The 72,089-nt window shown below is 37.2% G+C and overlaps 7 protein-coding genes across 9 annotated transcripts; 2 read left to right on the top strand and 5 right to left on the bottom strand.

The window, feature by feature from the left end:
* Positions 1–18,649: 18,649 nt before the first annotated feature.
* LOC131955805 (zinc finger protein 883) lies at positions 18,650–26,248 on the top strand. 3 transcript variants are annotated; one of them, XM_059320080.1, is made up of 2 exons: positions 18,650–18,764; positions 23,692–26,247. In XM_059320080.1, exon 2 carries the CDS (start codon positions 23,723–23,725, stop codon positions 25,589–25,591), a length of 1,869 nt encoding a protein of 622 aa, XP_059176063.1. In that variant the 5' UTR covers positions 18,650–18,764; positions 23,692–23,722; the 3' UTR covers positions 25,592–26,247. The 3 variants fall into 3 exon arrangements, with proteins under 3 accessions (XP_059176063.1, XP_059176064.1, XP_059176062.1); XM_059320081.1 differs by having other exon boundaries at positions 18,661–18,794; XM_059320079.1 differs by lacking the exon at positions 18,650–18,764 and adding an exon at positions 23,340–23,419 and having other exon boundaries at positions 23,692–26,248.
* Positions 26,249–33,173: 6,925 nt separating this feature from the next.
* LOC131955809 (uncharacterized) lies at positions 33,174–35,162 on the bottom strand. The gene is made up of 2 exons (XM_059320086.1): positions 35,111–35,162; positions 33,174–33,924 (listed from the first exon to the last, which is right to left on the bottom strand). The coding sequence occupies exons 1-2, from the start codon at positions 35,160–35,162 to the stop codon at positions 33,416–33,418; spliced, it is 561 nt and encodes a 186-aa protein (XP_059176069.1). The 3' UTR covers positions 33,174–33,415.
* A 5,145-nt stretch (positions 35,163–40,307) lies between these two features.
* Positions 40,308–43,313, bottom strand: LOC131955808 (uncharacterized). The gene is made up of 2 exons (XM_059320085.1): positions 43,251–43,313; positions 40,308–41,104 (listed from the first exon to the last, which is right to left on the bottom strand). Exons 1-2 carry the CDS (start codon positions 43,303–43,305, stop codon positions 40,596–40,598), a joined length of 564 nt encoding a protein of 187 aa, XP_059176068.1. The 5' UTR covers positions 43,306–43,313; the 3' UTR covers positions 40,308–40,595.
* Positions 43,314–45,719: 2,406 nt separating this feature from the next.
* On the bottom strand, positions 45,720–47,300 carry LOC131955807 (perlucin-like protein). The gene is made up of 2 exons (XM_059320084.1): positions 47,246–47,300; positions 45,720–46,329 (listed from the first exon to the last, which is right to left on the bottom strand). The coding sequence occupies exons 1-2, from the start codon at positions 47,298–47,300 to the stop codon at positions 45,809–45,811; spliced, it is 576 nt and encodes a 191-aa protein (XP_059176067.1). The 3' UTR covers positions 45,720–45,808.
* A 2,817-nt stretch (positions 47,301–50,117) lies between these two features.
* LOC131955801 (mannose-binding protein-like) lies at positions 50,118–52,433 on the bottom strand. Its single transcript, XM_059320076.1, has 2 exons — positions 52,349–52,433; positions 50,118–50,778 (listed from the first exon to the last, which is right to left on the bottom strand). The coding sequence occupies exons 1-2, from the start codon at positions 52,392–52,394 to the stop codon at positions 50,267–50,269; spliced, it is 558 nt and encodes a 185-aa protein (XP_059176059.1). The 5' UTR covers positions 52,395–52,433; the 3' UTR covers positions 50,118–50,266.
* A 2,998-nt stretch (positions 52,434–55,431) lies between these two features.
* Positions 55,432–58,338, bottom strand: LOC131955800 (C-type lectin domain family 17, member A-like). The gene is made up of 2 exons (XM_059320075.1): positions 58,268–58,338; positions 55,432–56,094 (listed from the first exon to the last, which is right to left on the bottom strand). The coding sequence occupies exons 1-2, from the start codon at positions 58,311–58,313 to the stop codon at positions 55,577–55,579; spliced, it is 564 nt and encodes a 187-aa protein (XP_059176058.1). The 5' UTR covers positions 58,314–58,338; the 3' UTR covers positions 55,432–55,576.
* Positions 58,339–63,194: 4,856 nt separating this feature from the next.
* On the top strand, positions 63,195–66,602 carry LOC131955806 (ribosome-binding protein 1-like). Its single transcript, XM_059320083.1, has 3 exons — positions 63,195–63,338; positions 64,087–66,492; positions 66,585–66,602. The coding sequence occupies exons 1-3, from the start codon at positions 63,195–63,197 to the stop codon at positions 66,600–66,602; spliced, it is 2,568 nt and encodes an 855-aa protein (XP_059176066.1).
* Positions 66,603–72,089: the final 5,487 nt, after the last annotated feature.

Raw genomic sequence — 72,089 nt, 5'->3', positions numbered from 1 at the left:
TCTCAAAAACGCATCTAAATTTATAAAGTACTAATAATATTGCGCACCATTATGAACATCTTTATTCGGCGTTCGCTTGGTGTGCAATACTTTTTTCTATGAGATTTTATTTTAAAAAGTTTAAGTATTTAAAATGGATTAAAAATCATAACTATATCCCGAGTTCCCATCCCCTGTTGTGTTATATAAGACAAGCGAACTAACTTCACATGCCCCATGGGTAGTTTAGTTTCGAAAGGGTACATTACTCTCACTCAAGGTACGCAACCACTCTACAACACTCTAAGGCAGTTGCATGAATCGAAACGTGATTAGAGTTTAATATTCAAACAACCACGTCGTTGCATATTTGGGTGGAGAGGCTGAGTAATGTAAGATACAACTTGTAAAGTTGCTTGTTCAATGTGGTTTTATATTATAACTACACATTTTGGTGATCTATTATTAATATCATTTCTAATTTTTTAGCGATATGTTCTTGAAATCTCTATTGCTTTTATTTATACGAGCCGACCCGCAGCGTTTCATACGCCGCTATTTAGTTGTTTTATTTTCTACTTTTCAGTAATTCATAATTTGTGAATTCGACAGTACCAATGCTGCCACTGAAAATATTTGCTTTAAAACACTACCCCCCCCCCTTTTCCCCTAACCCCCGACCCTACACCCCCCCCCCCCCCCCCGTGAATGCAGTCTTCTCTTAGTTATTTCTTAGTTACCTCCTGTAAGTTTAAAATCGAACTAAATTATCTGCCCCTAATAGAAACCCGGCTCTACGATTTGTAAACATTTAGCTTTGTAAACATTTAGTGTGACCACAGCTCACCAGACAATGTGGGGGTGGTAGTGATAGTGATAGAAAGAGAGGGGACTGCAAGGAGGCGCTTGCAGCTTGTTTTCTAACGGCTCCCAGAAGAGAATTATATATATAGAATATTCGAGAAAGTTTAGGGGAGATCACTCCCGGTTTATTTTTTCTTGTGTTAAATTTCTGTGTTATCCGGTTCTATGGTTTCAACCATCTTCCATCATAACAATTGACCCCCCCCCCCCAATCCCTTCCCGACAATATCTCGGCAGTCGTTGGCTCTATTTATATTGTGAACTTTATTGACCCCGCGAGTGGTCTGTTGTCTCCTGATCGGTGATGTCCGTAAAGAAAAAAATTGGAATGTGGACTAAATCATTAAAATTCTGGTCACGCATGGAAATTATCTTGATTATAATTAAACCTACATCTAGAACTAATATTTTTTCTTCAAGAAAATAAGCCTTAGGTTTAAATAAAAAAAGAATAGCCTGAACTATGCGAGCGTAGGTTTCTATTATTTTAAATTAAAATTTTCTCGGTGTGGGTAAAACACAAAAGGGCGAACGTAGCTGCGGAATTACGGGTAAATAGCGAGACATAATTTATCCAGTTATTGTGTTCTGTTGTTTTAGATGTGCGAGAAGACACGTTTTTACGAACCTAGATCAATCACGGTTCTTTGTGTAAATGACATAATCGTTAATCTCACGTGCGCTATGGACCAAATACACATTGGCTTATCAGATGGGTGAGGCTGTAGACAGAACTTTTTGATGTCATTCTTGACGTGGCTGTCTGGTTATTTATGACGATAGAGGTTGGGGTAAAATTCGCATTAATTACGTGACGTCATCAATGGGCTACCGCTAGGCTGTATAATTTAAAAAAAACTAAATCCTAACATTACCAGCTCATTAGATTGTCTTCTTAAAAAAAGGAAAGATTTTGCGCCGACGTAAATTTTTGTTTGTATTTATCAAAAGAAAAGAAAAATAATTTGAAGGACTTTGACTGAGCTGTTTTCACACAACTTTACGGACACTTTTTACCACCTCTCACTTCAAGGTCGCGCTGACCGTAAGACCTACGACACGAGACCACGAGCGAGCACAGTCGTGTCTCACGGTCAAGGCAGTTCTACAAATGCTGTTTATCTAATTTTAACTTGGTTATCTTTAATATTGGGCTTACTGCTAGATTTAAGCGAAAACAAAAACTAGATCTGCATCGTTTTAGGTCATTGAACCAAATATGTAGGTCTGCTATAATTTAGTTACACCATCTAGCAGGGTCTAGATCTAATAGCTTTTTACTGTGGTAAAAAGTCCTTGAAATGTTTAAGAAGCCTCGAATTACCGTGTTTGAGAAAATTGCCGCTGTCACTGCCCCCTCCCATCCGCTTGTAAAAAAAATCCGCTTTTCACTTTATCGGGCGGCTACATCTCTGACATGAGTATTACTAGCGGAGTTACTTGTGAAATTGGTTTAAAAAAAAACAACTTAATTCTGTTATTCCGCGATATGAACTAACTTAAAACTTCCACGATATTTCTTTACGTCATCATGTATATCAGAGGTCTCCAAACTTTTCAGCCCGAGGCATCTTATTGGGGTGTTATTGTTCCGCAGCCACCTGCAACAAAAAAATTTTCCGTGGACAAAAATATCTCCGAGGGACGGATGAGAAGACTTTGCGGGCCGCATGCGCCCCGCAGTTTGGAGACCCCTGATGTATATCATAGGTGGGGACATTGGGGTCGTCCATAAATGACGTCACACTCGTAGGGGAAGGGGGGATCCGTAATCGTGTGACGGTGTGTGATTAGGGGGGGGGGTCAGATGGTGTGACGTCACACTTTTGCGTTATTAAAAAGCAATGTTAGAAAACGAATTTTAGCATTTTAGAAAACTGTTTTAATAAATTGTAAAAGGAATTGATTAAAATACTCTATTTTGACAGAGTTCAGACAAGATTTTGGGAAAAAATAGTATTTTAAGAAAAATTCAACTGCAATTATGAGGGGGGGGGGGTATAGGCTGAGGTGTGACGTCATTTTAGAGGGCGGGGCCTGGCTTGTTGTGATGTGTGACGGAGGTGAGGGGGGGGGGGGGTAGAAATCTTTTAAAAAGCGTGAGGTCATTTATGACATTAAGCAGGATAATTTCTACAAGTATAGCTAGTTTTTTTTGCTTCTATATGTGTGCAGAGTCCTTTTCAAAGGACTATCAGACAGACGCAACAATGCTTCCTTTTATGTATAATAACCTGATTCTGATTAGCACTTGACATTGACAAGTCATTCAATTGAAGTTGGGTTTGTTGCTGACTCTCTAATAAAGTCTCTAAAAAAATAAAAAAAAGCAAGTGAGCTTCAAATTCTCAATTTCAAATCTGATTGTAAGACAACTTTGATAGGATTTTCATCACATTCTTTGTTGAAATCTCCATTACTTTAGTCATTAGTGAGAGACTTAGCCTAATGCAAATTTTAAAAAATAGAGCCAGTTCACAAAAAAAAATGAAGGGAATTCTTCACATCCTAGTCAACAAATGGAAACTGAAATCAGCTGAGTGCGACCAAGTTCTGTTGCAATTTTGAACATTCATAGATACATATACTCTAAATAGTTGTCTATCTAAATTTAATAGAGCACATGATAGGCTGGACAGTTTTTTTCATAGAACAGATTGGTAGCAAAATTTCTTATGTGAACATTTGGAAAATTGTTAGAGATCTATTGCTTCTGTCACATGGTCAAGCTAGTGTTGAAAGAGGTTTTTCTGAAAATAGAAGTTGGAGGAGTGTCATTTGACACCAAAGATACTGATTGCAAAAGGGATTATGCTGGACTCTCAGACAATCTCCTGACTTAGATAATTTTGTAATAACACCACATTTATTTTAAAAATTGTGTGCAAAAAACATACATCACCCTCATTGTAATGCCCATTAGTGGTAGTTTTTACCTTGAAATTCCCCCCAATATCACCTCGAAAACCTTGAAAAACCCTTGAATTTTCTGTTGGGATTTGGCTATGGACCCTGCGTTTTGAACGTGCGGGCTACAGCTATTGGAGTGGTAAATAGGTCACCAACCAGTTCTATGGCTCATGCAGGTTTTTGAGCCGTAAAACTGGTTGGTCACCTACTTACCAGCCCTATTGTAATGGAAGCACATTGTCGGAGAGGGGTGGGTAGGGAAAGTTTTCCACCGCGTCTTATAAACCGCTGTTCTCACTAAAATTGGACGCCAATGTTTTATCACCGACCGAAATGTTTTTTTTTCCCGCTGATCCAGTGGCGTAGCTACTGTAATGCTAGCGTAAGCAAGGCATTTAGGGCCCTTTTACATTGGACATTTATTATTTGTTTTATATTAATAATTTTAAAAAGAAAATGAAAATACAGTTTCTTTTCTATTGTAGAAATAATTTAAAGTTCCAAAAAGGCTATTTTACTTTACAATAAGTAGTGGGATTCAATGGGCGGGTTCGAATAGGGCCCATCCGTTACAATATTATTGCAGGCGTTGCCATTGAGAGAATTACTAAACAATAAAACATCCATGATCACAACTGAGCCATTTTAAAAAATAACCATGAACAGTGTTTTCACAACAAGCTGAATCCAACATTTGTCAATGGTTTTCTTTAACTTAAGGAAATTTCATTTGTTGATCTAATTAATCTTTAATCAATATGGCGCTATTAACACTATACGTTTTTGGTTTTCATCTAATCGCCAAGACAATTTGGGAAGTCGTAGAGAATATTCCAAAGGAAGAATTTATTTCCAGACATTTTTTTTCTGAAAAGGTGCCATAAAGAAACTCTGACTTTTTGGAAGGTCTCTTTATTTCTGAGGGCGGCGCTCCGGCAGTAAGTCGGCGCGGTTTGCCAGAGTTTTCCAGCTGCTATCTTTGCACCTGGGGTCCGTTGATTGGGTGTCTGGCGCAGCAAGTCAGCGTTACTACTTGATTCAGTGGTCAAATTGCACGGGTGCATCAGTTGGCACGCCGGCGGTCGTGTAACACGGTGCGCCCCGGGCTCCCCCATGAGCACTACAGCACTTACATCCGTTTTAATGAGCGCCATACCATACTAGGGATACGTCGGGATACTAAAATCGATTACTGAATCGAATACGGGGTGTCATCTAGCGCATCAGCAGTAGTTACGGTTGGTCGCCCCGAGTTACCCAGAGTGCACGAGATCCGTTGATTCGCGTCCTTCAGAGTCAAGGTTACTACTTGATTCAACGATCAAAATGCAAAAGGGGCGGCTTTCGACTACCTACGGTAGTGTAACCAGTCACTCCCGCGACACCCCTGACACCTAGGTGCTCGCTGAAAGGTATTCAACCTCACTATTAAGGAAGATGATTAACATACACTCAATGCTTTCATACAGCACAGCCAAGGGCGTCTAAGCGGTAGTGTGTACCAACCCTGGCCCCCGCAAAATAAAATATCCGAAAAAATAGCAGTAGCTTTGTTTACATTTTAACACGACCTAGATCTAGATTTATCTCAGTTTTAGAAAACAAGGTCGCTAAAAATACACAATTGGTAGCGCGTTTATGAAACCCTTTCAAATTGTTTCGTTACCCCGGTATGTGGGAATAGATCGCATCAATGTGGACGTATACGCTAGTTAGTATAACGTTCTTTAACTTTCCACGATTTTGATGCCTATGATGGAATTTGTAAATTTTTATTATTTGCTCATTATTTTGATGTTATTTGTTATGAAACACATTGTAGATATACCAATTGATTAAGTAGCTTGGCCATCCTAAGAATCGAACATATAGAAGGAGCGAAAGTAGATCTCAATGAACTTATTAATCATTTTACAAAATTAAAAGCAGAAGAAAAAAACAGATCTCAATAATTCATGAGCAATTTAAAAAAAAATTGGTTTGGTTAGTGGCGTCACAATGTTGGGTTTTACCCTACGTGTTTACTAAAGATGTCACCCCATCATCCCCAACAATTTAGCATTTTTTGTGGGGTATCAACCCGTCTCACCAATTTTTTTATTATTTTAGCTGGATACAACTTCGTTTTGACAGTACATTTTACAATGTTTTGTTATGGTGTCAAACCTAATTGTTGTCATCAAATGCGCACCGCACCTCTATCCCGCTTTATGACGATACTGTGTTTACTTAAAAAAACTGTAAGCCTGTAACTGTAACATTTTTTAAAAACTACATTTATATATATAAAGCAAAGTAGTCAGGTGCCCGATAGGGCAATTCCCGGCGCCGCAGGCGCGTCAAATTTGGCACGATGATGCCTTGGGGCGATAGAACACGAGGGCCGGTGACGGTTGGCCGAAAAGTCCATGGGGAGGGGGTCAAAACTGAGCTCGACTGACCGGCGACTTATATGGGCTACATTACGAAAAAAACTTTTGCCGAACCCCCCCCCCCTCCCCCTTAATATTTTGTGGGGTGGTAGGAGATCACCTAGGGGTGTCAGAAAAAACTCGGCATATCCGGGAAAAAAATCTATAAATGGGTCAAAACTGACCAGTCGATTTTCCCTATATAATCTTTGTATTTTATGGGAAAAATAGGGTAATTTCAACGCTGATTTTAGGGTACTTAAACTCGGTATATCTGGCTAAATTTTTGCATGCTCCAAGGTAAATGGTTTGGCCTTTTGGGAAAACTGTCGGTTTGACTCAAAACCCTCGACGAGGGCTAAAAGATGACCGGTAGCGAAAATCTCCTTATTTGAGCTATATAATGAAAACATTTGTTGCCGAACGACCCCCCCCCCCCCCCCCCCCACCCCTTGATATTTTCTGAGGTGGTAGGAGAACACCTAGAGGTGTCAGAAAAAACTCGCCCTATCCGGGAAAAATCTGCAAATGGGTCAAAACTGACCAATCGTATTTCCCGATATGATCTTTGTATTTTATGGAAAAAAAACAGGGTAATTTCAGCACGCATTTTAGGGCACTTACCCTCTGTTTATCTGGCTTTTTTTTGCATGCTCCTATGTAAATGGCTTGGCCTTTTAGAAAACTGTCGGTTTAACTCAGAGCCCTCGACGAGAGCTAAACGATGACCGCGAGTGAAAATCTCCTTATTTGAGGGTCGCCCGACAATGCAGCAATGCAAATAGTGTTATTGATACCGATGGGCCTTGTACAACCCCCCCCCTCCCCAGTAAGAAAGGTTTGGGGGCCTTTTTTTTTTGCTTTTTAAATTACTCCTACAGCAGAAAAGAAACTGGATTTCCGTTTTCTTTTTAAAATTATTTTAATAATACAAATATTAAAATTCCCATGTAAAAGTTTTTTAAAAATTTGAAGAGGGAAAAGGGCCCCTATTTGCCTTGGGCCCCTACGCCTTGCTTACTCTAGCTTTAAGGTAGCTACGCCACTGGATTTGTAAAAATCTCGATTTTTTTTTCATGATTACAAGACTTTCTCTATACTTCGTATATACGAGAAAGTAAAAATAAAATAAACTGGCTGAGTAAAAAAAAAAAACATTCCCAATTCCTAGGTAAACGGTATGATAGAGACAGCCCACTACAATGCAACATATATGAGTGTTTTTGACTTATTGGAAACATGTCAGTTAAGAGTTAATCTTTGGGTGTCGTTAGATAACTGAACATAGCTGGCACGAAACAAACAGCATCGTTATCAAGAATCGAGCATTTCACACAGCTACGTAGACAGACGCTAGACACGAGGGTTTCTGTACGACTTTTGCCTCCAGTTTTAACCCTTTCCCCGGCGACTGGGTGTAATCGACCCGAAGTCGCTATATTTTTGCTCATATCTCGAGTCTCGTTTTATAAAATTTTCTGCGCCTCATTCCCATCTATAAGGTGGTTGGGTTGAACACATTGGAGGTTGTAAATTTAAAAAATATGCGTAAAAAAATTTTTTATGAGGGTTTGAAATTTTTGTATACGGTCCCTGGCAACTGGGTGCTACACACCCATACACAATTTTGAATGGAAAAAATATTTATAACTTATAAACTGGCTTCTAACAATTTGTTTTTACTCATTGTGGGTTAAGTCATTGTGTTATATTTTCAAAGTTTAACTATAAATTAACAATCTGAAGGTATTTGAGTAACAAAAATATCAAACCGATTGAAGTAATCAACTTTAGTAACAAAATAATAGAACATTAAGTTCACGTTTTAAAAATTTGCACCTCAGAGAGCACAGTTGTTAGTTAAAATTAAAATAACTGGACATTTCCTTTTGCTGGCAGGGAACTTTAGTTTTTTTTTTAAATAAAATATGGGCACCCATTTAGTGGTGTTACATAAGTCACAGGTTCAAAATAGTTTAATTCCATACTTATCGGAATTGCTTGGTATGTATTAGATAAATCTACTCCCACTTCTAAAATCAACCACTTGCTAATTAGTAATGATCTCTCCAGAAACATAACACCTTTCTAAATTTAAATTGAATATCTACCATAATGGAAGCAAATATACCATGAGCCTGATGGATTGTTAGTGTTATTGTTGTGAAAGTGAATATGACCCAGAAGGTTGCTGAATTTCTGCCTTCAAAAACTTGCATAAGCAGAACTGAATTGACATACAACTAAATTGTTATTCTGCAGAGTGCCAGTGTCTCCTCTTGCTTTCTCTCCATCCCTGCTAATGCAGTCAAATATTGGTTGTATTATTTTTTGTATTCATGCACAGAAGAAATATTTAGGGTCTGGCTGTTTATCAATTTCCTAGTATTAGCACTTCAGGCAGTGGTCTAGTGTACTGTTACTTTGTCTTTCCTGAAAATATTTCTTTTTCTTCACTTTGCACCAGCCGTTTCATTTCATTATGAGTGCCAACTGTTGACACATTATTGATAGTTGAAATGCAGTATATTGGGTGGACCTCGTCATCAGAGCTGCTTGAAACTGATGGCTGCCATTCTTCATCTTCTACCTATGATACTGATGGCTGCCATTCTTCATCTTCTACCTCTGATACTGATGGCTGCCATTCTTCATCTTCTACCTCTGATACTGATAGTTCAGACTCAAAACTTGTTGGTCATTTTCACCTGCTATACTAAAACTGGCAAATATATTCCTTTATCATTAGCACTTGAGTTTAGACAAAAGCGTTCAAGACTTTTTTCTGTTGTGTTCTCAATAACCTTTGTGACTATTTATAAACCTTACTCTCAGGGTCACAACCTGTAGAACACCCACACCACTTCCAGTTTGATCAATTAATTGCCCAGTATTAACTTTCAACCAGCATTACAAAGTTGTTTTGCCTGTTTGTCCTCAATCGTACTCCTAATGAGGTTAATGTCAAGTTACTCTAAAAAGCTCGAATGTCTCTATCTACATTTCAGAGCTCCCTAAAAGAGTACAAATCACTATATATGTCCTCCCACAGGCAATCTTACCCCTGCATTTCATTAACCTATTGTAACTCTAAACTAGAGTTCTGTCTGTAACTGCAAGTCAGAGCTCCAGCAAAGAGTATAAATCACTACATGTGTCCACCCACAGGTTAGCTCTTGCTTGAGAATCCCACCAACCACTAGTATCTTATTACAGCTCTCCCATTGACAACAACATGTCTTGTGTTCCGCATGACCTCTGTGCCCTGAATACCTCAACTGTGTCAGTATTGTTACCCACCCCACAATGAACAAAGAAGAGAATTTACTATAAGAAAGTCTTTGGGTGTGATCCACCCAGTTGCCGGGGACAGGGTACCAAATATGTTGCCGGGGAAAGGGTTAAATACGACATTTTGCCACATGGTGTTGAACGTGAGGGATAGTTTGGTCGTGGGATGACCTACGGTCACCAGGCCAGGTACCGAACTATTAGTTTAGTTAGCGGGCGTACTACATACTAGACCACACTGTCCAGTTGTGACAAACTCTTGGGGATACGGGGTCTGGAAAAACGTCTGGCAACAACGAGGATAAGCTATGGGTGAGAGGGGGGGGGGGGAATGTGTGTAAAAAAGAGTGACTTTATTTGTGGACGATGAAGGGCAGATTCAATTCCATACCACGTTTAGAAAAGAAAGAGGTACCTCAGGACTACATAGCTAACTTATCAACTATACTTTACATACTTTCAACTTCATTTTTACTTTCTCGTACATACGAAGTATAGAGAAAGTATTGTAATCGTGCAAAATAAACGGGGAGTGATCTCCCCTAAACTTTCTCGAATATTCTAATATAAAATTACGAGGGATGGCAACTCAGGACATAAACAATATTCGTTATCCATTTTTAATTACTTTTTATAATAGAATAGAATCTCGTAAAAAAAGAATTGCACACCAAGTGAAAAGTTTCCCTTTCAAACCTGACGGTCTATGGGGTAAGTGAAGTAGAGTTCACTTGTTTCTGTGACCTAGGCATATGAAGAGATAGTGTGGTCAGCACTATGCCCAGCCGCCTTTACTTTCACTAACAGGAGTTAGGTACCCATCAAGGTTGGGTGGACTCAGGGAAGGTCTACTGACTTGAATTCGGATTCGAACTCGAGACTAACGGGTTAGCAGTCCAGCTCTCTACCGCTAGACCACTCCGTCTCTCACCAAGTGAACGCCTAATAAAATGTGTATAAAAGTGCTGTATATTATTAGTCCTTTATAAATTTACATGCGTTTTTTTTGAGAAATCGGAAATAGCGTAAATTACTACTTCCGGTCAACGGAAACTACTCAACATTAAATAGAAGGTCGAGAATTAGATCTTTTACTTACGTGTGAAATTTCATGCATCTATCTAAAATAGTACGCAACTTATAGGCTTTTGAAAAATTCAAAGTAGAAAAAGTACCACTTCCGGTTATCGGAAATCGCTCAAAATTTGATCAGGATCTACGATTTTGATAAAATACTTATATATGAAATTTCATCAATCTAGCTGTAACGGTACTCAAGTTATCGTGTTTACACACAGACAGACATACGGACAGAATTGCAAAGTCCAGTTTTTACGACTCGATAACGCATAAAACGCCAAAACGTTTATATATTTGTATTTATAATTTTTTACCTGATTAAAATAAGTCCTCTATACCAGAGGCGTAGCGACCCTTCCCGGTGTCCGGGGACAAACTTTTCGATTTGCACCCCCCCTTCTCGAGATTTCGATTTGCACCCCCCTCGAGATTTCGATTTCCACCCCCCCCTCAAACTTTCGATTTGCACACCCCCCTCGAGATTTTGATTTACACCCCCCCTCAAGCTTTCGATTTGCACCCCCTCAACCTTTCAATTTATTTTTCCAACCCATTTTGGCGCCCCCTAAGCTCGGCGCCCGGGGACATATGTCCCCCCCCCCCCTCGCTACGCTACTGCTCTATACTCCGGATGTGATGGAGGACTGAGGAGTAAAACGGTGAAAACTGTCAAAATTTCATGTTATTTTTATGCACGATTACAATACTTTCTCTATACTTCGTATATACGAGAAAGTAAAAATGACATCAACTTTTGAGTTTTCTTCCGCTAATTATATTTAATTAGACGTTATACCGGCCACTAGTAATATGAAAACCGGCTTTTCGGACATATATGCCTAATGTTGAAGCCGGTTTACCGGCCTAGCGGGCTCAAAGGGTTAATGTACACTCAACGCTTTCATACAGCACGCTCAAGGGCGTCTAAGCGGTAGTGTGAACAAACCCGCGTCCTGCAACAAGGGGAGGGGAAGGGCGGTTAAAATGGTGCGACGTCACACTTTTGCATTATAAAAAAACAATGTTAGAAAACGAATTTTAGAAGTTATTTCGCGTTTTTGAAAACTGTTTTTTTTTGTTATAAATTGTAATAGGAATTGATTAAAATACTATATTTTGACAGAGTTCAGACAAGATTTTGAAAAAATATCAATGTTTAAAAAAATTCAACTGCAATTTTGAGGGGGGTTGTAGGCTGAGGTGTGACGTCATTTTAAGGGGGGGGGGGGTGGCTTTTTGGGACGATGTGTGACGGAGGGGAGGGGGGAGGTAAAAATCGTCAAAAATAGCGTGAAGTTATTTATGGATGAACCCATATGCCCATTGTGTCAGTAGCTTGGCCATCTTACGTATCGAACTTACAGAAGAAGCTAAAATAGATCTGCAAAACAAAAAAAAAGAGAGAGAGAGAGAGAGAGAGAGAGAGAGAGAGAGAGAGACAAGATCTAAATAAATGATGATCAATTAAAAAAAATTGTTTGGTTAGTGGCGTCACAAGGTCGGATGTTCCCCTGTGCGTTTACTCAAGGTGTCACCACCCCATAGTTCTCAAAATAAAATTTGCATTTTCGGTTGGGTGTCAGCTCTCTCACACTAATCTTTTATTATTTTAGCTGGATACAACATTTTTCGACAGTGAATTCATCAATGTTTTGTCAAGGTGTCAGACATAATTGTTGTCATCAGATTCGTACAGCACTCCTGCCCTCGCCTTGTGACGCTACTGTGTTTTTGTTACTTACAAAAACAAAATATAATATTAACTATAAGCCTGTAAAATTTTACACAACAACTGGGTAGTAGCAGTTGTAGGCCTACATAATAATATAGTATACATACATAATCAGGACGTATAGAATACAAAATGTACAGAATACAAAATGTACAGAATATTTAATATTTATACTATTTAAAACTATCTAAGTAGGTAAGTAAGTAGCTGTTGATCTCTTCGTTTCACTCCGTTGTAGCCTAAGGGGTCATCCATAAATGACGTCACACTTTTTTTGGACGATTTTTACCTCCCCCCTCCCCTCCGTCACACGTCGTCACAAAAAGTCAGACCCCCCCCCTAAAATGACGTCACACATCAGCCTACAACCCCCCCCCCCCTCAAAATTGCAGTTGATTTTTTTTTAAAAACATCGATATTTTTCCAAAATCTTGTCTGAAATATGCCAAAATATAGTATTTTAATCAATTCCTATTATAATTTATTAAAACTGTTTTCTAAAAAGCTAAATAATGTCTAAAATTCGTTTTCTAACATTTCTTATCTATAAAGCAAAAGTGTGACGTCGCACCATCTGAAACCCCCCCCCCCCCCCCCCCCACCCCCCTCATCACACATCGTCACAAAATTACCGACCCCCCTCCCCCGTACGATTGTGACGTCATTTATGGACGACCCCTAATGGCTGACAAAGGGGCCCACTGATAATTTTTGCATAGGGGCCCCAAAAATCCGGGTGAACAGAAAAAAGTCACAGGAAAAAAAAAACACGGAAAAAAGCCAGTTTTTGCTAGGAAAAACAGTCACAGAAAAAAAGTCACAAACATATTCTAAGAAATATTTTGATTTAATTGTTGATAATTATAAAATGTTGGGTGTTCATTCGTTTGCTTGTTAATTTTTTTCAGTGGCATTTTTGTAAACTTTAAAAGCTTTATGGTTTATAACAATAATAAGTTGAAATACTGTAAGATAATGTACATTGCAACGTCAACCTATGTTAACAATAGTTAAAAAGTTAAATACACGGTGGAAAACTATTGTAAAATAAATTTAGACAATTGTGTTTGCATATGTTTTTGCCGTAGGCTTTATCTTGACCGGCTTCGTTTCAGCCGGCTTTGTCCGTCTATATTGTGATTTGCTTACGTTTTAGGTCAATGACAGCCTTTATACATGTAATAGATTGAAATAATTGTGAGGTCAAGGGAACTCACTCTTCTGTATTAGTTATATTTATAATATTGTTATCTTGAGTGATGTCCCTTGTGTACTTCCTTCGGCCCCCTCTGTGTGTTACGATCGTGGTAGTTAGACCCAATTAAACGTGTTATATACAACCACAGGCTTCTGTCGTCAATCTATTATAACTGGCGACGAAGGATAAACATCTACTAGAAAGAGCATCTACTTACGCAAAAAAGAGGTTTGCTAGAGCTTATTAGCTAATTATTTCTAGAATTATGGCGCTGTATGGCCAAATAAAAGAATTTGATGCGAATGATGAAATCATTCAAGATTACCTATAGAGGTTAAGCTTTTACCTAGAAGCAAACAACGTGACGATAGAAGCCAAAAAGAGAGCTGTTTTGTTAACAGTCATAGGGCCTCAACAATTTAGGCTACTAAAAGACTTATGCGCACCAGCCAGTCTAACTACCAAGAGCTTTAACGAGCTGAGCAAATTGCTAACAGACCACCATGCGCCTGTACCATCAAAGTTTCTATGTCGAGCTAGATTTGACAGTAGGACTCGTCAACCAAACGAGTCGATATCAGAATATGTTGCTGCTTTACGTCATTTAAGTAGATTCTGTGAATTTGGAGAAACGCTGTCTGACAGACTATGTGAAAAGTTTGTGACAGGTGTAAACAGCCCTGATATTCAAAGAAAGTTGCTGCTCGAGTCAGATCTAAAATTAGAAAAAGCAATACAACTCGCAACTTCAATCCAGCAGTCATCAGATGCGGCGAGATCTTTAGCACCTTCAGAGATCCATGCAGTAAACAGCAGGTTAGTCAATAAACACCAACCCCATCAGAGCATTTCAACTTATGCTAAACAGCCTGCACGTTTAAAGCCTAGATCTAAATCTAGTAATAATTATCAAAAATGTCATCGATGCAAAGGTCCCCATGCATCTCATCGGTGCAAGTTCAAGTCTGCAACTTGTTATAAGTGCAGTAAGCAAGGTCACATTGCCAAGGCCTGCTTTGCAAAGTCTTCGTCTGTTGCTAAATCTAGCCAGTCAAGACAGTACCGCAACCAAAAGCAGCACTATGTTAACTCTCACCAAGACTACCTAACCCAACCAATGAACCACTCTACCTGTGAAAATGCTCAAACTGATTTGCAGCCGGATTTCAACCTGTTCTCTGTGAAATCAATAAGTCATGCTCCCATCAATGTACAAGTTAATATCAACGGTAAGAGCATCAGCTTCCAACTTGACACTGGAGCATCTCTAACAGTCATAACAAAGAAAGATTTTGACGCTGTCAAAGGAGAATCAGTGCCTCTACAGCCATGTCACAAGTGTCTAACAACATACACTGGTGACAATGTTCCGGTAATAGGAGAGTGTATGGTTCATGTAAGTTATAATGGTCAAAGTGTTAAACTTCCTCTTCTTGTGGTTGAAGGAAATGGACCGCCATTACTAGGTAGGAACTGGTTAAGTGATCTTAAGTTAAATTGGGAGAGTATTTGTTCATTGAAGAATGTAAAAGAATCTAGTCTTACTTCACTAGATAAAGTTATATCTGAAAATAAATGTGTTTTTGGTAATTCAGGTTTACTAAATGATAGAACAGTGAAGTTAAGCATTAAAGATACAAATCCAAGATACTGCAAAGCTAGAGTTCCACCTTATGCAATGAGGAATAAAATTGAAAATGAGCTAAGTAGATTGGAATCTAATGGCATTATAAAGAAGGTAGACTATTCCGATTGGGCAACGCCCATTGTGCCAGTGTTAAAGAAGGATGGTTCTATAAGAATTTGTGGAGATTATAAAACTACACTGAATAAGCAAATAGAGCTAAATAGGTACCCTATACCTAACATTGAGGAAATTTCTTTGAATTTGGCAGGAGGAGACAAATTCACTGAATTAGACTTTAGTCATGCTTACACTCAACTAGAACTGCATCCAGATTCAAAAGTCTATACGACAATAAACACACATAAAGGACTCTACCAATATGAAAGACTATGTTTTGGCATATCATCCAGCCCTGGAATTTTCCAAGCTGTCATGGACAGTATTTTTAAGGATATTCCAAATGTTTGTGTGTACTTTGACAATGTGTACATAACGGGTAAGAATGACACTGAACATCTTAAAACACTTGATAAAGTATTGAAAATTGTTGGCGAAAAAGGTTTAAAGATAAACAAAGATAAATGTCAATTCATGTTGACAGAAATTAGTTTTCTTGGTTATATATTGAGCAAACAAGGCATCAGACCTCAACCTGAGAAAACAAAAGCCATTAAAGAAGCACCCAAACCTGAAAATACCCAACAACTAAGAGCTTTTTTGGGCTTGATAAATTACTATGCAAAGTTCATAGGAAATCTGTCTGGTAAACTATCACCACTGTACAAGCTGCTACAGAAAAATGCAACTTGGCACTGGGGTAAACAACAAGATACTGCTTTTAATACAGCAAAAGAGGCTTTGTCTGCTGACACCTTACTAACTCACTATGACCCAGGGAAAAGACTTATATTGACATGTGATGCTTCACCAGATGGTGTAGGAGCAGTCTTGTCCCACATGGATGAGAAGGGTGACAGACCCATTGCTTTTGCCAGTAGATCTTTGAACCAGGCTGAGAAAAATTATTCTCAGTTAGATAGGGAAGGCTTAGGCATCATTTTTGGTGTTAAGAAATTTCATAAGTTTCTGTTTGGTAGGAAGTTCACCATCTTTACAGATCATAAACCATTGCTAGGTTTATTTGGAGAAAACAAAACCCTACCTGAGCATGCCTCACCAAGAATTCAAAGATGGGCTATCACACTAACTGCATACAATTATGAATTGAAATACAAACCTGGATCTGAGAATAGTGCAGATAGCCTTAGTAGATTACCTTTAAAAAACCAAAGCCTGAGCTATGTACCAGAAGATGTATTTGTTCTCTTCACTATCATGGATAACTCCAATATAAATGTGAATGATATTAAAAGAGAAACACAAAAAGATGAGTGCTTAATAAAAGTATATGAGTACTGTATGAATGGTTGGCCTGAAGAGTCTGTGAATGATGACTTAAGGCCATATAAAATAAGAAATTAAAACCCTTTGTGAAGATAATATAAAAGATGGAGAAGATGCAGTCCATTATCAGTCAGAGTTGCCTAAACAAAGTATTTGTAACTTAATAAATGATTATGGTGATATGGCAATTTCAAATGTTTTAAAGAAAATACATTAGTAAGAAGGAATGTGATCATCAAACAACTTTGCTAACATCATTAGCACTTACAGAAACTAAAAGGGTAACATCAAAAGAAAAGAAAAAGATTTTTGCCATTTAATACACCCACTTCAAATACTGGATCACAGTTGCAAAGTGATATTGTCCAGGATATTACTTTAAACAGTATTTTTGGTTACCAGGAAAGCACTATCAGATTACCTGAGAAAATTGATCAATCAAAGAAATCTATGTCAGTCAAGGATCTGAATAACAGCATAATACTTTCAGATGCCAATTCAAAAATAGTTCCATTAAATCATGACAACACATGCATTGAAAGAGAATTTGGTGTTAATGAGAATGTGTATCTAAGAAATTATGGGAAAAAGGAAAAATGGATACCAGGTCAAATTGTTCAATGTACAGGACCTGTGCCTGATAAAGTTAAAAATAACTTGTGCAGATAATAAGTGTGAATCTGCCAATCCCACCAAATCTGAACAGTTCACACCAACTCAGTTTGTTCCACAACCAAGTTCTGTTGATATGAGTGAACCAAGTTGTCTGGAGTCAGAAAATGTAAATTCTGGAGTTAATGATTTAAATCCTAGACCTCCTGAGATAGAGAATCCAGATGGTCAGAATCTTGAGTCACCAAATCAGAAGCCACTGAGAAGGTCAAGCAGGACAATCAAAGTCCCAAATAAGTTAGACCTATGATTTTAAAGGTCAAAAGGACTTTGACATCATTGTTTTGTATCTTGATTATGTTGTGGCATATTGTGCATTGTTTGTAAGGATGTAATCTACCATAGTGTTCATGTTACAATATAATTGGTGATGTTAGGATACTATCAATTGTTCTATTGAGAGATGTGTTATTGTGTTCTAAGGGTAAAGGGATGTAATAGATTGAAATAATTGTGAGGTCAAGGGAACTCACTCTTCTGTATTAGTTATATTTATAATATTGTTATCTTGAGTGATGTCCCTTGTGTACTTCCTTCGGCCCCCTCTGTGTGTTACGATCGTGGTAGTTAGACCCAATTAAACGTGTTATATACAACCACAGGCTTCTGTCGTCAATCTATTATAATACAGTGTCGGTTTTCTCTTTTGATCCTGGGCTTTGTTATGTAAAGAGCGTGATAAATGAAGTTGAACTATTGTTGTGATTAGTTGAAGACAGCAAGTCACACTAACTTTGTCTTTATGCTATTTCACGCTAAGTTAAAGTTAATATTTAAAAAACACGATTGAAACCAAGATGGTTCGAAAATCATATTAAATTCTATTAAATATTATATGTAAAAAAGAATTACAATTAAAACCTACAAACTTTATACAAAAATCTTGTATGTGTTATAAATATTACTATATGGATACAAACCACGCATATATAGCCTATCTAAAATGATTAACAAATTCCATGTAAATATACATTTGTGACTTTTTTTTCCTGTGACTTTTTTCTGTTTTTTTTCCTGTGTTTTTTTCCCCCTGTGACTTTTTTTTTCCTACAATCAAAATCCTAGCTACGCCACTGATATTGTGATATATTTTTGTCAAATATTATAGATAACTGAATAATAAAATAATAAGCCAAAACCAATGGCTAAAGATTTGCTATGTACTATCCTATACTATATGTATATATCAGAGGTCTCCAAACTTTTCAGTCCGAGGGCCGCATTGACTATCAAATTTCAGTTCGGGGACCAGTTTCTTCCAGGAATGTCTTTAATTTTTCTGGGTAAAGTTCCTCAGCCATCACCGAGAAACGTTTTTTCCGTGGACAAAAAGATCTCCGCGGGCCGGATGAGAGGACTCCGCGGGCCGTAGTTTGGAGACCCCTGCTATTTATAAACAGCAGCCATTTGTAAAATAGAGTAGCTTCCCCTGCTCCCGCTAAAAGTTTACAAAAAAAACAAACAAAACAAACAACTGAAACATGATGGCTGCTCAGTGCTCAAGTAAATGTCTAAATGAGCATGGTTGCATCTGATGAAAACATCGCCAGTCTTCATGTATTATTGAAAAGTTTTAATTCAATTGTTTAAAAACAGGTAGATTCTACATTTTACATACATTTACAGGTAATCCCTTAGTTTAGCGTCGGAAATTATCGGGTAATGTTTGTTGAGTCTCGGTAACTAGAGTTACGGTAAACCATGGTTTATTTGACCATTGAAATATAAATAAATCGAAAGTCGATTGTAGTAAATTGATGTTTTAATTTTTTAAGTTTAATCGACAAAAGGAAACAAGAATAAATATAATAGTAGATTTAGGTAAAACCTTAGTTTAGCGTCGGTTATTATTCCGGAATCGTATAGCAGTAAAAAACAGTAAAACAACGTTAAAGTCTGTCACACACTTCCGGAATTCACCGGAAGTACTGTCATGCCTAAAAAGAGGAACATACGCGCTACTTTACTAAGTCAAAAATAAATGATCGATACTAGGCATGACTGTTCCTACTTTTAGCTGACATGGGTAGGCATGTCTGCTTATATTGTTGTTGACAGTTTCGTAGATGATATAAATATGAGGCCGAAAATTCAAAATAAAAATACTGCTTGTAATACTGTTTGCCTTTAGAGTTTAAGTAAACAAATGTAATAAAATGCAGTAATATATTATAGGTTATCTAGATCTGGTTAGTGTAGATTCTAGATTCTCTAGTTAAGTACAAGATTTAGTAGCAATACGTGAAACCACTTAACTCCTACATAACCCACACTAAAACGGCTAATATACTTCATGGGTAATAACCACTGCTGTTCTTAGATCTCAGCCAATCTGGGTGGCATGTTATATAATTTAAGACCCTCATAATGCAGGGAAGTGAACAGACGATTGTAGGAAAAAAGTCAGAGGAAAAAAAAACAGAAAAAAAGTCACAGGAAAAAAAGAAGTCACAAATATATATTTGCATGGAATTTGTTAATACTTTTATGAATTATATATTCAGAGAGTGCAAATTAACTTAGGATTAATTAAATGTAATGTAATGTGTGTAGGTTGTATACACATGGTAATTTTAAAATTCATCTAAAAATATTTAGTATGAAGTATGTAGATTGTAATTATGTTAAACATAATATTAAAAACATTTAATAGAATGTTCCAATGTTCACATTTTTCATTAAATACTAACATTATATTACTGTGAAAAGTAAGTTTTTCTGACTTGCTGCCCTCAACTCATTGCAACAACAGTTATGATTAGTTAAACCACCTTTACTGTCCACATTTATCATGCTCATTACATAACAAAGCATAGGATCAAAACAAAAAGCCGACACGGTTCAAAGGCTGTCATTGACATAAAACGTCAATAACACAATATGTTCGGACAAGACCGACTGAGGAGAGGCCGATCAGAGAATAGCCTACGGCAAAACATATGAAAAACACAATGATGTGCCCAAATTTCACAATGATGTGCCTAAATTTCTTTTATAATTTTTTTTCTATAGTGTATTTAACTAAATACGTAACAAAAGTTGAGATTATTTTGTAAATTATCTTTAAGTATTTTTACTCACAATTGTTATAAGCCATAATGCTTATAAATAATATATGCTATAAAAAATACAACCCTCAACAATAAACACAAAATTTTATTATTTACAACAAATAAATCACAATTTTTCTGAAAAGATTACCATTGTGACTTTTTTCTGTGACTTTTTTCCTAGCAAAAACTGACTTTTTTTTCTGTGTTTTTTTTCCTGTGACTTTTTTCCGTTCACTGATCAGACACATTAATACTGATGTTCCACCCTCAAAATAAGAATTCTTAACCTCCATGATGGCCAGCCCCCACCTCGTTCTAGCTCACCATAAAACTTAATCTCTTTGTAGGTAACATGAATTACTGTTCTTAGAACCTAGCCCAGCAGAGATACTATGCTATGTAATTTATGACCATCATGGTTCAGCAGGGTTGAGACCAAAGAGGAGTCAGTACCACTGCCCTCCCCTGAAAATTTCTCACCTCCATGATACCCAGCCCCCCACAGGGATTACTGTCCTTAGATCTCAGCCCACCAGAGATAGCATCTCTTATATAATTTATGACCCTCTGGGCCCAGCAGGAAGAACAAAGGGGAAATCAGTCCCACTGCTCTCCCCTCAACATTTGTCATTTATAGCACACATGGCTTAACAGGGGAAAGCACTAATCCAAGTTATTATTCTAAAACATCTCACTTATAATGTTCCTAGCTTGATTTGTTTCTTTTGAAACAGTGGATTAAAAAAAAAATTAGCCTAATGATTAACCTAATAATAATAATGTGGTTATTTGTTGTTTTGGCTATGATCTAGATTCTACTTCTAGGCTACATAAACTTAATAGTTAATAATAGTAGACTAATTACTAGATATGCATCTGAATTTGAACTCAGTCCAGTATCAGATACATATTACTGTAAAAAGACACACAGTAGGTAGGCCTTAGTAATTTTTAAAGCCTTCTACTACAATAATATCAGGCATTACTGTTCTTAGATCTCAGCACACCAGAGATAGCATCTCTTATATAATTTATGACCCTCATGGCCCAGCAGGAAGAACAAAGGGGAAATCAGTCCCACTGCTCTCCCCTCAAATTTCTCACATCCATGTCATGTTATGTCATTTATAGCACACATGGCTTAACAGGGAAAAGCACTAATCCAAGTTATTATTCTAAAACATCTCACTTATAATGTTCCTAGCTTGATTTGTTTCTTTTGAAACAGTGGATTAAAAAAAAAAAGTAGCCTAATGAATCTAATAATAATAATGTGGTTATTTGTTGTTTTAGCTGTGATCTAGATTCTACTACCAGGCTACATAAACTTAATAGTTAATAATATTATATATGCATCTGAATTTAATTAAACTCAGTCCAGTATCAGATACATATTACTGTAAAAAGACACAAAGTAGGTAGGCCGTAGTAATTTATTAAAGCCTTCTACTACAATAATATCAACTAAATGCTTGTATAAACTTTTTAAAATTTAATTTAAGTAGCAGATTCTATATCTAAGTCTAGTCATACAATCTATTTCAATTTCTAACTAATTTCGTTTGCTAAATAAACGATTAGATTATAGAGCAAGATTTTAGATCTTAGAGACAGTTAAATGCTTTATTATTTTATTATGACTACTTTTGATTTATTATGGGTGCATTTTGAATCCAATATAGATCTAAATTTTATAATTAAATTTAATTAAATAAGTAGATTCTAGATTCTATGTCTACCCAGTGGAGCCAGTCACCCTAAATCTAGATCTGTGGTTTGAATTTTGTTTAGGCCATGTTTAGAGTTAGAGCTTGATTCTAGATCTAAATATTAAATCACTGTTATTACAATTAAATCTTATTCTTCTTATTATTACTTTTGACTTTATCTTTTACTATTAGTATTTGTGAAGGCCGAGCATATTTGTTTTAGTAACGGTTATCTTTTATAATTAAAATGAAGTTTATTATTTTACTGTCCTTACCTGAAACAAAGTGTCGAGAACAGATTCGCATGTTATTTGCCGCTCCTTCACTCACATCGCTGCGATAATTATTGGCTAAAATGTTCTGTTAAATGTCGATCTCTGACACCTTGGTGTAATATAGCCCTTAATAGTCATAATAAAGGAACCCCTTTAGGTCTGCCACTTTGAGTATCACAACCTTTTATCACCATTTTGAATGTAAACCTGTTCACTGCGTGATGTGATGTCATATGCAAGGACTCTCTTAGGCCTATGGTTAAAAATTAAAAATTATGGTCAGGACATTGCCTGGGAGAATGTTTACATCGGTGTCCGATAATGGAATCTTCTTTAAAAAAGGGGTGTTAGGTTACTGATAGTTAACTAAATGCACACATGGCTGGCTAATGTCAATGCTAACCCTGTCCCTAACCCCTACCCTGGTCCTACCATACGCCTAACCCTAATTTCTAACCATAAAATTAGTCGAGATTACAATACTACTAACAACCCAACACCCCCTTTTTAAAGAATATTCCATTATCAGACACCGGTATCTATAATCATCCCATTGGCTTATGAAGTTATGGGACTATGACAGGGTGGTAGGCTAGGGTTTCTGTCACATTTCACATTACTGGCTTTGACTTTGGCCAATTTAAAAATAATTTTATGTATGTAAAACTCTAAAACTAAAATGGATAGTTACTATTTCATACCTTACTTTAAATATGTAGATGTATGTTTTTATGTAGGTAATAGAAATGAGTAGGCCTAATAGATCTACAATGTTTTATAAATAAGATCCGAAAATATTCAAATATACATATATTAGCCTAATAATAGTAATATTATTGATTACTAATTAATATTAATGCTTATTTAGTGACTCATAGCCCTTCTGGAAAATCTCATCAAGGACTATTAATTTAAAATTTAAAAAATGATAAAATAATAGGCCTATTAATAATTAATATTAGATTAATTTGCATTAATAATTTTGCAGGCTTGTTTTAGTTTGATGGTATGCTTTTTTTTAAAACAGTAGATTTTTACTCTTACTAATTATATAGAGAAAAACAATATGGTTTATAAAAAAAAAGTAGTCGCCCTTTCAATAATAAAGGCAAAAGACAAAGAAAACATGAATATATGATTCCCTACTGAGATTCAAACTCTGGGGATATTCGTTAACAGATGTGCACTGTGCCACCCAACCATGGTGTGCTAAGGTGTGAACACTGTTTTTAACTATTAATCTATCTATTCATAAACTTCTGATTGATAAAAGACACTTCAGATATTAAAACAAATGTTACCATAGCTCAATAAGGCCTGTTTGATCTTTTTTATGACTTAAAAAATTCTATGGTGTTATTGTTATATAATATAGTAAAGCTAAGACATAAATATTTATACATTTTTTTAAATGCAATCAATATATTTTCAAAAAGAGATTTTAATTTTGTTTTCTAATTCTAATGAAGATAAATTTTTTTTTCAGTTTTGGTGCAATAATTCATCAATCTAAAGCTATGCAAAACACAAAAGACACTAATGGTGTAGCTTGGGAGAGTTCATTTATGGTCAAACAGGAGTTTAGTGATGAAATCATTACATTTATGGACATTAAATCAGATGAAACATCAGCTATTTCAAGTTCAGAAGGAGTACAAACAAATATATCAACACTCTTTTCAAATTCTGAAGATATAAAGCAAAATGTATCAACACAATTTTCAACTGTTAAAGACAAATACTTGGAGGAAACAATGCCATTTTTAGCTTTAGAAGATAAAAATCTTGATAAAACAAAGCCTTTGTTTAATTTAGAAGAGATGAAACAAGATAACCCAACATCATTTTCATCTTCTGAAGACATGAAACCAAATATATCAACAGCATTTTCAATTTTTGAAGATATAAAACCTGAGATATTAACAATTTCATCTTTGGAGAGTGAACAACAAAATGGTTTCAAAGCGCAGCAACAACTTTTTCCCCCATTGGATTCAACTGATTTTAAAGAAAATTTAGCAGTTTTAAAATCAGATCTTCAAAATGAATTAAAAGAACTTAAGTTATTGCATTCAAAATTGAATGATAATCTCCCAACAGAATATCAGATCATTGATAAGGGACTGAAGACATACAAGTGTGATATGTGTTGTCAAAGATTTTTCCATTTTGATCATGTTAAACAACACATAAACTTTCACACAAGGGTGAATCCATATGGTCATGATTTTCATCAGCAAGAAGTTGTTATGATCAGTCAGGGTGAACAGATTAACAAAATAAACCTAGAACAGGTATACAATAAGTCTAGTTTGTCTAAAAAGTTCACTTCAGAGTCTAGTTTATCCACACACACAAATATTCATTCCGGAATTAAGCCATATGAATGCTATGTTTGTCATAAAAAGTTTGCTAAGAAGAGTAATTTATCTAGACATAAAATAACTATTCATTCTAGTCACAAGCCACATGAATATGATAAAAATATTCATTTACCAGAGAGACCATATGAATGTGATGTGTGTCATAAAAAATTTAGTCAGAAAGATAATTTATCTACACATAAAAATATTCATTTACCAGAGAGACCATATGAATGTGATGTGTGTCACAAAAAATTTAATCATAAAAGTAATTTATCTACACATAAAAATATTCATTTACCAGAGAGACCATATGAATGTGATGTGTGTCATAAAAAATTTAGTGATAAACGTTATTTATCAGAACATAAAAATATTCATTTACCAGAGAGACCATATGAATGTGATGTGTGTCAGAAAAAATTTAATTGTAAACGTCATTTATCTACACATTACAAGATTCATTCAGGAGATAGACCTTATGAATGTGATGTGTGTCATAAAAAATTTAATCATAAAGCTCATTTATCTAGACATAAAAATATTCATTTACCAGAGAGACCATATGAATGTGATGTGTGTCAGAAAAAATTTAATTGTAAAAGTAATTTATCTGCACATAAAAATATTCATTTACCAGAGAGACCATATGAATGTGATGTGTGTCATAAAAAATTTAGTGATAAACGTTATTTATCACAACATAAAAATATTCATTTACCAGAGAGACCATATGAATGTGATGTGTGTCAGAAATTTTTTTATTGTAAACGTCATTTATCTACACATAAAAAGGTTCATTCAGGAGATAGACCTTATGAATGTGATGTGTGTCATAAAAAATATATTCATAAAGTTCATTTATCTAGACATAAAAATATTCATTTACCAGAGAGACCATATGAATGTGATGTGTGTCAGAAAAAATTTAATTGTAAACGTCATTTATCTGCACATAAAAATATTCATTTACCAGAGAGACCATATGAATGTGATGTGTGTCACAAAAAATTTAACCATTAATTTCATTTATCTAGACATAAAAATATTCATTTACCAGAGAACATATGAATGTGACATTTGTCATAAAAAGTTTGCTCATAAGTTTAATTTATCCACACACACAAAATTTCGCTTAATCCACCTGAATGTGTTGTTGGTCATTAAATTCTTTTTCACAAGGATCTTTAATTATCTATATATAAAATTATTGCTTTTGTACTAATACAACATTGTGGAAGCTGAAAACACACCATTAATGTTTATCATACATGCAATAATACTCTTCATATAGTATTATTTGTCATACAAAGTATTACTAATGATTGATATGTTATCTTGACATTTCATTTTGAAGATAAGTTAAATGAATGTATTATTTGTAACTTATGTTTTTAAAATGTGTGCATATATGTTGTAAACTTGAAATTCAAAATAAAAAGAGTTAATTAAAAATTATTTAATGTGATAATTTTTAAATATTCACACAAAGGAAGAAACACTTCATGGAAAGAATGGATGTCATGAGTCTCCATAGCACATTTATTATCTTGTACTAGTTGTTATTGCTAGCTTTTTTCAGGATTTTTGGAAAAAATTATGCCTAAATCAAAATCCTTACCCTTTACATTACCCATACATTAATACTAACCACTAATAAACACCATTTTAAATGTACAATTATAATTTGACTCATTGAAGTAATATTTACTCCAAATTTTTCTATATTGAATATTGCATTTTATGTAATTCTAAATTTAGTATAAATAATTATATAACCCATTAAGTTAATCATAATTATGATAATTGAATCGAGCAAGTTTTAATTAATGTAGCTGAAAATGATTACATTTTTAAGACAGAAGGTACAATTTATTATTATGATTATTATTATTATTATTGACTTTTAATTATCTTTTTTTTTTTAAAGACATGACATAATAAATATTTTCAACTATTAATTAATCAGAAAGCGTTTATTCCGTTTTAATAGGCCTACACTACTATTTTATTAGATTCTCAACAACAAGCAGGCAGTGTTTCTTCCAGACTTTTTTCTCCGGGGGGGGGGGGCACTTGAAATTTTCGGGGGCGGTAGACTATTAAAAGTATATATAAATTATGTAAATTTCATTTCGTTCGGGGGGGGGGGCTTTCCCCCCACCCTCCCCCGAAGAGATGCCTGGAAGAAACTCTGCAAGCAGGGTTCGTACGCAGTCTGGAATTTAGAAAACTGAATTTCAGACTTTAAAAAGTCTGGAACGTCGCTATCTTTTTGGCTGGATAAAAAAATGTCTGGGAATAGTCTTTAATTTCGTTTTGGAAGTAAAAAGTATTTTCCGACTTACAAAAAGTTTAGTTCAGTGGTTTTTACTTCACAATTTTTTTCCCGAGCAAAATTGCGCGGATAGAGAGTCTAGGCTTATCTAGATCTATCATTTAGGTCAATTTTCTTTTTGCGCCGTCCGTACCTAGTTGTGATGACGTCAGACGCTAATCGTTTTGAACGTGCGGGCTACAGCTATTGTAATGGTAGCACATTGTTGTAGAGGGGTGGGTAGGGAAAGTTTTCCACCGCGTTTTATAGACCGCTGTTCCCACTAAAATTGTACGCCAATGTTTTCCTTCCGCCGATGATCGATCCATTCTCTATAATGTCAAAAATAAGAGGGAAAAGCAAATTTATTTCAAAGATTATTTGTACATGATACCGACAAGTACATTTTTCATATTTTATTCATTCTTGCTTATTTTTTATACACGCGTCTTCATAATAAACCAAACCATCCCACCACGCTTCTCTTGGTCGGTTTGACAATGAGGCCTATGATGTGTTAACGACACGTGACCACGCGAGCACAGTTGTGTTGAGCCTGTTTATGCTAATGCTACGGCACCAGTGGCGTGCAGACCTATGTAGCTGCACGGGGCAAATTCAAGGGGAAGATGCCCCCATAAATACTATATATATATATATATATATATATATATATATATATATATATATATATAGCTTAGTTACAAAAAAAACATACTTTGTGTTGAACGTTAGTATATATAGAAAAGCTTTTTTTTTTTAAAAAAAATTGTACTTATCTTAATTAAGATAAAAACGTTGACTACAGCCAGCTATATCCCAAAGAATGAATGGGTGGAGCTTCGGGGCGGGGAGACTATTGCGGGACGTGTCGTGGTGTGAGGGGGAGGGGAGGCTATAATATACTACAAAAAAGTCTCATCCGGTTTTGCATTACCGCCCGGGACCGCGGTGACAAAAACGTCCGTGTCTACAATTAGGGCGTCATATACGCCTTTATTTATGGGTTGCTCCTCTCTTGGCATGTTTAGGAATTCTTATAGTCTCACTAATACAGGTGAGAGTGTGCATTGAACTAGAGATGCTTCAGATTTTTTCGCTAAACCACTTGGTCAAAACGTCAACTTTTTAAACTATCTGAACCTTGAATATTACATAAGTGTACCTTGGTTGGTTAAAGCTGCCAGCCCTACCACACCTTAATACTTAAAAAAAAAACACTTCTACATCGGACTGTGTTAAAAAAATCCACTATGCTATGTCAGACCCTCCCTACAACTTGGACGTGTTTTCCCAAATTATACACCCAGGTTACGCCTGTCTAGTTCAGGTGAGGGATAATCCACTAACAGCTTTCATGGCCTAAAAACACACACCGCATCCCCACATTTCATTACATCAAAATGGGCTCAATAACTCTATAGATAGCTCTACTATAAACTGAAATAAAACTGGCTCATTGTGTGCCCCAATTACTTTAAAGAAAGCTCTACTCAGAATTAAAATTACTTTAACTTTAACACTACTTAAAGCATGCTCCTCCTATTTATAAAAATCAATATGGGCGCAATTATTCTGAAGGATATCATTACAATGTATCGAAAGCAATATGTTAATGCTTATTCTTGAGATTTTCGTTACAGTTACAGTGTATCAAAAACAATATGGGCATTCTTATTCTTAAGTATGCTTATATAATGCATGAAAATAAATATATACTAAAAGCTGGCGGGCCTAAATAAATTGTATATGTTAACTGACTTAAAAAAACAACTTTACAAATATATATATATATATATATATATATATATATATATATATATATATATATATATATATATATATATATATATATATATATATATATATAGCCTATGCGCGTGTGTTTATATTTATACATATACATGTTTAGAATCAGGCTGCTTCAAATCCAGATTTTTAAATTGTTCACAAGGCTTTAAAGATTTGTTTAAACTGTGTATAATTTACTATAATGGTAACAGATTTTTTCCTCTAATCCCAGGAGTTAAATTATACAACAAACTTAATGATGTAGGCTACAGATCTTGGGAAAAATAGAAAATGGTGTTAAAGCAGGAGGCCTATATATGTATATATATATATATAGGCCAGGGGCGTAGCGTGGGGGGGGGGGGGGGCGGGGGGGGTGCGGACCGCACCGGGTGACACCATTTAGGGGGGTGACACCAAGGCAAAAAATAGCAAAATATATAGAGAAAAACTCGAGGGGGGGGGGGGTGCAAATCGAAAGTTTGAGGGGAGGGGTGCAAATCGAAAACTTGAGGGGGGGGGGTGCAAATCGAAAGTTTGAGGGGGGGGGGGGGGGTGCAAATCGAAAATTTGAAAGTTTGTCCCTGGGAAGGGTCTCTATGCCTCTGGGGGGGTGACACCATTAAGTGCCGCACCGGGTGACACCCGACCTCGCTACGCCACTGATATAGGCCTATATATATATATATATATATATATATATATATATATATATATATATATATATATATAAGCTAGTTGCACACAATTTTTAAAATAATTAAAATGAAAAAAAAAATAACGAGGGGTCGTATTAAGGTATAAATGTTGAAAAATGATACCAAATTTATGTTTATAGGATAAACGGTTCAGTAGATATGACGGTTTTAGTGTAAAAATTGAGGGTACAACTAAGCCTATGGAAAATGAAAGCAAAAATCGGTCACGTCGAGAGTAGAGAAAAAGGCGAAAGGGAAATAACTCTGCGTAGGCACACAATTATAAAATTTTTAAATAAGTATTTTTAATGCATTTACAACTGCATATAGTATCTCTACTAAGATTATAATAAATATTTTAATTTAAAAGTGGTCTATTTAGAATTTTTAAAATAAAAATATACCACTGGATAGATACAATCATTTAACTGAAACGTCACAGTAATAGTAATAAACCGGGAGTGATCTCCCCTAAACTTTCTGGAATATTCTTATATAACTCTACGTGGGATGGCAACTCGGGATATAGACATGATTTTTAATTACTTAAACTTTTAAAAAAAAATCACAAAAAACGTTTTAATAACAAGCTTTTATTTAATAATGCACTAAAAAGTAGAAAAAAAATTATAGACTACTATTTAAATAACTATAAAGAAAAGCGTGGGTCACTTTAGTATCTATTGGATACCTTTACTAATGTTAAGGAAGACACCCACGCTTTTCTTTATAGATATTTAAATAGTAGTCTTTAATTTATTTTCTACTTTTTAGTGCATTATTACATAAAAGCTTGTCATTAAAACGTTTTTTATGAATTTTTTTTTCAGTACTTTACATGTTTTATTTACAATAGAGTTACATGACTTAAAGCCATTGCGCGCCTACTGAACGTGATGGCACAGCTATTGAACGTAATGACGCGTGTGGTGTGGTTGGATAGACATGCCTACTAATTCGGTCCAAATTTTAATTAATTCATAAAAAATTAATTAGGCATCCAATTAGGTCAAATTTAATTTCAGATTGCATTGTCTTCATGTCTTGACCCACGTGCCAAATGTGAATCGTATCTGTCAAGTAGAAGTGTCCGAATTTTCACTCCGGCGTTTCGATCTAGACTAACGACAGAGGAAGTGAGTTAAAGAAATCGGTACGTGCGTTATCTTTACCAGTGGTAGAGTAGCGCCGTAATACCCCCAACTCAAAGAAATGTCGTCATCCATACCCTGTAATAAAATTACCGCCTAATTAATGTGTCTAATCTTTCACGCGAAGCCCATTTACCCCTCCCCCTTAGAACGTCATATATAATAAATAAAATTTATATAGGAAATATATTATACTTTTTCCAGTGTCGGGCTCCCCCGCCCAGGATAATTTTATCCGCCTCTGCAAAAATTCAAGTGCCCTACCCCCAGAAAAATATCTAAAAATCACTGTCTGCGAGAGTGAGGTTTATCGGCTAAAAGTTGGAAACGAGGTCTAAATTATAGAAGTAGGCTCTGCCTTTAGTCTGTATGGTCAACAAATACGATCAGTGTTTCTTTCAGACTTTTCCCTCCCCTGAGTGGGGGGGGGGGGTACTTGAAATTTTCGGAGTGCGTGTGGAATAAATTTTCTAACCCCCCCCCCCCCCCCCCCCCTCCTTTCCCTGCAGACTTCATGTATGATGTGACAGTATTAAATTAATGCTATCAAGCTAAAGCCTTGACCTGAGGCACCCCCCCTCCCATGTATGATGTGACAGTATTAATGCTAACAACAAGCTGACACCGTGTCGTACACTAAAACAAGCTGACACCGTGTCGTACACTAAAACAAGCTGACACCGTGTCGTACACTAAACTATTGTTTTTTAAAAAAAAACTCTACATGGAAATAGTTTCTCCTACTCTTTTCCATTGCACTGACCGACGCCTCCATTTCTTTCTAATCCACACTGATAAGCATAGTCCAATCCAGAGTTTCTTCCAGACATCTCATCAAGGTGGGGGGGGGGGGGGGGGGGGCGCTTAAAACGTTTACGAGGTTAGGTGAGGACTGACACTGAACATTATTTTCTATATAAATGGAATAGTTTTTCTATTTTTTTCCCGTGAGGGAGGTGCGGTGGACATGTTCTGCCCCCCCCCCCCCCCACCTGTTCAAAAAGATGTCTAAAAGAAACACTGTCAATATATAATGTAATAAAGCGATTTGGAGGTGGGGTGGGATGGACGAAGAATTAGGAAGGTTGTGTAATTCAGAAAGTATAATGCCACACTTCAAAGAAAAAGTTATTTTAGTTATCATATTTCAAGGGATAATTTTTAAATTGGAACTGTAACTTGAACAATTGTAGTTGGCATTGTTCCAGTTTAACTCATACTTTAGGAACAAAAATTTTCGTTTCACGCAACAAAAACTGTAGATTGTATCCTGATGTGTGGCGTAATTTCGTGTGGAATGGTCAGACCTTGTGTGACTATAATTAACGTTAGCATATTTACAAGTTTTTTTTTGTCTGTCGTGCTTTTGTCTGTCGTCAAAGATCGAAACGGTCGAGCGAAATGTCGAGCACTTCTAACTGACAGATTCGTTTCAATGTCGGCGTGGATCAAGACTTGAAGACAATGCTATCTGACATCAAATTCGACTTAATTGGATGACTAATTAATTTTGGATGAATTAATTAAAATAAAATAAAAATAGTATAGATTGATTGGGTATCAGACTTGCAAATCGGATCAAGACTAAACTGTTACAGGAATAAAATAACAGAAAAGCTCCATGTAAACCAGAATATTTATTTTTAACTTTGAATAGAATGTCATATCAGGCCTAAATAAATTGTATATGTTAGCTGACTTTTAAATAATACTAGACTACCCGTTATCTAGTTAGATAGATAACTGTGGGTTTCGGGGGGGGGGGTCATCCATAAATGACATCACGTCTGCCAGCACTTATCATCCCAAAATAACCAGACCCCACATTCAAAAAGACGTTTTTTATATTTCGAAAACTCTACTAAACTCTACTTCACCTGCCCAGTGTCCCGCCAAGTCTCAGACATGTTTGAATTTAAAAAAAACAACGATTCCGGCCGAGTATGGCTCTGACCACACTATTCCTTCATATGCTGAAAACATAGAAACAGGCGAACTCTACTTCACCTGTCCTGTGCCCCGCGAGGTCCTGATAGTCAACCTTATCATTCACATGTAGTCCTTAAGAAAAGAAAAATTGAAAACATTGTTGTAAAAAGAAAATAAATCTTTTTACTATTACTAAATTCATTGTTCTAAACTTTTATAATTAATGTGGTTAATCTACCTATGAATATATTAATAAATTAATTAACGGCTTTAAATTAGTTTGTAATTAACAGTGTGTTTAAGAAAGAACAATATTTACCACCCAAAATCTTATTTTACAGCTCTACACATAATGCAGATTCTCCCCAATAACAAATCAGAAAAACAAACAAACAAAAAAATGAGTTGTCAAACGTCACTATTCAGACAAAGTTAAGCCATTATTCAAAAACTTTAAAATTAATGTGGTTAATCTACTTATGAATAAACCAATAAATTAATTAACGCCTTTAAATAAATGTGTGATTAACAGTCTCTCTGCAATCTAAAATTGTTCTCTACCTACATACTATTTTACAGCCCCCAATATTGAGCAGTTTCTTTACAGTACCAAAGCAGACAAACAAACAAATAAATATTCAAACATGTAAACAAACTTGAGTTTTAGTAGTATATATATATATATATATATATATATATATATATATATATATATATATATATATATATATATATATATATATCCTATGTGAGTGTATTTATAGGTGTAGGCCCTACATGTTTAGAATCAGACTGCTTTATCTCCAGGTTTTAAAATTGTTTACGACAAGGGTTTAACGGTTTGTTTTTCTGAACATTTCTATGCATACTTAATAATATTAAACTGTTGTGTACAATGGTAACAGATTTATTTTCTCTAATGCTCCAGAGTTAAATTGTACAACAAACATAATGGTGTAGACTACAGATCTGAGAAATCCGCATCACTGGCTAGAAGTGCTATGTTTAACTCGCACAAAAACCTCGGATCACCTCCCTTAAGGGTACACGAGTAATCCTCCATTTTCCATCCCGTCGCTTTGGTCAAAACGATGCAGTTCTCTTGCTTAGGGCTCCCCTTTGCCCAATCAAAAAACTGAACCTCCTCGCCCGTTCCGTAAGCCCATTTCTTATTGGTTCTTTTCCCGCCAATGTACACCTTCGTGACATCCGGAAACGTGTCGAGAAATGACGCAATGAACTTCAAACTCTCGGCGTGTCGGATCTCAGCTAGGTATGTAATTAAGAGGTCGCAAACCGCAACGGAAATGTTGTAATCAGCGTTGAAGACGGATGGCTTGGAGAGTAAATACACAGCATTTTTACTCATGGCAGAGAAATCGAATACGATATTAGCCGAGGTGGGTATTTTATAGGGGTCCTCATGGTCATCCTTGCCTGCTTCAACAGTTTCTAGAGCATTCTGTGCATCTGATTAGAAGATAAATTAACCAATAATGTCAATTTAAATACACTATTTTAAAAGAAACAAAGTTCCATGCATCAACAATATTAGATGTTAAAAATATTTACAGAAAGGCGTCAAAGTTTTGTTATCTTTAACGTTTCTATATGATGTGCTTGGTGAAATGGAAATATTGTGTAATAATAGTGAGGGATAGGGCGTCGATTGCTTTTTACCACGAAGCCTTGGTGGATTTTTAACAAAACGTTGTATAAATCAGTATAAAAACGAAAGGTGGAGTTAAAACAGTATATTTCCGGTGAAGTAATATTATACATACAAATATCTATCTATATATATACATAATTATCTTCTGGGAGACGCTAAAAAACAAGCTGTAAGCGCGCTCCCTACCACCCAATCTCTACATGGTCTGGTGAGCTGTGGTTCACGCTAAATGTTTACAGTCGTAGAGCCGGGTTTAGTGACGGTTACTAGGGGCAGATAATTTAGTTTGAAACGATTTTAAACTTAGGGGAAGTAACTAAGAGGAGGCAGTTTTCACGGGTGTGGGGTAGGGGTTGGGGAAAGGAGGGGGTATCGCCCTTAACGAGCTACTGATTGTGTTTTAAAGCAAATGTATTAAGTATTATAAAATATATATATTACTATTAATGGTACTGTCGAATTCACAAATTATGAATTACTGAAAAGTAGAAAATAAAACAACTAAATAGCGGTATATGATACGCCGCGGGTCGGCTCGTAAATATAAATACATAAGCGGCGAGATAGTTAGTCAGCCCGTCATCGCTATAGATTTGGGAACTAGTGTTTCTTCCAGGGGGGGGGGCGGACTGTTTACTAATTTTATATATATATATATATATATATATATATATATATATATATATATATATATATATATATATATATATGTTTACTAATTATATATATATATATATATATATATATATATATATATATATATATATATATATATATATATATATATATATATATGGCTCCGGAGTCTAATAGACCATTGGATGATTGCGCATTGGAAATCTAAGCACAAAGCCTGGGCCCTAAGTTGATAAGAGACAGATGTTGCACGTGTATCAAGCCACCTCTCTCCACACTGCTGAAGGACCCAAGTGACTAGTGACCGGACACATCATAGCTGTGGATCAATTATAAAACTTTCCTTACCCAGCACTGTGCAGCAGAAGACGAGAAGAAACGAGGCGGTGACTGCGAGCATCTTGACGTTTCTAACACACAAGGTCTCCTAGGCGGGTCCTCTTATAGACAGACACACACGACACGTGACCCGACATTTACGAAGGCGTGTCCTGAAACAACGGACACCCCCCGCCCATTCCCCACTCCCACCCTGACTCCATGCAGTGATAGTATTAAATTAATGATATTGAGATAAAGCCGTGACCGTGACTTGTTACTCTGACCAGTGGCGTAGCGAGGTCGGGTGTCACCCGGTGCGGCACTAGATGGTGTCACCCCCCCCCCCCACCCAGAGGCATAGCGACCCTTCTCGGGGACAAACTTTCAAATTTTCGATTTGCACCCCCCCCCCTCAAGTTTTTCTCTATATATTTTGCTATTTTTTGCCTTGGTGTCACATCCCTAAATGGTGTCACCCGGTGCAGTCCGCACCCCCCCCCCCCCCTTTGCTAAGACTCTGACTCTGACCCCTCCCCTATCTGCAGACTCCATGTATGATGTGTCAGTATTAAATTAATGCTATCAAGCTAAAGCCGTGACCTAAAACTCCCCCCACCCCTCCCATGTATGATGTGACAGTATTAATGCTAACAAGCTGACACCGTGTCGTACACTAAACTATTGTTTTTTTTTAAAAAAAAACTCTACATGGAAATAGTTTCTCCTATTCTTTTCCATTGCACTGACCGACGCCTCCATTTCTTTCTAATCCACACTGATAAGCATAGTCCAATCCAGAGTTTCTTCCAGACATCTTTTCGAGGGGGGGGGAGGGTATGGGGCTCATCCCCCCTCCAAAGAAAGTCTACTGCCACCCCCACCCCACCCGAATGAAATGGATTTTATATAGAAAACATATTTTTATCAGTGTCTGCCCCCTTCCCCGAAAAATGTTGACCCCCCCCCCGAAAATATCTAGCCCCCCCCCCCCCCCGAGAAAAAAGGCTGAAAGAAACACTGGTCCAAACTCAAATGGATAATTTTCATTTTATTTTAACCTCTCTGGTCGACCGTAGATGACGTCACATACGTCTGCACTATTAACTACCAACCCGTAAGTCTCGAGTTCGAATCCGGGCTTCCGTTTGCAGAACGCCCCTGAATCCACCCAACTTTAGCGGGTACTTAACGCACGGTAGGGAAAGTAAGGCGGCTGGGCATAGTGCTGACCACACTATTCCTTCTTATGCCGAGGTTACAGAAACAGGTGAACTCTACTTTATTCACCCTCCATGGGCTGTCAAGCTCGATAAGGGAACTTACCTAAAGTAAACCCCCTTTTAAAAGTAACATTTAACATTCTAAAATTATAAATTAATGCTACGACACACAATTCCACCCTCCCCTCCCACACACACACTTTTTTCACATATCGTCACCAAAACCTTTCAAACCCTATCCCAATAATAATGTGCCGTCATTGAAGGGTATCCCCTAATACAAATGTTGCGGGATTTTTCCGCCTATGCGAACCTAAAACAGATAGTCCCACATCGAACTCTTGTCTATGGAGAAAAGAAAATCTCGAAGATTTAAACGAATAAATAATTGCACGTCTTCTTTATTCATAATCGCCGTTTAAATATGTTGTCTTTGTCTGCATCCAGCTTAGATAGTTAGTTGGGCATACATTATGTGACGTCAAAGTAAGTAAAATACACAAAAAATGATGTTTACAGTAGACTCACGTGATTACGTAATTAATGGAATCTCGCAGAGTGTTTTGTTATCCTTTATATGTAATTGTTTACTTGGTAAAAGAACTCATTCTACTTTTGGTTTTTCAATAGCCTATTACTTAAATACTGTTACTGATAGATGAAATTCATATATAACTAAATCATCTAATTCTCTGTTTTCTATCAAATTTTGTAGAAATTTCCGGTGATCGGAAGTAGTACTTTACGCTATTTCCGATTTCTAATTAAAAAAAAACCCATATGAATTTATAATGTACTAATGTTCCGCACCATTATACACGCATTTTTGCTGTAATTTGGTGCACAATTCTTTTGTCTACAAGATTCTATTCTATTTTAAAAAGTTAAAGTACATAAAAAATCATTAAATATAGTCTATCCCGAGTTGCAATCACATGTAGTGTTATCTAATATATAAAGTTAAAACGGACTCTGTTTCTCTGTATGTATGTATATATGTATATGTCGGACAGCGGATTACAAAATAAAAATTGAGGGAAAAATAGACTTCATCGCCATAATTTGAAAAGTGCTCATCGTCTAAATCCATGATTTAAAAAATTAATATTGAAAGTGTTTTAAAACAATTTTCAATTTCCAAACTTAAAGAAAATGTATCACCCTTCGCGAAAATTCTAATTGTGTCTGAAAATTATTTACATTTAGTCCTTTATCACTTTTTACGTCCCTTAATAAATTAGGAAAACATAATTACTTCCCATTAAAAACCATTACATCTTGGGACAAAAATTTACTTTTTATTACTTTGTTTTGGTGTTGGGAAAAAATTAATGACATAATTACTGTGGATTGATCAAGTGCAATGTGGTAGGTATTTTAAATACGGCCTTTTATTTATTTTAAACACTGAACGTACTGTTTTCTAAATATTATTTATAAACAATTACAGTTTACAAGTCGCACCTAAATGTCCTCTATGTTTACTTCTATCTCTCTGTCTTCGGATAAGCTTAGGTTATTATAGTAGTTCACTAAATTGAACCAGGCGTGTCCGCCGGCGCCCCAGCAGGGTCTGATTGGACTCCCTGGGCTATCCTGTGAGCGCTATGATGGATAATTTCGTTTTAAACAGTGCGATAGACTATGGATAAGAAAGGTTACTACAGTCCATCACTAAAACGAATCAAGGGCGTCCTCTGGCGCTCCAACAGAGTGCAATTTGGCGCCCTGGGCCTTCCCGTGTTCGCTATGGCGCCTACGTTCGTTTAAGTGAGTGCAAAAGACTATGAATAAGCTGGGGTAATATAGTCGAGCACTTTGCGTTCATGTTTGCATTTAAGTTTGTGTTTATGTTTTGCAATTTACTTTTGCATTATTTTGAGTTGTTGTTTACATTTTGGTTTACGTTTGTGTTTGCTTTTTGTTTGCGTATGTTTGTGTTTTTTTGTATTTGTATTTGCGATTGTGGTTGCATTTGTGTTTGCGTTTGTATTTGTGTTTTCATTTGCTTTTTTGTTTGCGTTTGTGATTGAGTTTTTGTTTGCGTTTGTGTTTGAGTTTGGATTTGCGTTTGTGTTTGTGTTTTCGATTGTGTTTGTATTTCTGTTTGCGTTTGTTTTATGTTACCGTTTTTTTGTGTTTTGGTTTTGGTTGGTTGTGGTTAGGGTTAATTAGAAAAGTAATACATTTCCTAAACCCGGGCAAAGCAGGGTATATGCTGCTTTATAAACACACAAGTAATGGTCCTTTGAAAATAAGTTTTTTCACAAAGGCCAGTGCAGGGCCTGGCCGGGACGGCTAGTATAAGAATATTCGAGAAAGTTTAGGGCAGATCACTCCTGCTTTATTTAAAAATAAAAATTGACCAATGTAGGCCTACTTAATCATGAACTTGCTATTGAAAAAATCAAAACACGATAGGTAAACTGTTAAATAAAAATTTGTGGTTTTTGAAATAAAAGCTGTTTGCAACCTCTTTAGGCGAGAGAAATGCTCTATGCTAGTGGAAATACTTAGCTCATCGCATTGACAGCAGAGTTTCTTCCAGACATCTCACAAGGTTGGGCGAGGACGGGCAATGATTATTATTTTCTATATAAATTAAATAGTTTTTGTTCTATTTTTTCTGTGGGGGGAGGGGGGGGGGGTGTCAGTGGACGTGCTCTACCCCCTCCCCCTACTCCCTCTTTAAAAAAGATGGCTGAAAGAAACACTGTTAAAATATTAAGTAATAAAGCTATTTAAAGGTAGGAGGGATTAGGGATGTTGTGTCATTCAGAAAGTGTGATGCCACACTTTTGAAATTTAAAGAAAAAGTCATTTCAGTTATCAGATTTCAAGGGATTATTTTTAAATTGAAAATGTAACTTGATAAATGTAGTTGGTATAGTTCCCTGACGTTAGGAAAAGATAAATGTTCTCGTTCTAGTTTTGTACCCTGAAGCAGTAGCGCAGAGGCGTAGCGACCCTTCCCGGCGCCCAGGGACATACTTTCAATTTGGCGCCCCCTCGGGAGCAAATTTTCGATTTGCACCCCCCCCCTCGAACTTTTCATTTGCACCCCCCCTCAAACTTTCGATTTGCACCCCCCCTCGAACTTTTCATTTGCACCCCCCCCCCCTGAAACTTTCAATTTGGCGCCCCCCCTAAGGTCGGCGCCCGGGGACATATGCCCCCCCCGCCCCCCCTCGCTACGCTACTGCAGTAGCGTCGCTAGGTCGGGTGTCACCCGGTGAGGCACTTCATGGTGTCACCCCCCCCCCCCTTTTTTTTTTTCTCTGTAAATTTTGCATATGGTGTCGACCCCCCCCCTCCCTTTCCACGATAAAAGCTTTCAGGTATTCACATTTAATACTAATGATGTTTATCGATAGTCGTTTGTTGATACAGCTGGGTGTAGCATTGTTTTCTCTATAGTTTGCATGGTTGCGTCATCGTGCCTCCGCCCCCTCTCTTGTCGGGATCGTCATTATGTACTTAAAATACTTTTTTAACTCTAACTCTAATACACTGAACTGTCAAAAACATTTTTATTATTTTTGCCTTGTGATTTTTTTTTCTTGGTGTCACCCCCCTAAATGGTGTCACCCGGTGCGATCCGCCCCCCCCCCCCCGACCCCACCTTGCGACGCCTCTGCCCTGAAGTGTGACGTTATTTCGTGTAGAATGGTCGGACCTTGGTGAGACAATAATTAACGTTATCGTTTTTTTTTAAAAATAGTTTAGATTGAAAATGTATCAAACTTGTAGAACAGATCAAGACTAAACTGATATAGGGATAAAATAACAGAAAAGTTCCATGAAAACCAGAACATTTATTTTTTTAACACAACGTCCATATCAAGCGTACATGAATTGTTTGTTCACTGACTTTTTAAAGATTTTACATACACATACATAGCCTATGGATATAGCGTGTTTATATATATATATATATATATATATATATATATATATATATATATATATATATATTTATATATATATATTTATATATATCGCCTCCATAGAATCAGACTGCTTAAACTCCAGTTTTTAAAAATGTTCACAACAAGGCGCTTTAAAGTTTTGCTTTCCTTAACATTCCTATACTTGGTAGGCTTACTTAATGACATTAAATTGTTTTGTAATAATGGTGACAGAATTATTTTTTTTTGTGTGCTATGATCCTTCAGTAGACTTAAATTATAAAACATAACTGTGTACAGATGCAGTAATTTTGTTCGAAAAATGGAGTTACAGCAATATGTCCTATATGTATGTATATAAATATATTTTTTTTACTCTATTGCTCAATCAGACACGTTCGAATCCGCATCACTGGTCCCATTTGTACCTGTATAATACTCGCACAAAAACCTTGGATCGCCTCCCTTATAAGTACACGAGTAATCCTCCATTTTCCACCCGGTCGCTTTGGTCAAAACGATGCAGTTCTCTTGCTTGGGGCTCCCTTTTGCCCAATCAAAAAACAGAACCTCCTCGCCCGTTCCGTCAACCCACTTCTTATTGGTTCTCTCCGCGTCAATGTATACCTTCGTGACATCCGGGAACGTGTCGAGAAATGACGCAACGAATTTCAAGTTCTCCGAGTTGTCTATCGCAGCGAGTCGTGACCAAACTAGACCGCATATGTCCTGGGATATGTTGTAGTCAGCGTTGAAAATCAGTGGCTTGGAAAGTATATAGGTAGTATAGTTAAATTCGTCGGAGAAATCGAATACATAAAAAATTGCTTCGGGTATTTGGATACCCCCATTGTCATCCTCGACTTCACCAGAGTCTGGAGCATCCTGTGCACCTAATTAGGGATAAAATAACAAAAAATGCACATTTAAATACATTATTTCAAACGAAAAAATATTCCACGCATTCCTAAAATCAGATTTTTTTTTTTTTAAAGAAAGGCTTTAAAGTTTGTTTTCTATAATTTTCTATACGAAGCGAAATTTCGTGTAATAATGAAGAGGGATAGGGTCTCGGTTACTTATTACCACGATGGTGGAAATTTTAACACAACGTTGTATAAATCACGAACAACGAAAAATGGAGTTAAAACAGGCTTGTTCCGGCGAAGCGATGTATAAATAGACATTATATATATATATATATATATATATATATATATATATATATATATATATATATATATATATATATATATGTTACGGTCAAAGCCCGAAGTCGGCCAATGCTAGGATTGGCCGTTCAATCCGCGCATTGGCCAATATTGCCTCCCATAGGTCGGTCAAAGTCCGAAACTTTGCTTGATTTCGGCCTTTGGCCGGCCAATCCGCAGACTGGCCATGGTGGACCGGCCAAAGTCTTAATTAGAAGATCATCTGGCTAGGGATGACCGGCCAAAGTTCGAATTAGAAGATCATGAGCAGATTTTGTTTTTTTTTTATGCTGTAAGGATCATGAAATTAAGTCTTTATTGATTATTAATTAAAGTAAATGACAGAAACATTCAAATTTTTTATTGTACTATAGTCTCAATCTATCAATATCATCATTTGTTACAACAAGTTGAACTTTTATGGCATTTAGAATTACATAGCAGCTTGTTATTTTTACACTTGCAGCGATTTGTTGTGCACTTAGTTGTGCAATTGCAGCGATTGTAGCCTTGGCCCCCAGTCAATGATTGTGAAGATGCGATGGTTCGTAGTGATTTTTCCTCAGTGGCAACTGATGACAATAAGAGCAGTTTTTCGTGAAGAATTGAAAACTCACTTCTAGCATACAGTTGTTTTAGAACACCATGTTCCGTTCTTAATTTGTAGAAAAATCCTCGACGCTCATGACAACTGCAATCACGCTTCGCGGATCACCGTGACCTCTGTCAACATCTGGAACACGGATGTGTACATTGTTATCCATTTCACCATCTTTAAATTTTGTATTTGATGTTTTAAGCATCTTAGCACCTGGAGTTTGCAAGCCAGTATGAGCTGCTGATCTGTGTTCCATGATGTCTTGTTTGCTGTAACACAATCTGCAGGTAATGTTCCCTCCATACCCTTCGTCTGCTTCATTGGGTATCCCACAAATTGCATGGACATCATTGCCACAGGATCCAAAAGAATGAGCTGCACTACAATGTTTTTCACAAACTATATAGAATCTGTTGGCCACATTATTGTCACGCAACTGGTCTGGGCGTTCCGCCACGGCAGTAGATGTGTTAGCTGAGGATGTCGTTGCATTTATGGCAACCTCCATTTCTTGTTCCATGTTCTCAAGATCTTCCTCAGTAATTATTATATCGAGAGCCCATATATGGAAACTAACATGGATTTACATTTTTTTCCTTTTGACAGCCATCTGCTATGTCTGTCTCATGGTCTGACGGCCTTTATGGTCCATGTCGCCTTGCATATAGAATGCTATACAAACAAGAGCTGAACAATACGTTACTCTCAATGAAAACGTACCCAGAATAATGAAAATGCGATCACAACTTAGTCTAGATAGAACATTGGCCAGGACATCCCGGCCAGTGCGCGCATTGGCCGGCCAATGTACAAAATACGCTGTCATGTTAAAGCGCTTCGGACTTTGGCCAGTACGTCCCGGCCAGTGCGCGCATTGGCCGGCCAATGTACAAAATACGATCTTAGTGCTAACTTCTTCGGGCTTTGGCCAAGAGAGCCGGCCAATGCTAGGATTGGCCGGCCAATCCTAGCATTGGCCGCACTTCGGGCTTTGACCGTAACATATATATATATATATATATATATATATATATATATATATATATATGGCTCCTTAGTCTAACAGACCATTGGATGATTGCGCATTGAAATTCCAAGCACACAGCCTGGGCCCTAACTTGAGAGGAGCCAGGTATTGCCCAAGTATCAGTCCATTTCCACACTGCTGATGTATCCAAAGGACAGGGCGTATCATAGTTGTGGATCAATTAAAAAAAAAACTATCCTTACCCAGCAATGCTGTGCAGCAAATAAAGAGAAGAAACGAAGCGGTTACTAAGAGCATCTTGGAGTTTCTGCACAAGCTCTTCTAGACGGGTCCTCTTATAGACAGACACACACGTCACCCGACACTTACGAAGGCGTGTCCTAAAACTCTGATCCCCCACTCCCCTCCTGACTCCACGCATGATGAAACCTTGTCGTACACTATTGCTTTTTTTATCTCTACATGGACACAGTTTCTCTTCTTCTTTTTCATTGCACTGATTTCTTCTTCGTTCTTAATTTTTAGTGTTGGAGGGGATCGAGCCTTATCTGCCAGAGGGTTTGAACTCGAGACTTTTTTTTTGGAATTTATCAACCATGAGCTTTTGCCGACTCGACCACGCCTCCATCACAATTAAGGATACGTGTCAACTGGTTATGCACCATTGAGGCCATTGACTCCGATTTCAGCCTGCTTTTCTTTTTGGATTTGCTTCCATAGCCTTTGTCCAACCAAGAACAAACTACAAGGCAACAGTTGTTTGATTTTGGAGTTGTCTCTCCTAGAAGAGTGGCTGTCCCCATCTACCGAGCCTCATCTGACCGAGGGTTCGAACTCGAGACTTTTCGGTTTAGCAACCATGAGCTTTACCGACTCGACCACGCCGACCCCTTGCACTGATTTAAATCTGCCCTTCTTTCTAATCCACCCTAAGAACCCTAGTCGAAACTCTAATGGATAATATTTTTTATTTCAGCCTCTCTAGTCGACCATAGATGGCGTCGCATGCGTCTGAACTCTTAACTGCTAACCCGAAAGTCTCGAGTTCGAGTCCGGGTTTCATTTTGTAGCACGTGCCAACTCTCGCGGGTACTCAACTTAGGTTAAGGAAAGTGAAGGCGGCTGGGCGTAGTGCTGACCACATTATTCCTTCTTATGTCGAGGTCACAAAAACAGGTGAACTCTACTTTACTGGCTCGAAAAGGGACTTTAACCAACGTAAACCCTCTTTTAAAAATATCATTTAACATTTAATTTTTTTTAACTAATGCTATGCCACACATTTACCCCCCCCCCCCCCACCACACACACACACTACACTTGTTTTCACATATTGTCACCAAAACTGATTAAAACCCTTCCCACTAATAATGTGCCGTCATTGACATGTTACCCCTAATACAAATGTTGCGAGATTTCTCCGCCTATGTATACATACAACAGACACCCTCTGACCCTCACATAAAATATTGTCTATGCAGAAAAGAAAAACTCGAAGATTTAAACGAATAAATAATTGTACGTCTTCTGTATTAATAATCGCCATCTAAACATGTGTTGTAAATGTAGTTGTCTACAGCCAGCTTAGGGTATACATTAAGTGACGTCAAAGTTATTAAAAAACACAAAAAATGTTGTGTACAGTTAACTCACGTGATTATGTAATTATGGAAATCTTTCAAAGCTTTTAATTATCCTGTATATTTAATTGCTTGTTTGGTAAAATATATCTTTGTATTCTATAGAGCTTATTAAACAAAATAGCTATTTGTGGAACAAATACAAAACAAAAGAGTTTCTTGTCCTAAATCAAAACATGTTTTTTTTGTCCTAAATAAAAACATGGTTTAATGTCCTAAATAAAAAAAAAAACATTGTTTCTTGTCCTCAATAAAATCATGGTTTAATATCCTAAATAAAAACATGGTTTCTTGTCCTAAATAAAAAACATGGTTTCTTTTCCTAAATAAAAACATAGTTTAATGTCCTACTTAAAAACATGGTTTCTTGTCCTAAATAAAAACATGGTTTCTTGACCTAAATAAAAACATGGTTTCTTGTCCTAAATAAAAACTTGGTTTCTTGTTCTAAATAAATGTGTATGTTTATATATACTAGAAATGTTACATATTCTTTAACAGCTACAGTATCGGGTCAAGGTGATTGCTGCTCCATCTCTAGATAAACAACGTTTGAGAGTTTTAGACAATCAAAACATTTTTTCTTGCCAAACAGTTGCTTGGAATAAACTCAACTTGCCCAAATCTGTTTATCTAAAACCACACTGGCGTGTCCTACTTCTATCAAGATAATAATGTTCTAGAGCAGTGGTTCTTAACCTTTTTGGATACCGAATTTAACCGAACCCCACCCGTTTCGTATGCTCATTCACCGAACTCTTCTTAATAGTTCTTTCATTCGCACTGACAAAATCTGATCGTGAATCTTATGAGTCGGGTGTGTGTCTTGACCTCCGCCGAACCCCTGAGACTGACTCACCGAGCCGCCAGGGTTCGAACCCAGGTTAAGAACCACTGTTCTAAGGCTATCACAACGTGTAGCCCTGGTCTTTAATGTGTTTTTTTTATCAATATCTATAGATTTAATTAAAAATGAACTAAGGAAAAATTTGTTTGATTGTAGTGTTTTTTATTAACACCTGCAACGTTTGAGATGTATCAAAATTGATCAAATTTAGTTTTACTAAATTCACGGTTGCTATAGTCAAGGATTAAAAAAATTAAAAAAAAGGGAAAATATCTTTAAAATGTAGTTTAGAAAAAAATGAAACTGAATGTCTTTATTTCCACAACAATTTGAAGAATTTGGAGAAGTACGAGTCTTGCTTGACGTGGACTTCACACATGAATCGGCTGCTGCCCCCGGAGAACGTGCAGACGTTGTCGTCCATACCCCACCACGTGGTCTTGTGGTACACCAGACAGTTGGCCAGGGTGTCGCTGCCCGGCTGACCTTCGACCCAATCAAAGTAGGTCACGGGCTTCCCGCTCCCGCGGAACACCCAGCTGCCTTCTTTCTTCTCGTCACTTCCGCCCGTGTACACGTACGAGATGTCGCTGAAAGTGTTGAGGAAAGATTTGATGAAGCGGTGCTCGTCGGCGTCGTTGACCTCCACCAGGTAGCCGCCGATGAGGTGACACAGCGCCTCGGAGGTGTCGAAGTCAGGGTAGCCCAGGGGCTTGGAGAGGTAGTAGCGGTGGCCTTTGAAGACTTGGGACTCGTGGAAAAGGACGCCGGTGGCTTTTGTAAGGCGGTCGTCGTCGTTGGTGTCTCCCCAGAGGTCCGCGGCAGATGTGGCGGCTGTAGGGGAAGTAGAGGGGAGTAAATACTCAGTGGATAATTAGAGAGGAAATAGAAGAGTAGTAGAGGAAGTAGAGAGGTAAATACTCAGTGGATTATTAGGGAGGGATTAGAAGAATAGTAGAGGAATTAGATGGGAGTAAATACTCAGTGGATTATTAGTAGGACGTGGTGTGGATAGAAAATTAGTAGAGGAAGTAGAGAGGGTAAATACTCAATGGATTATTAGTGCGTCTGGAAGTGAGTGGGAAATACAGAAAGCCATTGGGGTAGCTAAGGAACGCTATGGAATCAGTGTCTGTTGTATAGAACTGATAAAAAAAAATAATACGTTAAAATGGCGGTATTGAAAGTAAGGGCAGGGCTTAGTGTTAGTATGGCATTATATGCTAAAGATTGAAGATGAACGTTTAGCAGTAAACCACACATTAATCACATTTTATTTCAAATATATCGAATTTTAGAATCAATATTTAATTTTGGTTAAATAAACAATCGTTTATCAATCGCCAGGTACGAGATTCACTTTGATTATTTTTCACAAGAGTGCGACTCTATTCATTACGTATAAAGATATTATAATTTGATGTAGGCTCTTCAGTTTTATGTACCGATGTCAATCAGATGTAAAAAAAAAAATGCAATGTACATCCGTAGCTCATACAATTTGGGAAAGAAATCTTTGATGCGATACTTTACTCATAAGTACTTGCTGCCCGTGAATAATGCTTAAGAATATTAAGATTGTCTACTAGTACTGATCTATTACAGCAGCATCAAGCTTGAAGTAGTGTTCGAATGGGCGATTCGCCTGATATTTATACTACAGAGATCGTTGGGGCACCAATGACCGTAAATAACCAACAAATAAAACAAAACAAAAAACCAAATCAATCATCGGCTCACAAATACCTACCGGCCACAAAGACTAGCGCAATGACACAGCTCCGGTAGAAAGCGTGGAACCACATTCTTAGACTAGGCATCAAACTGACGACTCAAAGGAAACGTCCCCTCTATTTATGTGCTTGTCAACGTCACATTTCACAAAGACATTTGCAATTCAAATATTTTTCAAAAAGCTGAAATCAGCGAATCAGAAAGAGGCGTTAAATTAAGGGTAGGACACAAGAATAATAATGTGGCCTTGTGTCGTTTTGTTTAAGATGGTGTGGGCTGGAGTAGAGTTGTGGCACTTGCTTCATACAGAGATAACATGCTGATGTAAGATACGTCAGTCAACATGTTTTAAAAAAAAATAATGATGCATCGTTGGAATGATAAAAATACAAATCTGATTTACTCTGCATGCATGACTGGAGATCGACATAAAGATTAGCCCGTGACAATGACGTGATGGATGCACAATGCGCCCCCGAGGCGGGCTCTTAATTTACTTCCTCCCGCCCTCCCCCATAATGTACATACAAAAAAAAACTTGCGCATGGCGACATTCCCACCTCCCCCCCCCCCCACACGCACCCAGCAACACCATTGCATTGCAACAACTGAATGCGTCATAGTGACATTTGTAACATTTGAAATGACAAGATAACAAATTTGGAATAGAAGTGCTGCATGGGAATTATTTTCTGTTGCAGGTACTAGATCTAGACCCATTTCTCAAATGTAACATTATTAGAATTTAACCATTTAACCAATGGACAAAGCTGCGAATAGTCTCGAGATTTTTCAATGGTGTATACAATTTAAAAAAACAAATCGTGTGCTTTGTTATTGTCAGACTTTACTACAGATTTGACGTATTTGATTTTATAAATAGTATTTTCGTTAATTAACTAAACAACATTTTTTTAAAAACCAAACTAGCAGAACCATGCAGAGGCGTAGCGAGGGGAGGGGGGTGCGGACCGCACCGGGTGACACCATTTAGGGGGGGTGACACCAAGGCAAAAAATAGCAAAATATATGGAGAAAAATGATAATTCCACTTAATTAAGTGATTAATTCGAGTGTTAGTCTTTTAAGAGGTGTAAATCGAAAGTTTGAGGGGAGGGGGGGGAGGGGGAGGGGGGGGGGGGTGCAAATAAAAAAATGAAAGTTTGTCCCCCCGACCTCGCTACGCCAATAGAACTATGTCATGTGGTTTAAAAAAAAATAATCGGCAAAGTTTTGAACTATAAAGTGGGGTTTTGAGAAGATCGATCACAACGTTCATGTACAGCCAATCAATGTTAATCTTACGAAAGTGCATCTTCAGGTTATAACTTATATTGATAAAACTAGTGACAATTTAAGCGCAATTTCCTTAATTAATTTTTTAGAATTCACAGACCTACGTAAAAATCCTTTCGAACCTCCGCTCATTCGCTATGGTAAAATCCTTTCGAACACCAGCGCTTTGCGCTAAAAACCTACAAGATGCTCAGTTTAAACCAGACGAGCAGAGCTAGTCGCCGCCCCCTCGCGAGATCTGCGCGAGTCTGGCCAATGGCAGCGTGTTACAAGTAGACGTTACCTCTCACTAGCGACTGCCTCAGCCGGTGTGCTTGGTTTGGAACTTCACCGCTTCGCTTCTTCTAGAAATATTTGTATATTCTTAGTAATCTTAGCCAATACAAATTAGAAGAAATAAATTTTTTGTGACCGAACGAAATGATATTTTTGAAAACTTTCTTCGGCAATATTGTTTTAAATTATAGCAGGAATCGATTGGTAAATGTTTCAAGTCGCTAAGTGGTCTGGTTGCCGAGATATGGGTAAAAAAACTGCATTTTTTCGAGGTTTTTTGGCTTTTCCGGGAAATCCAGGAAGGAATTCCGGAATTTTTTCGGCCCACAATCATCCTTGGAACTTGCTTAACATATTTGCTTTGGAAATAGTCCTCGATATTGCTTCGTTGAGGAGGAGATACGACTTAAAGCTGCGGACATCCATCCATCCATTCCCAGAAATGACGATTTAATAATCGCAATTCTCCAGAATGGAAATTGCGCTAAAAATATATATAAAAAACTCAGAATTTTTTCAGTCTTAAAAGTTTTTTTTAAGGTTTTTCTGTTCGTTTTTTTTTTTTTTTTTTACTGCTGTTACATATTGCGTTCAAGACGTGGCAGCGATGTATGGAAACAGGCGGCAAATTTTTCTTTGTTTTCATTTTAACGCTGCATTTCCTCACAGTTAACTGGATGGCACTCAGAAACACATTCTATTTACCCGTAAGTGAATGCGTGGTCAAGCGGTAGAACGCGTTCTTGCTAACCCAAAGGCCCGTGTTCGGAACGCGGGATAGAACTGTCCCCATTACTAAACTAGGTTGTGTAAAATGCACCACGGCAGGAAGTCTGGTGGAGGAAAACACAGGTCATTTCTGCTGATTGGAAATTATTGCTGAAGTCGCTTACTTATCTAGATTTATACTACAATCTAGACTAGATCTCTAGATCTATATCTAATGTCTTCAGTCTCTTTGGAAGCAATATTTTTTACCTGCACTTCGCGGTGGTTTTAGCATTTGGGTCATCTATCAAGATCCACCTATTCGATGACTTAAACTAATCAACATAGCATTGCTTTTCATTTATTGGGTCATCAGAACGTGACTGTTGCAAGAATTAAACCTTAATGATAACCTAGAGACTTGAGAACTAATGATTGCAAAATGTGTGGGAAAATAGTTTTCACATATTCACATATTTAATTCAGAATCAATACAGACATACTTTTAGAAACACATCATGATATACGGTATAGACGTTTGTAAGTTTATTTTCTAGTGCCAAAAAGGACAGACAATTATCAGATAAACTATTTAGAAAAAACAACAAAACACAACAGAAATTAGTTGGCTTTTTTAACTAAAAAAAACATATACTTCATTGATTAGTTATTGTAAATTCCATTTAAAAAACAAAAACAAAACGTTTTTTAGTTTCAGTTAACAGGGCACAAAATTTCAAATTTGTTTATTTTAAATTTAACTGTCCGGAACTTCGCAGACGAACCTGGTGTTTCCGCCGTGGTAGTTGCACCGGAAGTCGTCCATCTTCCAGTCGGTTCTGTCCAGGTAGATCAAACAATCCCCGTCAATATCATTGGTGGGTTGTCCAGGTGTCCAGTCCAGGTAGGTGACGGGCTTGCCGCTGTAGCGGTACACCCAGGTGCCTTCTGACCTCTCGTCGTTGCCCCCCGTGTAGACCGCGAAGAAGCCTCGAAATCTTCGAATGAAGCTCTTCACGAACAGATACTCAGCGGCGTCGTCGATCTCGGCCAGGTAGCCTCCAATCAGCAGACACATGGCCTGGGACCTGTTGATGTCGGCGTTACCCAGCGGCTTGGACAGGTAGTACCTTCTGCCCCTGTACGGCTGGGACGTTTCAAACAACACCGGCACGGCCGAGTTGACTCTGGTCCTTACATCTTGTCTGAATCTCTCTAACGCTCTTTGTCTTGAGATGGAGCAGCAATCATCTTGAGCCGATACTGTAGCTGTTAAAGAAAAATAAAAAATTCTGTTTTATATAAACATACTAGCCGTCCCGTCCCGGCCCTGCTCTGGCTTCTGTGAAAAATCTTTCTGTTAAAAACCATTACCTGTGTGTTTAGTATTAGTAATCATCATAAACCCGGCATTGCCCACCCAAACCACAACCAACCAAAACCAAAACAACAAAACGCAAACATAACGCTAACACAATTACAAATACAAACGAAAACAAAAACCTAACAACAAAAACAACCACAAACACAAATACAAACACAAAGAAAAAACAAACGAAAAAGCAAACGAAAACAAACCAAATCCAAACGCAAAACCAACCACAAACACAAACCCAAAGAAAAAAACAAACGAAAAAGCAAACGAAAACAAACCAAATCCAAACGCAAAACCAACCACAAACAGAAATACAAACACAAACCCAAAGAAAAAACACAAACGAAAACGAAAAAAGAAAGAACAAAAACGAACCAAATCAAAACGCAACCACTAACGCAAACCCAACCTAAACACAAAGAAAACACTAACGCGAACATAAACGCAAAGTGCTCACAGTCTAGCCCGGGGCAGAATCGCCTGTTTCAGCTTAATAATCGATTATAGTACCCCAACTTATTCATAGTCTTTTGCACTCACTTAAACGAACGTAGGTGCCAAACCAAACCAAATTAACAATTATAATACTCCAAGCTTATTCGTAAAATACCTACAACATTTGCACTTAATCAATCCCCGCTAATTATGTAATTATTTTTTTCCCAACACCAAAGCAAAGTAATAAAAAGTAAATTCTTTTCCACTAATGCAATGTTTTATAAAGGGAAGTAATTGTGTTTTCCTAATTTATCAAAGGGAAGTAAGTGCTAAAGTACTAAATATAAATAATTTTCAGACATATTTAGAATTTTTGTTACTTTTTTAAAATTGTGTTTAATGAACATGCCGACAATTATTACTATCAGTTTGAAAAATGAAAATTATTTCCCAACACTTTCAATAGTAATTTTTTAACTCATAAATTTAGACTATGACCACGGTAATAGTCTAACACTTAAATCCATAGAAGTATGTCAACGACAAACAAACTTATTACATGTTACATACAAAATTGAGCTTTATATATTAGATAAACATAAAAATGTATTGAAAATTGAATATCCATCTTATTAATTGATAATCTAGGCTGTAAGTTCTTCAGTGTAGAGGTTGCACACATGCTAGTATAAATATATATATATATATATATATATATATATATATATATATATATATATATATATATATATATATATATATATATATAAATAAATAAATAAATAAATAAATAAATAAATATATATATATATATATATATATATATATATATATATATATATATATATATATATGTATATATATATATATATATATGTATATATATATATATATATATATATATATATATATATATATATATATATATATATATATATATAATTTGAAGGCTTTTTTTCAGAACAGTAAAACTTTATTAAACATTATAAGCAGTTGAGTTTAGGTAAGTCTGCCAACTAACTCTACCTGTCAAAAGGACAAAGATAAACACTAAGTCCCTGATCAGTCCCATAGCTGTGTTGTTGGTAATGCCACGTAACTTGGTGCCGAATGAAGCACTGCCAGTTTAACAATACTTCGTTTTATACCGCATGATAATTAAGGTTGCGATAAGCGATGGTTGTAAAATAAAAATTTGGTAGGGTGTGAATACATTATGTCGAATAGGGTGTGGTGGATAGGTGTGTGAACATGTTCGAGACTGGGATGGGGAGAGTGAGGTGGTCACCAACTCAGTAAAGAAGAAGAACTTAAAAGAGTCGTGTATCGACAGATGAGGAGGGAGGGAATAGAGAATAAGATAATCGTGTTAGAGATCAGACCAACGGCTACTTTTAAAAAATTCATAATATTAAAACAATTTGTTGATTAAACTGTGGATTTACGCATGGATAATCTAGACTAGGAATTGTTTTTACCAAGATGTAGGTCTTCGAAATGCACCCATAATAAACCGGGAGTGATCTCCGCTAAACTTTCTCGAATATTCTTATATAAAACAACAGGGGATGGCAACTCGGGATATCGACATGATTTTAATCCACTTTAAATACTTAAACTTTTTATAATACAATAAAATCTCTATATAAAAGAATTGCATACCAAGTGAACGCCAAATAAAACGTGCATTATAGTTCGGAATATTATTAGTACTTTATAAATTCACATGCGTTTTTTGAGAAATCGGAAATAGCGAAAATACTACTTCCGGTCATTAGAAATTACTCAAAAATGTAAGGAAGGCAGAGAATTATATATTTTACCTACGTGTGAAATTTTATTCATCTATCTGAAATAGTTCTCAAGTTATAGGCTTTAAAAAAAATTCAAAGTAGAAAAAGTTTCACTTTCATCAACCTAGCTACAACGGTACTAAAGCTAGGTTGTTGAAATTTCATATATAAGTATTTTATCAAAATCGTAGATCCGTATCAACTTTTGATCGATTTCCGATAACCGGAAGTGGTACTTTTTCTACTTTGAATTTTTCAAAAGCCTATAACTTGAGTACTATTTCAGATAGATAAATAAAATTTCACATGTAAGTGAAAGATCTAATTCTCTACCTTCTTTCAAATTTTGAGTAATTTTAGTTGACAGAAAGTACTAATTTACGCTATTTCCGGTTTCTCAAAATACGCATGTTAATTTATAAAGTACTAATAATATTGCGCACTATTATGCACATATTTATTTTGCGTTCACTTGGTGTGCAATTCTTTTGTCTACAAGATTTTATTCTATTTTTACAAGCTTTTATTTAACTCGCTTCCTCTGTCGTCAGTCGTCAGTCGACAGTCTGTCTGTCGTCAGTCTAGATCAGGGGTCTCCAAACTACGGCCCGCGGGCCGAATCCGGCCCGCGAAGTCCTCTCATCCGGCCCGCTGATATCTTTTAGTCCAAGAAAAATCGCTTGTTGGTGATGGCTGAGGAACTTTGCCCAGAAAAATCAAAGACATGCCTGGAAGAAACTGGCCCCCGAATCGAAATTTGATAGTTAATGCGGCCCTCGGACTGAAAAGTTTGGAGACCCCTGGTCTAGATCGAAACGCAGGTGTGAAAATTCGGACACTTCTACTTGACCGATACGATTCACATTTGACACGTGGGTCAAGGCATGAAGGCAATGCAATCTGAAATTAAATTTGACTTAATTGGATGCCTAATTAATTTTTTATGAATTAATTACAATTCGGACCGAATTAGTAGGCATGTCTATCCAACCACACCACACGCGTCATCACGTTCAATAGCTGCGCCATCAGGTTTAATAGCTGCGCTATCACATTCAATAGACGCGCAATGGTTTTTAGTCATGTAACACTATTGTAAATAAAACATGTAAAGTACTGAAATTTTTTCATAAAAAACGTTTTAATAACAAGCTTTTATGTAATGATGCACTAAAAAGTAGAAAATAAATTATACACTACTATTTAAATTACTATAAAGAAAAGCGTGGGTCTCTTCTCAAATATTAGTAAAGGTATCCAATAGGTACTAAAGTACTAAAGTGACCCACGCTTTTCTTTTTAGTAATTTAAATAGTAGTGTAAAATTTATTTTTTATTTTTTAGTGCATCATTACATAAAAGCTTGTTATTAAAACGTTTTTTATGAATTTTTTTTTAAACTTTAAGTATTTAAAATGGATTAAAAATCATGTCTACAGCCCGAGTTCCCATCCCCTGTTATTTTATATATAATAATATTCGAGAAAGTTTAGGGGAGATCACTCCCGGTTTATTATAAATAAAAATCCACATTTATACACCCGATTAATTTTTTCAATTGAATCTTGAATTAGTTGGAATTTAGAGATTAATGGATACATAGTTGAATAATATCAGTATGTTAAGCTTGAAACAAATACATCTGGTAACACATGCACCTACAAACATACATTCTGGCACAAGCTAACACGTACAAAATATATGTGTATGCCCGTGTGTCGAATCCGCCTATGGAATAACGTTGTATTGGCTAATACCGTTATCAGTAATAAGGAAGAAGATTTTAATTAGTTTCTCTTAACTAGTTTCACACGCTTTCTGCACATGTGCGTTCGGTGATAAATGGTTACTACAGTTGTAAATGTAATGTGTTGTGGGTAGATGATGTAGTGACATGTTGTGGGCAGATGACGTGGTGACATGATGTGGTGACATTATGTGATGACACACTGTTGGCAGATGATGTGGTGACATGTGGGCAGATGATGTGGTGACATATGGGCAGATGATGTGGTGACATATGGGCAGATGATGTGGTGACGTGTTGTGGGCAGATGATGTGCTGACGTGTTGTGGGCAGATAATGTGGTGACGTGTTTTGGGCAGATGATGTGGTGACGTGTTGTGGGCAGATGATGTGGTGACGTGTTGTGGGCAGATGATGTGGTGACGTGTTTTTATAAACACACTAAGTTTTCAACACCCAACGTTTTTTTACCCAAAGTTTCATTAGAGATATAACCCAACAAGACGTATTCTTTAAACACAACACATTTATTAGATTTCAAGTATATATTTAATTAGTACCAACACCTTTTCTACTTATCTATATTAATGAAATGAGCCGTGAAACTAAAATTGACAAAAAATTGATAATCTATTTTAGCTTGAAAATTTACATAAATTATATATTAGTTTTACAATTTTCAAAACAAAAAATGTTTCAATTTCTGCTTCTATTTTATACTCGGCTGTCTGGTACCTCGCAGACGAACCTGGTATCATTTCCGGTATACATACACCGGAAGTCGTCCATCTTCCAGTCGGTTCTGTCCAGATAGGTCAAACAATCCCCGTCAATATCATTGGTGGGTTGTCCAGGTGTCCAGTCCAGGTAGGTGACGGGCTTGCCGCTGTAGCGGTACACCCAGGCGCCCTCCTGGGCCTCGTCGTTGCCCCCCGTGTAGACCGCGAAGAAGCCGCTGTAGCCTCGGATGAAACTCTTGACGAACAGATACTCAGCGGCGTCGTCGATCTCGGCCAGGTAGCCCCCAATTAGCAGACACATGGCCTGGGACCTGTTGATGTCGGCGTTACCCAGCGGCTTGGACAGGTAGTACCTTCTGCCCCTGTACGGCTGGGACGTTTCAAACAACACCAGCACGGCCGAGTTGACTCTGGTGCTTACATCTTGTCTGAAACTCTCTAATGCTCTTTGTCTTGAGATGGAGCAGCAATCGTCAATTGCTAGAGTTATTCCTGTTTATAGAAACAAAATAAAGAATGTATTTTGATAATATGTAAGTTGAAACAGTCTTAAATGTAAAGTTTGCCCCTCTCCCCCTCCCTCTGTTTTTGTAAATAACTGCGGACGAGTACAAAAAAACAAAAAAAAAACCTCGCTTAAAGACGCATCCCCGCGTCTAATCTATATATATAATTCTCTTCTGGGATCAGTTAGAAAACAAGCTGCAAGCGCGCCTTTGCAGTCCCCTCTCTTCCTCTCTATCACTATCACTATCACTACTACCCCCACCCCACCCCCACATGATCTGGTGATCGGTGTTCACTCTGTTTACATTTTACAACATTGAGACGGGTTTGGTGACGGCTATTAGGGGCAGATAATTGAGTTTTATACGATTTTAAACTTAGAGGAGGTAACTAAGAGGAGGCTGCTTTCACGTGGGGGGGGGGGGGGGGGTTAGTGTTTTAAAGCAAATATTTTCAATGGCAGCATTGGTACTGTCGAATTCACAAATTATAAATTACTGAAAAGTAGAAAATAAAACAACTAAATAGCGGCGTATGATACGTAGCGGGTCGGCTCGTTAATAATAAAGGAAGTCTTTCCTTCACTGTACCACGGTGGAGGCTACTATGCCAAGGTTCGACTAAGTAGGACTTTGTTGGTCCTACAACGGATAGGTGATCTTGGAGGGGGGGGGGGGGAGTCATTGGGAAACAAGTCAGGGGGAAAAAAACCATGTTAAAAAATTCACAGAAAAGCAAAAAAATCAGTCCGTGCAGTTCATCCACGTTATATTATTGACGTTTTGTGTCAATTTTTTTAAATTTATCGACTACTTAACACATTAATTTTAAAATTTACAAACCTATTCAATGCACACAACAAAATGTGTGTCTCCCCCTACCTCCCCCTTCCTACAACCGAACTAGGGTGCCCTTTGCTCTAGAGTAGGTAGTCTCAAGGAAACATTCATTAAACAGCTTGCTAGCGGTCTAAGTATACGAAATGTGCGACTCGGCATTCTGTTAGTGTTTTCCTGTCAAGTCCGTTTATTGAGTCATGCCTGTGTAAAAAAATCCTGTCTTAAGCCCATTTATTGAGTCAATTATGCCCGTATAAGGGGATATGCGCGACAAAAAAAACACAAAATTTCTTGTTTTTCGTCATGATGGGTTTCTTGCACTTTTGGATACTTTGTCCATTTTTGTATTAGGAAAATAATAACTTTAAAGAGAAAATTTTTTTTTATGTGTTTAAATTATCATTTTTATGACCCTGTTAATTAAAAATAATCAATTTTTCTCAATCTTACACGCTCTCTATGAAAAGTTGTATGTCCCTCATCATATTGTATTTGGCATCAATGGAAAGCTGGATTTCTCCTTTATTTGATAATCTTAATGTCCATCATCTCGGAAACACCCAAAGCTTACAATCTACTTTGCAGTTTACCCAGATATGCTATTTTCGTGACCTACTTTTCGTTACTTTTGGCTGTTTTTCTCAGTTCGATAGTTTTTAACACTATAAAGCCTACTACTTTTTTATTTATTAAACAATCGCAACCATATTTTCAGTAATTGTTCTTCGTGCAAAAATACAACTTTTGTCACGAGGGAATTGTGATGGCTTACATAGAAAAAAAGTATTTGGTAATTAAATTGCAAATTTTGACAATTTTGAACACTAAAAATGGTACGATTTTGTAGACTTTGTAAAATTCTTACTAGTAGCTATTTCAAAAAGTTTTCGTGACAAAAGTTTTAATATATCCTGAAATATAAGCAGTTTAAATTTGATTGCTCTAGGTGCATAAATAAAAAAGCCTTAGCATTTTTAAAAGTACCAAAAAATTCAAAATGGCGGAGGTTTTTTCGGGTTTCCATGACAACCAAAAGTGTTTTCAACCCCTTTTTTGCTGTTTAATACTTACTTTTATATGCCAAACATGATAAAAGTATTCAAAATGCTTTAGATATTAAATTGTAAAAAATAGAAAAAAACATAGCATATCCCCTTAAAAAAGGTTTCCTGTCTAAAGCCCATTTCTCGAGTTTGTTTTTACCGAAAACGCACATCCGTCGCCTCACCATATCACACATTCAAAACAATGTTTAGATCTGGTAAAAGTTGAATAAAATGTTCTTCCCTGAAATAGAAATTCACAAAGAGGGAACTCACCAGACAAGGAGACCAGGATTACCACGCTGTCCAAGATCAGACCCATCTCTTTGTGTGGTCCACGTTCTGTAGCGTATTCTGTAATCATGGGGCGTTTTATACTGCAGTATATATATACATGGGGGTGGGGTGGTGATAATATGGTGGTGGGTGATAATATGGGGATGTGTGGTTACATGGGGGTGAGGTGATAACATGAGGGGGTGATACTATGGGGTGGTGTGGTTACATTGGGGTGGGGTGATAATATGAGGTGGATGATAATATGGGGTGGTGTGGTTACATTGGGGTGGGGTGATAATAAGGGTTGGGGTGGTTACATGGGGGTAGGGGTGATAATATGGGTTGGGGTGGTTACATGGGGGTGTGGTGCTCACATGAGGGGGTGATAATATGGTGTGGGGTGAAAAAGTGGGGTGGGGTGGTTACATGCGGTGGGGTGATAACATAAATAGAGTGAAGACTGATACAGGATCGCAACAGTGGTCAGAAACGCATCAAACATTTACGTTAAAATTGGAATTGACTGTCGCAGGACTACCATACAAAACACATTCACCAAAGAACAAGAGCAGTGACTCTTATCATTAACTTCAGCACTCGTGGTATAATTGTTTAAAAGAAAGCTTATCATGTGAGTACATCACAATCATACAACATCAGCATAAAACCTAACATACGCAACTACACAAAGTATTAAGTTAAACTAAAAATTCAATAACATTTTGTACTAAAAATTAGTTCTGAGCATTTACAGATTGCAAGTTATACACTTTGTAAAGCTATAAAACCATTTCAGTAATTGTTGTTGTTTTATAATAGATTTTAAAGAGGGCTTTTTTCCCTCTTTTCAGCATTCTTTGATTTGGGTTTGTTGTTAAATCCGTATTTTTTTTTTTAAATGAATGCCAAACTTACATTGAAACTATACTCGACATTGCTATTGAGTGATGTTTACTTTTTTATTGAACAGTTAAGTTTTTTTTGTTTGTTTTTGTTTGCTACTTATAAATTTTTAATTTTAAAAAAATGTGTAAGTTTGAAGATTTGATAATCCGTTTCATAAAGAGTCGGTTTCGCCCCTGTCTAAGCTGACAGGTTTAATTATTACATGACACACTATGTAATTAGTGTAACGACAGGAGATGGACGGCCAAGATTACAGGGACTGAGTTAATAATCTGAGGTTGCAGCTAGAGTAGTTTAAATTAAACTAGGTTGGTGTTTATTGGGGGGGGGGGGGGGGGGTTAATAAGGTGATGGTGACATAATGTGGTGAGATGATGTGGTGAGATGGTCTGGTGACATGGTATGGTGAGTTGATGTAGTGAGCTACGTGTTTACATGATGTTGGTGGTTGGTGTGGTGACCTGTTTGATGAGACGAGGTTGTAAAATTATATGATGAAGTTATGTGACGACATAACATAGCGTCATAAAATATCCACACCATCTCACCCCTCCCCCATCTACATCACCCTGCAACTACAACCACCTCTCACACACACCAACATCTGCAGCAGAGATTCACAAAGTTGTACCCCTCAACACACTCACACACATCACGTGGGAGGCAACCAATTAAAACAAACCCTCGCCCCGAATCAACCAATCAAATTACCGCTCTCCGAGACAAGCAAATTGCCCATTTCACGCTAAGTAATTTCTCCGAGCCATTCTCCGAGGCTAACCTCATTACACCTCGCCTCAATCCGGATTCCATGTCCTGTTTTGTCGAACCTTACCTCGTTTAGAGTTTCGATTTGGGGCGTCTATCTCTTTTTTACAAGACGATGCCGTGGCTTAATTTCTACGCCAAGATGCACATAGGTGGTATCGATTCTATCTGGAAATACTCGGTGTTGGTCAAAGTTCGATTACATCATCGACTCAGAAATATGCGGTTCTTTTATTCATTGTCAGCAAATTTTAGCTTGATAAACAAAAAGATGGGGGGGGGGGGGAGGAGGAGAAAGTAAGAGGAGGTTTAGTAATTATAAATTATTTTTAAAAGTTTGCTAAATTTAAAAAAAAAGGTATTAGAAATGACATCTAAAGGGATATTTACTACAGCTTTGTTTGAATTTGTTTTTTTTTAAATGGCGTTTACTCACAAGGTTCCAAGATACACATTCCGTTCTTGCGGTTACTTTTAAAAATTATTTTGTTAAACTAGTTTCTTCGTTCGGCCTACAGTTTATCGTAATGCTGATGATGATTAAATCAATTAGATACCAACGCAATTAATCAGTTTTGTCAAATTAATGAAGATTTTACAGGATTTTAAAAAATAAATGCGGGTCGGCGTGGTCGAGTCGGTGAAGCTAATGGTTGCTAAACCAAAAAGTCCCGAGTTTGATCCACCGGGCTGATTAGGCTCGATAGCTGAGGTCAGCAACCCATCTAGGAGAGACAACTCCATAATCCATTGTTTGTTCTTGGTTGGACAAAGGCTATGGAAGCAAATCCAGAAAATTCGGAGTCAACGGGCTATATAGCGCATAACAAATTGACACGTAATACTTCATTGTGTTGGAGAGAATCCCGTCCAATATATATCAATTGGGAACGAAGAAGAAGAGTATATACATAGATGACAACACACTGTGTACATTACGGTGTAAGGGAGCAAATGATAAACGAGTCTTATTTGATCTAATTTAACCGTTTGCGTCACTTAAACTATATATATATATATATATATATATATATATATATATATATATATATATATATATATATATTGTTGTTGTTGTTGCCTCAGACATGTAATTTATAGCGTCAGTTTGCCTCGCATATTCGCTTTAGTATTACAGTTTTCATCATCGGCTTGTGAGGACTGATACAGATTTACTATAGTAATACTTCTTTCTTACTTGCAGCCTACTTTCATTCATTTAAGATGGTTTACTTATACATAGATCTAATACAAAACATCTAATTGCAATTATAATTTTTATAAAAATAAAATACACCTGAAAATGCAAATATGTAATTAAATAATGATTACTTAAGGGATTTTTTTTTCCATAGCCCTAAACTTAACAGAAAACATCCACCAATTATTAAAGTGGTGAACATTTATTTCTATAACTGATAATTATTAATATAATTATTGTTTGGCTTATCAGACATAATTAAGGTATAAAATATAGGAAGTGCCAATATATGCCAACAAATCAAGTATACATGTATTAGACATTTGCATCGTTGCAAGTATCGAATCTACAAATCTACAGCACGAAATCGAGCCCCTTTCACACAACTCAAGTCTATAATTAGCCACGGAAAATGAGTTGTCTTTCTTGGCATTTATTGACATGTTCCAAAGTGACTAATTTTTTCCCCCTCTCTCGGTCGTCAGTTCCGCTTCGCCGGAAATTTCAGGGAATTTTATCATCGGGACATACGTCATAGGGGGCGTAGACCAGTATAAAAGTAGGATCTGGAAGAAACTCGCGAAAGAAACTTAAAACTTGTTCGAAGGATCGGCGCCTGCTATTTGGGCTAGGCATTACTGAAAGCATTTTGTGAAAGATTGTGCAACATCCAAAGTTTTTGAGATCCGGGCAACAATATTTCTAAAAGTCTGATTTTTTCTAACATTTCTTCAACGAGAATTTTAACCCATTTAGTTCTAATATCATATTCCTAAAAGAAACCTAAACAAGCCAAAAAAGGTAAAACATATTTTCATTCAATTTTTGTTTTATGTAAGTCACTTTGTATGTTACTGCTATTGAAACAGTGCACAGAACTTTAAAATAATGTTGTTTACAGCTCTCGTTTTTGGTGTTTTTTAAATTAAAATGTTACAATAATCAAGCAAAGATTCCTCTAAACACCTAGCGTAATTGCAATGTTTTAAGAGACAGACAAAAAAAAACCTACTATTCCAATAACCGATAAGGTTTCTCGAAAAAAAGCAAATTACTTTAGAAAAATCAAATATTTAAACTTGTAAAATATTCTGTTCCGATTTTCAATTTATGAAATAAAATGAAACAAAAGTGTATACACAAAAATCCTATCGGAGATGGCTTGCTACTGAGAATCAAATGGAGATATTGTCGAGATAAACAATTTTTTTTATAGTAGTGACAACAACACGAATTTCCGGTTGCAGAGCCAGGTTGTAACTTAAATGGAGATATTATCGAGATAAACAATTTTCTATAGTAGTTTTCTGCATATTTTAAATACCACTATCAGATCTACGGAGCTTTTACTGTGAGCATGTCAACGCTGCTCCACAGCAAAAATTTACGACATATGCCAGAAAAAGCTACCTGCTTTTCAGTTAGGTGGAGTCGAGATGATGTTTCGGGGTTCGAACAATCGTCCCATTATTCGAACATGTTTCTGGCTTTCGTAAACGTTTACTCTGATCACAAACACTACTAGATCTAGAAAAAATGTTGTCTGATTTTAAACACAGTCATAGAAGATTTTTTTTGGTTTTGCCAAACAATACGATCAAACTAACAAAACAAAAAACACGATTATGGGACGGCGTTGCTTAGCGATAGAGAGCTAGACTGCTAACCCGAGAGTCTTGAGTTCGAATCCGGGTTCAAATCAGTGCAACTTCCCTGAGTCCACCCAGCTCTGATGGGTACCTAACTCACGTTAGGGAAAGTAAAGGCGGCTGGGCATAGTACCGACCATACTATCCTTTCATATGCCGATTTACATGAATCAGATGAACTCTACTTCATCTGCCCCATGTGTCTTAGGCACGAACGGGATTGATAAGAAGAGAGAAGAAACGATGCGGTTACATTTTTAATGTAACGCACCTGCTAGGGGCAATTTACCTACTTATTTTTAGAAATAAAAGTAGGAAGTCTGTTTGGCTTAACAAATTAGGAAGTCTCAATTCACTTGACTAGCCCAAAAAATAAGGGCGACAACTTTATTTCCCCAGAATGAGGAAGACAGCTTCTTTCTTCCTCCTCGTCTCCTCTATGCTCATCCTCATCCACGGCGCACGTGCACAGCACATGATGTCCGCAGCACAGTTTGTACCGGCCATGACGGAGTCACACGCTGCTCACCTGCACGACTGCAAGGTAAGCTTAGGTGATGTCCGGAAGTTCTTTTTTTCCCCGAGGTCGTTCATCCAGAGTTTCTTCCAGGCATCTCTGAAAAAATTCTACCGCCCCCCGAACGAAATGAAATTTATATAATTGATATAGAAAATATATACTTTTAACAGTGTCTGCCCCCCCCCCCCCCCGAAGAAAGTCTACCGCCCCCCCCCCTCAAAAAAATTTTTCAAGTGCCTGCCCCCCCCCCCCCCCCCGGAGAAAAAAGTCTGGAAGAAACACTGCGTTCATCCGCTTCTCCAACCCCTGCAATCAAATAACGACACGCATTTCCGAACTCCCCCCCCCCCCCCGCTTTACCATTTCACGCCACATCCTTTCTTTTTAAAAAAATTGTTTTAACGAAAAATCAATGCTTTACTATATTTTTAATCAAAATCAAAATATAATCTACACTCTATTTGTTATTTTAATGAAGCGCGAACCCTTCATGAGCGGCTTTGAAGAGGCGGCAAAGGGGCTTGTAAGTAGGTCACAACTTCTCGTTCTCGTACTTGCTAGCTAGTAGATTTCGAGACCGTAGACTTACAAGCCCTATTAGATTACATAATTTGTTATATTACCTAAACCATGTTACATATTTTATTAACGACCAGTGCTTTTATTAAAAAAAAAACATTAGATTTTACCTTCTTACTTTTGGTGCATTTAGAAGCATGTCATAAAAATATTAAACAAGTTTTCTATACAATTTTAAACCAACCAACTGAAGGCAGAGACAAGGACGGTGATGTACGACTCGAGAAAGCTGCAAGACACGGCCCTCAATATCTGCTCCATCAGGACGGACGCTTCCGATGACGGCCCGGCCAGAGAATCACGTGATGTAAACAGACCAATCAGAGGGCAGCTGAATTTAGATCGCCGCTATAATAATAAAGCTATGACGCGTGACAGTGCTCTACGAGAAATGACACGTGACAATGACGCTAGGAGAGAAATGACACGTGATAATGACGCTAGGAGAGAAATGACACGTGATAATGACACTAGGAGAGAAATGACACGTGATGATGATGCAAGGAGAGGAATGACACGTGACAATGACGCAAGGAGAGAAATGACACGTGACAATGAAGCAAGGAGAGAAATGACACGTGATAAGGACGCAAGGAGAGAAATGACACGTGACAATGACGCAAGGAGAGAAATGACACGTGATAGCGCTACACGTGAAATGACACGTGGTAATGATGCTAGGAGAGACATGATACGTGACAATGACGCAAGGAGAGAAATGACACGTGATAATGACGCTAGGAGAGAAATGACACGTGATAATGACGCTAGGAGAGAAATGACACGTGATGATGATGCAAGGAGAGAAATGACACGTGATAATGACGCTAGGAGAGAAATGACACGTGATAATGACGCTAGGAGAGAAATGACACGTGATAATGACGCTAGGAGAGAAATGACACGTGATGATGAAGCAAGGAGAGAAATGACACGTGATAGCGCTAGAAGAGAAATGACACGTGATAATGACGCCAGACGAGAAATGACACGTGACAATGACGCTAGACGAGAAATGACACGTGATAATGACGCAAGGAGAGAAATGACACGTGATAGCGCTAGACGTGAAATGACACGTGGTAATGATGCAAGGAGAGAAATGACACGTGACAATGATTCTAGGAGAGAAATGACACGTGATAATGACGCAAGAAGAGAAATGACACGTGACAATGACGCTAGACGAGAAATGACACGTGACAATGATGCAAGGAGAGAAATGACACGTGATAATGGCGCAAGGAGAGAAATGACACGTGACAATGACGCAAGGAGAGAAATGACACGTGACAATGACGCAAGGAGAGAAATGACACGTGATAGCGCTAGACGAGAAATGACACGTGACAATGTCGCAAGGAGAGAAATGACACGTGATAATGAAGCAAGGAGAGAAATGACACGTGACAATGATGCAAGGAGAGAAATGACAAGTGATAATGAAGCAAGGAGAGAAATGACACGTGACAATGACGCAAGGAGAGAAATGACACGTGATAGCGCTAGAAGAGAAATGACACGTGATAATGACGCTAGACGAGAAATGACACGTGACAATGACGCTAGGAGAGAAATGACACGTGACAATGACGCTAGGAGAGAAATGACACGTGACAATGTCGCAAGGAGAGAAATGACACGTGATAGCGCTAGAAGAGAAATGACACGTGATAATGACGCTAGACGAGAAATGACACGTGACAATGACGCTAGGAGAGAAATGACACGTGATAATGAAGCAACGAGAGAAATGACACATGACAATGTCGCAAGGAGAGAAATGACACGTGATAATAAAACAAGGAGAGAAATGACACGTGACAATGATGCAAGGAGAGAAATGACACGTGATAATGACGCAAGGAGAGAAATGACACGTGACAATGACGCAAGGAGAGAAAGGACACGTGATAATGAAGCAAGGAGAGAAATGTCACGTGACAATGACGCAAGGAGAGAAATGACACGTGATAGCGCTAGAAGAGAAATGACACGTGATAATGACGCTAGACGAGAAATGACACGTGACAATGACGCTAGGAGAGAAATGACACGTGACAATGACGCTAGGAGAGAAATGACACGTGATAATGAAGCAAGGAGAGAAATGACACGTGACAATGTCGCAAGGAGAGAAATGACACGTGATAATGACGCTAAACGAGAAATGACACGTGATAATGAAGCAAGGAGAGAAATAACACGTGATAATGACGCAAGGAGAGAAATGGCACGTGACAATGACGCAAGGAGAGAAATGACACGTGATAATGACGCTAAACGAGAAATGACACGTGATAATGAAGCAAGGAGAGAAATGACACGTGATAATGACGCAAGGAGAGAAATGACACGTGATAATGACGCAAGGAGAGAAATGACCCGTGACAGTGACGCAAGGAGAGAAATGACACGTGATAGCGCTAGACGAGAAATGACACGTGATAATGAAGCAAGGAGAGAAATGACACGTGACAATGACTTAAGGAGAGAAATGACACGTGATAGCGCTAGAAGAGAAATGACACGTGACAATGACGCTAGGAGAGAAATGGCACGTGATAATGAAGCAAGGAGAGAAATGACACGTGATAGCGTTAGAAGAGAAATAACACGTGATAATGAAGCAAGGAGAGAAATGACACGTGATAGCACTAGACAAGAAATGACACGTGACAATGATGCTAGGCGAGAAATGACACGTGACAATGACGCAAGAAGAGAAATGACTCGTGATAGCGCTAGACGAGAAATGACAAGTGAAAATGACGCCAGAAGAGAAACGACACGTAACAATGACGCAAGGAGAGAAATGACACATGACAATGACGCTAGACGGGAAATGACACGTGTCGCACACATCAAAGCAACGGAATACAAACAGTTGACAAATGAGAAGTCGACATCCGGGGCCTTGTTATACGGGACAGCAGCACACCACCACACCACAAACCACAGCAACATCAAACACCAGCCAAGCGTTATGGCCTACTTGACCACATACATCAGCAAGACTATCAGGTATGATCGAGATTTTCGTAACACCCTCAACCCCCTGACCTCCGTTACCTCTCGACCTAGTTAAAGCCGAATATAAACCTAGCCTTAACTTCTGGGAACATTTTCTGAAAATATTGAATGAGGCACAGGAATAGGACTTTTTACTTACCCTTCCCACCGCATACAACGTTTGTATTGTTTCTTAGAACACCAATTTTTATTGTCTATAACTATAACATATATAGGAGCCTACACTCCAACCCTTATAACCCCCCCCCCCCTTTTTCCCCCAACCTCTGCTGTAAAGCCTAATATTGGTTTGAAAAAGAATGTGAATAACGTTTGCGGAAGGCACTGATTGAAGAAATCAGACAGTATGATACAAAATTCTCTATATCTCACCCTAATAGAACACCGTGGTAAATCACGTTTAGCCCCCATTGTGTTATAATAATGTGCCTAATTACGTGTGTAGTCTCAAGCAAGCTTATTAAATCTGCCAATTCGTAAACAATATTGTGCAATTCAGTTTTAAAAAGTTTAAGGGGAAGTAATTTTAAAATTTATATCCTGAATTTAATGTAGTTGCTTCCCTTTTGATGTTTTTATTAATAACTGATGTATAACTGGATGTATTAATCAGAGAGTATTCTACATATAACTATATATAACTGAATATATATATATATATATATATATATATATATATATATATATATATATATATATATATATATATATATATATATATATATATATATATATATATATATATATATATATATATATTGTATTTCTCGCCAGAAGCTCCGACTTGGCAACTTTCTTAAAGACAGGAGCTATTGGAGTAATTGGCCTTTCTGGACTGGTTATGACGTCATCTCCATTTTCCAGTAAATTGGCAAGACAGTACTAACCCTAAACCCACACTCCCCCCACACTACCACTGACCTGGCTACGACTATACACTACCAAACAAGACCACACAAAAACAGATTGTTTTAGTTGTTAGACTTCTAATTAGTCAGACACAATTCATTTGGCAGGTTTTTTTTGCTTCGTTTTATTTTTCATGTAGCCAAAACTATTTCGAAATTAAAATTTTCTATTTTATTCTGTTGTTGAAATGGCATTGTTAAAATAAAGAAATGTTGTTATTGGAGAAGATTCGTGTCTGTTTTAAAAATTACTATGTATAAGTAGCATTTTAATTTATACTGGATGTAGAAATCCCAGACAGACATCCATAAAATTAACAGATAACCAGATGTCATGTCATGTTTAACGTGTGGTTTCTTTGTTTTACAAGATGGTATTGTTAATTTAAAAAAAAAAATGATTACAAGTGCCATTATATTTTAACTGGACTTAATTCCATTCACGCAGTTAAAATTTGCGTCAGATAAAGAGTGAGTCACTAGCTAAAAAAAAATTAAAAGTATCTCAGTCTCGCTACGTCAGATGTTCCTCAGATGTAGAGTTCTCCTTTCAAACCTGGCGGTCTTTGTGGCAGGTGAAGTAGAGTTCACCTGTTTCAGTGAGCTCGGCAAGTGTGGTCAGCACTTTACCCAGCTATAAAAGAACATTTGAATTTAACCCTTAATGACACGTATGTGTGTAATGAGCCCTATCCTATATATATATATATGGGCGTCACTTTGGATCGCAAGTTCCTCTTAACAAAGCATGTGCGTGGTGTATTTTCGTGGTTTGATAAAGTCTTTTATTCGCGACTCGCCAAGTTGGCCTCTGCTTAAGGACTGCTGATTTATCTTTGGCGGAGTCTGTCATTGACTATTCAGCCCCTGTTTTGCTATTGACTTCGCGGACTGTATTGGGTGACCTTTTTGTGCGACATCGACAGTCAGGACGTTTTATTTCTGGACCTGGGGGGAGGGGGGGGCGACATCGGACATTGTTAACAGCATGATGGCATCGGTTGAGCCCTTGGACATCTCTCTTCAGAGAGCTATGACATCATCATACGAGCGATACCGGAAGTAACCACTTTACAGACCCGGTGAGAAAAATGGTTGATAACTGGCCAACTCTAGAGCATCTTTTGTCCCGCCTCAATAAACGAAGATGGGTTGAACAAGAAGAGTTATCTATTATCATTACATTCAAGACCTCTGCCTTATTGTCGGCAGCCAATTTGTCACCTTCCTGTTTATCCACTATGTGTGGTGTTAGACCTGCCACTGGTATTTACTAGTCACTCGTTAGCACACTTGGTGAACTTTGGGCTGACTTCTTGACACGTAGCTGGCCACAGGGTGCAATCAAATCTCCATCTTACGTCATGTTACAGTTGCCAGGGAAGCTTTTGTAAAGTAAAAATTTTACTCAAACCAGTTGCCAGACAAGCCTGCCGGCATTTTCAACAAGAGAATTACGGTTTGTTTTTTTGTTTGTTTTTGGTTATATTCCGACGTAAAGGTTGTAATTTAAGTAACACAAAACCAAACATTAGCTAAAGACATCTAAACCGGCTCGACCTTTAAACAAATTAATGGAAGTTTTGTTGTTCAATTATACATATGTCCATCTGATACTGATACCGATAACAAAGTATTTCAACATTCTGTGGTTTTTGTGGTTAGCTGCTAAACCCCCCCCCCCCCCCTTTGTTTTAGTTTTTTTTAAATGAATGTATTCTCTTTCAGCTTCGTATTTCATTATTTCGCAAGCTAACATTTAACCTAGCGACAGTGACAGACATCTCGATTTCATGAGAGGACTCGTGTTTTGTCTGCCCTTGAATACATTTATGTAAAAGATTATGACGCCACAATATCTTCCCCCCCCCCCCCCCTCGAAAACCCAGACCATCTCACTTTTCTTGAAAACAACGTCGTGTTAAAAAAATAGTGTAAAGAAGCATTACGAAGAGGATTAAATGGGGATCATTAAAGATTGATAAAAGGGTTAATCGTGAACATTTATAAAATAGGCTACAGCGACCAAGAGGAGACATATCAATAATAATCTAAAGTTAAACAAGGAACATGTATACAATACTGAAGGACATATAAGAAATATTTATGCAGGACCAACGGACAGATATGGACCATCGGAGTTTGGGGACCAAGGATCAAAAGGACGGTAACAGATGGGTGGATTCTTACAAGGCAGAGACATGGATAGAATTATACAAAAAGCTTGTAAAAAGACCAAAGGGACGCATTGATACACAGTGGCGTAGCGAGGGATGGGGGCGGGGGTTGTGGACCGCACCTGGTGACACCATTTAGGGGGGGGGTGACACCAAGGCAAAAAATAGCAAAAAATTTATAGAGGAAAATGATAATTCCACTTAATTAAGTGATTAATTGGAGTGTTAAATAGTCTTTTAAGAGCAAATTTGACAAATCCCGACAAGGGTGGAGGGGGGGGGTGCAAATCGAAATTTGAAAGGTTAACCCAGAGAGCGCGCCAAATGGAAAATTTTTACCCGGGCGCCGGGAAGGTTCGCTACGCCTCTGGGAGGGTGACACCATTAAGTGCCGCACCGGGTGACACCCGACCTCGCTACGCCACTGTTGTTACATAAGTAAAAGGATCAAATGGATATTGGTTGCTGCAAATGCCACAGAGGTCACACAACTTTCTAAAGACCCCACAGAGGTCAATTATTTTCTACAGACTCCCCCCCCCCACCCCTTCAGAAGTCACACAACTTTTTATAGACACCACAGTCACTTAACTTTACAGAACCCCCCCCCCCCCACACACACACACACCCTACAGAGGACACACAACTTTCTACAGACCCCCCTCCCACTCCATTCAGACAACTTACTGCCAACACCTCAGAGGTCACCCATCTTCCTACAGACGTTCCATACTACTGTAATCAGCCACGAAGGCTTGTACTGTAGCGTCCCACAAACCCGCCACGTCAATACCGCTGACTCAGCATCCCATTGTCTTTACCACATTTGTTTTAGGCACAAAATAAAACTTTTATTCCCAGACGTTCCAGAGTATTCCAGACGTGATTCGATCCCAGGTCTTATGTAACTAGGTTACTGGGCGACAATTTGATTGATTCGTTTTTTTAAATATACTCGATACATGATTTAATTTTTGCTTCACGTTGCCGGCAGACGTATCGATGGGGGTCAAGGACGTATGATGTCACCCATACAAATGGTTCACCTCCTGACCTACTTTCGGATTTAAATACAGAGCTAGCATAGTAATTTTCGTAAAAAAAAAAAGAGTCCGGAAATTTTAGCTGAAAAGATTATTTTAAAATAGTTTACATTTTTTTTCTGTTGAGTTGAGTTTTACGAATTAGTCCCCCCCCCCCCCCCCCCCCCGAAAATCCGAAAATATCAAGTGCTACCCCGGAGAAAAAAAAGTCTGGAAGAAACACTTACTAGTCCTTAGTAAACCACTAAAAGTAGTAAAACTGCTGGTTTCATAGATGAGGACTCAGTGTTCGAGTTTAGTACAAACATTGTATTGACTTTCAGTATGAGGACTGTCGCATTTCCACAGTGTTGGGGGTAATCTAATATATAAAGCTCAGTTCTGTATGTAATGCATTTGTATGTCGTTGGAATTGTACGATTTTAAGTGTTAGAAAAATTATCGTGCGCATTTGTCTAAATTTATGAGCTAAAAAATTACTATTGAAAGTGTTGGGAAATAATTTTCATTTTTCAAATTATAGTAATAATTGTCGGCATGTTCATTAAACACAAGTTTAAAAAAAAATATCATCTTTTACAAAAATTCTAATTATGTCTTTATTTAGTTCTATAGCACTTACTTCCCTTTGATAAATTAGGAAAAACACAATTACTTCCCTTTATAAAACCATTGCATTCCGTGAAAATAATTTACTTTTTAATTACTTTGTTTTGGTGTTGGGAAAAAAAATAATTACATAATTAGCGGGGATTGATCAAGTGCAAATGTTGTAGGTATTTTACGGATAAGCTTGGAGTATTAAAATTGTTTATTAAATTGAAACAGGCGCGTTCGTTTAAGTGAGTGCAAAAGACTGTGAATAAGTTGGGGTACTATAGTCGTTCATTAAGCTAAAACAGGTGATTCCGCCCCGGGCGTTTATGTTCGCGTTAGTGTTTTCTTTGTGTTTAGGTGGGTTTGCGTTAGTGGTTGCGTTTTAATTTGGTTCGTTTTTGTTCTTTCTTTTTTCGTTTTTGTTTGTGTTTTTTTTTG

The sequence above is a fragment of the Physella acuta genome, unplaced genomic scaffold (genome assembly GCF_028476545.2).
Source record: "Physella acuta isolate Inbredline_101_S28 unplaced genomic scaffold, ASM2847654v3 ptg001105l, whole genome shotgun sequence".
Lineage (NCBI taxonomy): Eukaryota > Metazoa > Mollusca > Gastropoda > Physidae > Physella > Physella acuta.
This window is presented reverse-complemented; position numbering and strand designations above follow the sequence as displayed.

Coding starts and splice junctions, on each gene's coding strand:
- LOC131955805 (XM_059320079.1), top strand. CDS start 23,385: ATGTGCACTGTGCCACCCAACCATGGTGTGCTAAG. Junction 23,420..23,691: donor CCCAACCATGGTGTGCTAAG/GTGTGAACACTG, acceptor TTTTTTTTTCAG/TTTTGGTGCAATAATTCATC.
- LOC131955808 (XM_059320085.1), bottom strand. CDS start 43,305: ATGCTCTTAGTAACCGCTTCGTTTCTTCTCTTTATTTGCTGCACAGCA. Junction 41,105..43,250: donor TTGCTGCACAGCATTGCTGG/GTAAGGATAGTT, acceptor ATCCCTAATTAG/GTGCACAGGATGCTCCAGAC.
- LOC131955806 (XM_059320083.1), top strand. CDS start 63,195: ATGAGGAAGACAGCTTCTTTCTTCCTCCTCGTCTCCTCTATGCTCATC. Junction 63,339..64,086: donor CTCACCTGCACGACTGCAAG/GTAAGCTTAGGT, acceptor AACCAACTGAAG/GCAGAGACAAGGACGGTGAT.
- LOC131955801 (XM_059320076.1), bottom strand. CDS start 52,394: ATGGGACTGATCAGGGACTTAGTGTTTATCTTTGTCCTTTTGACAG. Junction 50,779..52,348: donor TATCTTTGTCCTTTTGACAG/GTAGAGTTAGTT, acceptor TTTCTTTAACAG/CTACAGTATCGGCTCAAGAT.
- LOC131955807 (XM_059320084.1), bottom strand. CDS start 47,300: ATGTGGTTCCACGCTTTCTACCGGAGCTGTGTCATTGCGCTAGTCTTT. Junction 46,330..47,245: donor TGCGCTAGTCTTTGTGGCCG/GTAGGTATTTGT, acceptor CTTCCCCTACAG/CCGCCACATCTGCCGCGGAC.
- LOC131955800 (XM_059320075.1), bottom strand. CDS start 58,313: ATGGGTCTGATCTTGGACAGCGTGGTAATCCTGGTCTCCTTGTCTG. Junction 56,095..58,267: donor AATCCTGGTCTCCTTGTCTG/GTGAGTTCCCTC, acceptor TTCTATAAACAG/GAATAACTCTAGCAATTGAC.
- LOC131955809 (XM_059320086.1), bottom strand. CDS start 35,162: ATGCTCGCAGTCACCGCCTCGTTTCTTCTCGTCTTCTGCTGCACAGTG. Junction 33,925..35,110: donor CTTCTGCTGCACAGTGCTGG/GTAAGGAAAGTT, acceptor TCTTCTAATCAG/ATGCACAGAATGCTCTAGAA.